This window comes from Lagopus muta, chromosome 2 (assembly GCF_023343835.1).
Source record: "Lagopus muta isolate bLagMut1 chromosome 2, bLagMut1 primary, whole genome shotgun sequence".
In the NCBI taxonomy this organism is placed as follows: Eukaryota; Metazoa; Chordata; class Aves; order Galliformes; family Phasianidae; genus Lagopus; species Lagopus muta.
In genome coordinates, this window is record NC_064434.1 from 57,460,608 (window position 1) to 57,521,555 (window position 60,948).

At 37.7% G+C, this 60,948-nt stretch overlaps 1 protein-coding gene and 1 long non-coding RNA gene across 3 annotated transcripts; one reads left to right on the forward strand and one right to left on the reverse strand.

The window, feature by feature from the left end:
• The first annotated feature begins 18,959 nt into the window (after nucleotides 1-18,959).
• LOC125689359 (uncharacterized) lies at nucleotides 18,960-42,355 on the forward strand. 2 transcript variants are annotated; one of them, XR_007375214.1, is made up of 4 exons: nucleotides 18,960-19,060; nucleotides 34,560-34,734; nucleotides 38,696-38,780; nucleotides 39,851-42,355. It is a non-coding gene; the product is annotated as an uncharacterized LOC125689359 (long non-coding RNA). The 2 variants fall into 2 exon arrangements; XR_007375215.1 differs by having other exon boundaries at nucleotides 38,699-38,780.
• Nucleotides 30,990-51,493, reverse strand: NMBR (neuromedin B receptor). The gene is made up of 3 exons (XM_048936359.1): nucleotides 50,978-51,493; nucleotides 37,188-37,536; nucleotides 30,990-34,880 (listed from the first exon to the last, which is right to left on the reverse strand). Exons 1-3 carry the CDS (start codon nucleotides 51,445-51,447, stop codon nucleotides 34,479-34,481), a joined length of 1,221 nt encoding a protein of 406 aa, XP_048792316.1. The 5' UTR covers nucleotides 51,448-51,493; the 3' UTR covers nucleotides 30,990-34,478.
• Nucleotides 51,494-60,948: the final 9,455 nt, after the last annotated feature.

Genomic DNA, 60,948 nt, shown 5'->3' on the forward strand with positions numbered 1-60,948 from the left:
GTCATGAACTTCAGCTGAGACAGGAGATGCAAGAAGGTAACGGGGCAAAAAGAATGAAATAAAAGTATGTAAGAAAAGGTGACATTTTTTTCCCCTTCCTACTCTAAAAATGATATACAAGGAAGGAAGAAAAAGAGCCTGAAAATATGACAGAACAACCATATGAAAAATGAAAACAGATGGAGGAAATTAATAATTTCCTGTACAAATAAGACAATGTTTTCAAGATACATAATGTGTTTACAGATGAAAACAACAAAGAAATATAAAACTTCTAGAGATCATTCTTACTCTGAAATAATAAACATCACAAATTTGCTGTATATGCTAAATCATCTGCATAACAAACTTAGTGATTGGATTAAATTTAGCAAGTATATTTCATTGGTTTTTTTTTGTTTGTTTTGTTTTATTTTTTTACCATTAAGTAGCTCTGAAGCGTATAAGAAAATTTAGCCCAGAATACTTACTACAGTAATGGCTTTTCATGCGGATACTAAGAATAGCCAACTAGATTGTTCTTTGCATAAAATTATGTATGCTGCTTTATGATAGCAATTTGCATTAATTATATTTGCATTAAACAGACATTATTTATTTGCATTATATAGACAGCGCTGCAAGTTAAGAATACATTATATTAAAATATCTGAGACATTAATAACACATGAATAAAACATGCTTTTGGTAATGTGGAGTATACTAGCTATTGGGGGGGGGGGTGCCTTAAAATTAATGCATGGAAAAATGCACTCTATAGAACAGAATACAGCATGGGCCAGCAGTCACTGGTGCAACTCTATTCATATTAGTGACACTGATTTCCATCATGTGAGGACTTGGAATTCAATACTCCTTTTTCCCTTTAACAGTCACCAAGGAAAGCAGATAAAGGATTTATTCTCCTGTGGAACATAAGCAGGTCCAGAGCAGCTCCTAGCCCAGAGCAAAGTCATACAACTAACAATGAGATTTTGGTGAGAAAAGGTTGCCAAGTAGTCCAAATCTTCAGCTTTGGGGAGGCTGAACCAAGCAGAGGCTAATGTCCCTTAGGGACCTCTGAGTATGTTGTGCAGAATCCAGGAAAATCCACAAAAAACATATGTCATACAGTTCTCAGCTTTGATTTTAAAGTCATTGTAAATGGACATAATGGTGCAATGGACAGAGGCTAAGGTCAGTGGGACAGAAATTAGAGCAGCAATTAGAGAAATTAGAGCGGCAATTTATTCAGATTTTGAATTTTGATTTTCACTGGAAAACTGACAAGGGATGCTCCATGTTTGTTTTTCAAGAATTGAGCACTCAGTATCAACTAAAATCAGCTTTTCTCCATTTTACTAGGACTGTATTACAGATAAGACTGCAATGAGTGTGTAGATAAGATATATAGGGTTGCTTTCTACTTCTTTGTGCTTCAGTACTTCTGAATGTTAACTTATTTTGAAGAACCACCAGAAATTTCAAAAGCAATTGCAGTTTAATTTCCTGACCAGAGCAAAATTACAAATAACTTGTACAGACCGTAGAATATTTCACTAGTCATGCTTGGCAAGCAAGACACGATCAGTTTCTTGTGCTTGGTTTCTCCTATTGTTCTGATATGAAAATAGGGAAGGATCAAATGTGGTGGTGATGTGTATATACAAAGAAAAGAAAGGGCAGACACTCAAATTTTTCAATTCAGCTAGAAATTATAGATAAACATAAAAGTGAATTTTCATTTGTCATAAATTTTCTTTGTAGAAAGAAAATAATTTGCATTTAAAAAGGGATAGATTATGCTATTCTGTTCCTATGTGACATAAGGGATATCATGTATCTTTTGGGCCCCACACCTGCATAGCAAGAATTGATGCACTTTTAGGTGTAATAAGGTCCTTCCACCCCTGCTCTGTGATAAATTATGATGCATGCTCAAGAGGCTAGATGAAGCACTTAGGATATATAAGTCGCCTTTTAGTTACAATAAATGCCATTTGCTACTCCCTATATTGGTGCCTATGTCTCTAATGGCCCAAACGAGGTGGAATGGTTAGCCCCCAGCAGGACATGCCTCGGTATCAGGGACAACACATGGGGTAGTTAAACTGGTAGACTATAGATCTCTTCTCATAATGGAAGCCTTAACTGGGATTTTCAGATGTGTCTTGGGGTTTCGTTTTGTGTGCTATAAACATTCTAAAGTAGCATTGGTTAATCAAATTCAAAACCATTTGAACTCTAGGAGTTTGACTGAAAGGTCATTAAAATCAGAAGAATTATAGAGGTATACTTTGGTTTAACATCAGATGACTGCTAAATGGATTTGCATACTAAAGCCCTTTAATCACAGTTTTGTGCAGTTGTTTGAATCCCACTACTTCCCTGTTTGGTGAGAGATAGTGCCATTCAGGAGCAAAGATGAAGGGAAATTAGTGTACTGAATCCAGCTATGCCATGAGCTGTTGAAAGAGACTGGCCATTGATCCAAATGTGTTCAAATTTAGAGAAGTGAAATGCATTAATGGGAATATGAGCATTACAAATCTTCTGACCTCTCTTGTCAGTCTAGTCTTATATTCCTGAAGTTTCAAATCACAGTGTTCAACCTCATTCCTGTCTCTATTTTTAAATGCATAGCTATTAGATCATCCATTCATAAATCTGTAAAGATATGTTTTGGAAACAGTCAAATAGTTTTCAGTTCTGTGCAGACGCCTTCTGTATTGTATAAATTACTTTTTTTTCATTTTCTCCTTTTCATGATCAGCAAGTTTGCAAAGACTGCAAAAGAGCCCCAGTGTCTTAGAGAGTACATCTGAACTCAGTTTGATTAAATTTTAATTAAGGTTTGTGCTTGTTATCATAGATGGAGTCTCATTAAAGATTGAATTCCATCTATTCACGATCCATTATGATCTACTTGTGATGCAAACTCACTTTAGCTCTGTAGTAAAGTTGTGTTCACAATGCCTAGGAATGTGATTAATGTTTAATATCTCACCCAGGCAATAAAACTGAAAATAAAATTTAAAAGGTTAATCTATTGTTTCACTGTATTATCTATATTCATCTTACAGAAAACTCCTAGCTGCTGAATTATAGCTTGTGAGCAGTAATTTACATGCAGGTGCTTTACATTTTAGTAGTAAAATAGGATGTCTTATTACTTTGATTATATAAGTTGTCTGAAAGCACAGAATTTAAAAGACTAAGAGAAAATTTGTTCTAAAATATTAACATGCAATAAGAGCCCTGTGGAACTGACCTGGAAGAAAGCAACTCTTATTTTTGTAGAATTTTATATCACAATTCTCCCTCACCTACTATGCTGTGGTCAGAAAATAAAAGAGAAGTCAGAATAGTATTACATACAAATACGGTTCATAACCCAATTAAAAAAATATATATATATTTGGAAAAACTTAGTTGGAAAAAGGTTTAATTGATTGTTGTTAACTGTTAATATCCCTTGAGCATGTAGAAGCTAAAAACTGTTTTTTTCCTTTTTTTATAGCTGCAGTAAGACAAAGAATCTTAAGCAACAAAGTTCCTATCTCCAGCAGAAAGTAAATGCACACTGTTCCAATAAAAACTGATACAAACAGAGAGTGTCAGGGAGGGGTTCATGTTACTATTAAACACTACCAAGGATGAATGATTTCACACACATAAAATGCAAATTTTCTTTTTATTTAAATTTTCATGCTTTTGTTTAATTTTGTTTTTATTTTCATTCATATTTATGTAGCTTTTTGTCAACTGCTATTGGAACAAGTACTATGAATCCACAAGAAAAGGAGTGAAGAAACTGCAGGGCACTTTAGTTTATATCATGCTATGAACAAAGACATAAGTTATTACAAGGGGAAACATGAAAGTGTTTACAGGAAAAATAGCACCATGAAAGTTATCTTTAATTTAGCAAGTAACGTCAAAAAGCAGAAACAGAAGACAACCAGGGTAAGCATCATATAAATAATTTTCCCAGGTCTAAGTTTTCACCCCACACTCTGCGTCTTCCCTGAAAATCACCAGTGCTTGAGAAGGTCATGTAGTGGCTGCAGTAATGAGAATAAAATGGATTTTCATTATGTTTCCTAGAAAAAAATTTCTTCATGGGTGATTCTGAATAATGTTAGGTTATGATAAAAGCAAGATGAAAATAGTCAATAGACTTAGGAATCCTTAAAGATATTCAAGCCAAGAGCTCTGTTCATAGTACTAGGCGTGAGTATTTTAATAGCTATCTTATGCATGTTATAATTTTATACATGAAGTGTACACAAAAAAACCATATGCATGCATGTTTATACACACTTATGTATATAATTTCATTATATTCTACCATACATAACATGCCACAAATAAATAATATACCATAACATAATCTATATAACATCACACAAACAGGGAAGGGGATAGACAGATAAATGCATATATGTACTTTTCTATGTAGGTACCATATTTGTAACATTTGGCATCTTGGCCTTCAGTTCTGGTTTGAGTGACTATGAAATTTTTAGTCAAAGCCTTTTATTTGGAAAAGACTCTGCACAGAATTAAAAAAATTAACACCACCACTGGTGATAATCTTTAGTTACTTGGCATTTCAGGGAGAACTAAACTGGAGTACACTTGAAACAGCCAAAACCAAAGGCACACCATTGGCCTCAAAAGACTTCCAAATGAAGAGCAGTTACAGTAATTTTAACTGTTTCCAAGAGGTGAAAGTCAATTCAGAGTAATGAACTTCCAGTTAAGCTTAAATGTATTGGATTCAGAGACCCTAGATTTATTAAGATGCATGTAAACAAAAAGAAAAAAATAAAAACTAACAGGAGATTTTAAAAATAATGCTATAATTCAAATGCTTCCGGTGTGTTCAGACAGATGCTTCATTCCTGAATTTCTATGTCAAATTGCTGCCAGTACCAGCATGTTGTCACTGACAGAACACAAGAATATTGTGGTGAAAAAGGTGATGGAGTGAGCTCTGTACGTCTGTTTGTCTCTGGAGACTGGATTGCAAGGGAAAAATGAAACTGAATATATTGTTATCCAGTGTTAGTGTCTGCCAAAACCCAACACAATTCTTTCCTCCTGATACAATTATCTGTTTAGCTCAAGAGTTATCATATTCATAATAATTCTGGACATCTCCTCAATCTACATTAATTACATAGATAATATCATTTAACACATGGAGCTCACAGAGTCATATAAGCAGTCAAGGAAACACGTTATCCTTAGGCTAATTGCTCATGCAAATTATGCATCTGTATGTATCATTTAGATCCTAATTCTGTTTACAATATAAATACTCACTTATCAGAGCTAAGCCATCCTTTTGTAGAAGTTCCCATACATTCTAGATATACATTGTATATCTACATACATTGTAGATAAAAGAAATGTTTATTTATCTTTGGATATGTATAATTGCATAGTAATTCTCCCAGCACTGTCTGTGCCCTTTAATCGTGAAATAGAAGCATGATAGGAAAGGAAATCTGCATGCACATAGACTGAGTGGTATCCTGCTTCATAAACTATTTAAATATGTAAGCAGAGGCTGCATAAGAAAGGATGAATGGCAAGAGATAATGAAGGTGCAAGGTAAAACATGCAAGGCTAGTTGTATCAGTCATAACTGATAAGTCAGTTACAGAGACATATGGATTCATTTAGCTGGTTTTGTAAAGCCTCTAACTTCATGGATTTTAGTCGTGCACTGAGGATTAATCTAGATGCTTTTTGAGAGCAGAGTGATAGAACATCTTCCCTTCAACAAGAAAGAACAGGCTATATACCTGTATACTCTGGCAAAACTTAGAGCAAATAGACAAAAAAATTCTTGACATGATAAACTAAATATACATGTATAAGCCTAGCCTGACAATATTTCCTTCCGTTTCAGGTCTGGCAGTTGAAATTCTACTTCATAAAACATTTTACACATCATTTGTATATCAAGTAGGTTTATGAAATCCATTATTGGTAAGCAGGAGTTTAATGTCTGCTTTGGAAATCAGTCAGGCTGTACGTAGAGAAGTGTGAGACTCTGCAACAGACAAATTAACACTAACAGATTCATTGAAATCATATCAAATCTGATTTAATTCAGGATATGTTATCAAGTACAAAGAAGTGCTGGAAAAAAGATGCATAGCCATTTCCAACATCAGGCTTTTAATTGTATAAAAAAGGTCTTGGCTTGTGAAAGTCACATAAGAAAATGGCTTCTGTGTTCTCAGACTAGTAAATGCTACATTAAGCCTACCTCTCCAGACATGACAGGTAATCCGAACAGATGAGATGGGCTGCTTGGAAGAGCTGTCCATTTCCATGGGATATGACAGAGCCGGGTGCTGTCTGCTTGTACTTCCTATTCTGATAGTTAAATGATCCTTCAGCACAGGAGAAGAATCATTCTGAAGTGTTCTTAAAAATGTATTCAAGTTCCTTTGAAGCTTGCAGTAGACTTTCTGCTGACTTCAGAACAACAGACAGCTTGGACTTGGCTCTGCTAAGGACTGAGAAAGAATAAGGGAAGCAAGGAAAATGAACGTGCAAAAAAAAAAAATAAATGTTGGTACTGGTATAAAATTAAACAACACATATAATATATAGCAAGTATGCCCCAGTCCACAAAAGCCAGAACCACGTTCACCTAAACCAGCATCTCATGACTACTTCCAAATCTGACCTATGACATCTGTAAAGCATTTTTGCTGCACCTTGTGACCTTGGTGTCTTATGTTAAATTAGAGACTCCTTCTGGCCTATGTATGTACTGTAAGCATGCTGTAAATCACACATGCTGTAAGTATAAATTTTCCCCAGTATCCATTGCTGATGGATATTGAAGACGCTCAGTTAATCAGGTGCTTTCATCACGAACACGTGAGGGTTTCCCTGGTACCTTTGGCTTCTTCCAGTACAAGTTGAGGATTAGAGCTGCCCATTGCAAAATGACTGCTCTCTCTTGTATAAAACCTTATAGAAGTAAAATATTAGGTAATCATCTGTATAAAACTGTAATTACTTCACTAGGATTGTTTCAAAACCTAGATTGTATTTAAATAAATAAAAATAATAATAATAAAAAACTAGCACATTAAAATACTGCAAATTGTCCAATGTTGATCTAAAGGCATTGTCTGAGGGAATAAAAGCTGGCCTGCAAACTGTAGTCAAGATCCTGATTTCAGCTACAGTTGTTTCTGACTGTCCATCTGTTCTTTCTTTTTTTTTTTTTTTTTTTCCTAAAAATTACATTTTCCTGCATGTTGGAGCAGAAATTAGGAACAGTAGAGTAGGGTTCATTACCTCTCCAGATTGTATTAGATATCACAGCTGTTTTTGAATGCATATGTGAAACAGCCTCACTTCTGCCTCCTCCAGTATGCTTTATGGATACAACAGTTGAAGTGGAAAGCACAATTGGTAGTTCAAATATCAAAGCATTTTGCTGACTATTAACACCATGGGACTTTCTTGTACTTTTTAAGATAAATCTTTCCCTAATCAGCCTCAGTGTCAGGAAGCAGTCCTGAGAGTTACATAGGGAGGAAAGGAGAGAGAAAAGGGATGCAGAAGATACACAGAAGTAGATTTCTTATTTCCATCACTACTGCTTTATACACACATATATCCTGTATGCCAGTTCTAAGTATTGCTACTACGTACACAGTCAATACATTTTAGAAGACAGACATAGAAATATTGACACAAAACCTGAAGGCCAGAAAGAACCTCCAGCTTCTTTGGTTTACAACACATCTGAAGTTTCTCCCAGTTACTCTCATATCAATCTCAATAATTTGAAAGATACAAAAAGTTTTCCCAGAAAGTATTCAATCTCTATTTGAAGACCTTAACCAGTAATAATTGTGATAATAAAATACTGCTTTTTTTAATGTTTATTGCTTATCTTGATAACTTGTAAATTATGGCTTTCATAAAAATGTACTCAATTTCTCATTTAAATTATTCAGCTTTGATTCCAGATCATTTACTTTCTTCACATTTTCTGTTTCAGTGGGCTAGAAAACATTTTCATTGTTCTGTTCTTTTGTCCTTCTGAAGGTGTTTATACAACTGAATCATGCCATCTCTCACTCTTCTTTTTTATATACTGAACAAAATCAGCTCTTCCATTCTTAAAAGAAAGACGTATGTTACAAAACTTTCATCACTTATAGTCTTTAACCTCACTACAAGCAATTTTTGCAAAAGCCTTCTGAAAATATGAATTACCATGGCATAAAGTATTCCCCTCCTATAGGAATAAAGCCATTTACAGAGGTAAAGCTACATTTCTACCTGATAACTCCTTGTTTGTGACAAAAAATCTTCTCAACACTAGCCTTTTTGCTACAACCTAACACTGTGATTTTATCCTCAGTTACTCACCACTCTGGAAAATGTATCTTCCCATTAAAAAAATATAGAAGTAAATGTTGCATTTGCGTCTGGTAGTCTTCATACGTTTTGTTGTTGTTGTTGTCTGTTTGTTTTTTGAATGCTATTATTTAACAATACTTGTAGCTATGACTGTTTGATCTTCATTATTTACCACTCAGTGTTCATCTTTGTGCAGTGTGTACATTGTTGTTTGTTGTTTTGTTTTAATCTTGATCATGGATCAAAATAATGAATCACATGCTGAAAAATGCTCCTTGAGAATCCTTAGTGAAAATTCTAGCGCGAAGAATTTCATTTGCTTGGTATTTCTTATTAATAACATTGTTTGAGATTCCAGCTCTCATCTAATTATCACATGCATAAGTGTAAGTTTTTAATCTGAAAATCATAAAGTATGGATGATATATATATATTACAAAAACAGATATACAAAAACAGTTGTTTCTCTTCTTCTTCTTTTTTTTTCCTTTTTTTTTTCTTTTTTTTTTTCCTCCATGGAAAGCTACATTGCTGCCATTTATAGTATTCTCTCCTATTACTCCTATATGGATTGAATCTAGATTGATTCTCTCTCTTATTATTACTGGGCATACTGTAATTCTCCGGGCAAAATAATATCTGGTATCTATTAGAGAAAGATTAGGATTGTTAATCAATGTAATATAAGCAATAATAGCCAGCATGGAACATTATCTTTCTAAGTCATCAAACATAAAGGAACTCGGAAAGTTATCACCAAATATCTCATACTCTGCATGAAGTCTTGCACTTCACAATGTATCCTTCCAATTGCTAAATGTGCTATATCGGTAGATACCCTACAGAATTCAAATATACTCATCTGCAACCTTTAACTCTGAATATTTATGAAGTCTGAATCCAAACCTTTAAGTAACATCACATTTTACACCTTGAACACAAATTATTTTGGTCTTTAATTTTGTTGCAAGCCTAACAGTCAATTACAGCTTTTGAAACAAGTAGAATATGTATGCTTACTTATGTTGCTATGGCTCCCTTTGTTATTGTTGCCGAATAAAACCCCATGAAAAGCATTTGCCTTTTGCAAAGAGAAATCTGTCTTTTCCTCACCAAAAAATTAAGCTTTGTGATATTTTAGTCCCTTGCTGAGAACACCGTCTTCAAGTCACAGAGGATTATGGAATTGCATGAGAGAAAATAACAAAAAAACTCATGTGGTTGTTCTTAAAACAAATACAATTTCTTATTAAGAAAAAAATGCGTTACAATGTAGCAAAGATAATGTCATGTTAACAAAAACAAAAACCAATCAGAACAAGGGATGTTATTTAGTAGTTTATAAAGATATATCAAGATCTTAGATGTAGCTTTCTTTTTTTTTCATTTGCAGATAGAAAAAAAAAAGAAGAAAAGAACGGAAATATTGGAGCAAGTACAATATGATATATAAATTTTGTTTGCTTTTGTTTGCTTTTGTTTACACGTTTCACTATTTGGAAAAAAAAAATCACCAGGTGTCAAGGAAAACATTCCTTGTATTTTAGGTATTTTAGTATTTTTTCACCCAAAATCGAGCTGCGAAAAGAAGACAAAATAGGATATTGTTTCATACCCAATGCTATGAAAGCAAGACAAAATAGGCTATAGTTTCTATGTAATATTTTGTGTCACTGTCTGACATAGTTAATACTGATGTAATCAAAGTGCTTAAGTCATAGACACAGGAATAATACTTATAAAATGTATACATCTCAGAACACATACTAAAATTGCAAATAGTGATGCTTTGTGGCTCTATTGAAAATATAGAGATGTAATTTTGACATAGAATGGTTTGAGTTGGAAGGGACCTCTAGATTATCTAGTTCAAATCACCTGCTGTAGGCAGAGACACTTCCCAATAAACCATGTTGCTCAAAGCCCCATCCAGCCTGGCCTTCAATGCTTCCAGGGAGGGGGCATTCACAACCTCTCTGAGCAACTTCTTCCAGTGTCTCACCATCCTCACAGTAAGGAATTTCTTCCTAATATCTAGTCTAAATCTATTGTCTTTGAGTTTTAAGTCATTTCCCTTCATCTAGTTATCTATATCCCTTCATCTAGTTGCTACATGCCCTTATAAAAAGGCCCCTCCCCAGGTTTTCTCTAGGTCCTTTTTAGGTACTGGAAGGCCGCTATGAGGTTCCCCAGAGCTCTCTCTTCTCCAGGCTGAAGAACTTCAGTTCTGTCATCCTGTCATTATAGGGAAGGTGTTCTAGCCCTCTGATCATCTTTGTGACTCTCCTCGGGACCCATTCCAACAGCTGCATGTCCTTCTTGTGTTAGGGACCCCAGAACTGGATGCCATACTCCCTGTGGGATCTTACAGGAGCAGAGTAGAGAGGCAGAATCACCTCTCTCAACCTACTGAGTACACTACTCTTGTTGCAACCCAGAATACAGTTGGCTTTCTGGGTTGCAAGCACACATCACCAGCACATGTTGAGTCTTGCATCATAAGACACCCCCAAATTCTTCTCCTCAGAGCTGCTCTCAAGCCATTCTCTGCCCAACCTGTATTTCTGCTTGGGATTGCCCCTGTGCTGATCAGGTCTGTGTACTTGGCCTTGTTGAACTTTATTAGGTTGGCATGGGCTCACCTCTCAAGCTTGTTCAGGTCCCTCTTGTGTTTCAACTGCAGCACTCAGCTTGGCATCAATTGCAAACCTGCTTAAGGCACGCTTAATCCCACTATCTATGTCACCTACAAAGTTGTTAAACAGCACTGGTCTCAGTACTGAACCCTGAGGAACACTACTTGTCACAGGACTCCACTTGGACATTCAGCATATTGCTCATTCCTCTCAAGTAGGATGATGAAAATGAATTAAAATGAAAGTAGAACTTTTGTGTTGAGATAAAAGCCATTTACAAAGACAGAAGAGAATAAGGGAAAGAAAAAAGCAATTAGAATAAAATATATACATAATACTACAGTAAAATTAGCACCCACTGACAAGTGTGCAGCAACAGCAAGACAGCCCACCAACAACATAAGGTCAACATAACAACGTAAGTGGCACCAGCACAAACAGCACCTCTCTACCAACTGTCTGCAGTTTTATGGCCTTCTTTATAATGTCATGTGCTATGGAACAATCCCCTGACATAATTCAGACACCTATGCTGGGTCTGCCACTGCTTTATTCAGGTAGCTTTCCCCCCCCCCCAAACTGGTTTTCCCTTGTTGAGTAACCGTACTGGTCTTGGGAGGTCTTCCATTGCTCAGCAGTAACCAAAACCGTGAGTGTGTTATTAACATTGTTTTAGCTGAAACCAGAACAGAGATAAGTCAAGATTTTATTAGTGAAGGCTGTAATAGAACAGCAGAGATCAGTGTAATTAAGTGTAATCCAATATTCAGACTTGCAGTTAGAGGTGACGGTAAGTATTACTCATGGTCTAGTTTTATAAGTTCTGTTTCCTGATTTCTTTCAGCTCTATACAAGCTCTATACATGAGAGACCTTTATTTCTCACCTTGGTGTTAGACATAAATCATCATGGAAACCAGCCTGACCTGGATCACACACACCACAGCATGCAGTATTTTGGTCTGGAGTCACTGTTATGAATCCTCACAAGTCTTGTTTAGCTCAAACAAGAGGTCCAGATGTATGTTAAGTCCATGCTGGTCTCCTTTTCGCTATCTGAGAGACAGAAAGTAATAATTAATTCAGACATCTTTTTCTGCCTTGATATTCTTTTCATCCATACATTCAGCTGCTATTCTCATGACCTTATGTTCATGATGTAAATAACTAGCAGCAGATTTCTACAAGGGATTACAACATTTTAGAGGATGCCAGTATATCTGTGATTACGGTGAAAGAAGCCCTAGCAAATAGAAGGATAAGCAGTAAGGTGTTTCCGGCTTTTTTTTATTTGTAAATATTTATTTCTTCTGAGAAATCTGTGTGAGGCTGTGGGATAGTGTGATATAATTTTCATGGCACATGGAAATATTTAATGGCTTAGATTGTGACCTAGTCCTCAGCTGTTCATAATAATGACTTCTAGGAAAATAATATGAAAACCATTTTGGGATCTTCCATTATTAAAACCAAATTAATCATGATAAGTGGCTTTTTAATTTCCCCACTATCCACTTTTTTTAGTTACATTCAAGAAGATATGAGGAATTTAAGCTAATGAATACAGTTCAGAAAGCTAACAGCTTCCTAAGAAATGGCAAAGGGATCAGAGGGTTTTAAAGTGAGTACTCTGGCTTAAGGCTCTATTTGGAGAAAAAGGAATAGGAGATATTTCAGCCAAAGGTCATGTCATTCTGTGCTTGACACAGCCTGGAACCACCAATATTTCACAGAATCACAGAATGGCTAGGGTTGGAAGGGACCTCAAGGATGAATCTCGTGAATCTCCAACCCCCCTGCCACATGCAGGACCAACAACCTACACATTTAATACTAGACCATGTGCCCAGGGCCAATCTGGCCTTGAACACCTTCAGGGACGGGGCATCCACAACCTCTCTGGGCAGCCTCTTCCACCACCTCACCACTCTCTCTGTAAAGAATTTCCCTCTGACATCCAACCTAAATCTTCTCTCCCTCAACTTAAAACCATTTCCCCTCATCCTGCTGTTATCAACCCTTTCAAAGAGTTGATTCCCCTCCTGTCTGTAGGCTCCCTTTAAGTACTGAAGGGCTGCAATGAGGTCACCCTGTAGCCTTCTTTTCTCCAGGCTGAACAAGCCCAGCTCCCTCAGCCTGTCTTCGTAGGGGAGGTGCTCCAGTCCCCTGATCATCTTTGTGGTCTCCTCTGGACCCTCTCCAACAGCTCCCTGTCTTTTTTGTACTGGAGGCTCCAGACTTGGACACAATACTCCAGATGGGGCCTCACAAGAGCAGAGTAGGGGGAGACAATCACCTCCCTGTGCCCGCTGGCCACCCCTCTTTTGATGGAGCCCAGGATACCATTAGCCTTCCAAGCCGCAAGGGCACACTGCTGGCTCATGTTAAGTTTTTCATCTATCAAGACCCCCAGGTCCCTCTCCACAGGGCTGCTCTCAAGGACCACTCCTTCCAGTCTGTATGGATGCCTTGGATTCCTCTGGCCCAAGTGCAAAACTCTGCACTTTGGCATGTTGAACCTCATCAGGTTCACCCAGGCCCACCTTTCTAGCTTGTCGAGGTCCCTCTGAATGGCATCCCTTCCTTCTACTGTGTCAACTGCACCATTCAGCTTGGTGTTACCAGCAAACTTGCTGAGGGTGCACTTGATTCTGTCACTGATGTCATTGATAAAGATGTTAAAGAGCACCGGTCCCAAGACAGACCCCTGGGGACACCACTTGATACTGGCCTCCACCTGGACCAAACTGATAACCACCCTCTGTCTATGGACTTTAAAACAATTTCTTACCCACTGAGTGATCCACCCATCAAATCCACATCCCTCCAATTTGGAGATAAGGACGTGGTGGGGGACTACGTCAAAGGCCTTGCTCAAGTCCAGGTAAATGACATTTGTTGCCTTTCCCTTGTCCACCGATGCCATCACTCCATCACAGAAGGCCACCAGATTGGTCAAGTATGACCTTCCTCTGGTGAAGCCGTGCAAGCTGTCTCGGATCACACACTCATTCCTCATGTGATCAAGCATGTCAACTAGGATGATCTGTTCCATGATCTTCTCAGGCACAGAGGTGAGACTCACCGGCCTGTAGTTCCTGGGGTCCTGGTTATGTTAGAGGAGAAAGTAAGTTAGTGTCCTCTTCATACGTGGAAGAATGGGCATATCGAAAGAAAAGTTCAACAATGACAGTGTATCAAACATTAGGTTAATGGTGTTCATTGTTAAGGCTGATTATGGAATCATAATGACTGGATTCATCCTTATATTTCAAGATAGACTTCATATATCTTTATCAGAGACAAAACATCAGTGATTAAACTTAATGCTGGACAGAACAGACTAAGAAGGCCTTTAAAGTTATTTTCAGCTTATGTTATTTCAGGCTCGTGCTGTGTCTCTCTCCTTTCACTCAAAGAGATAAACGGTATTATTTCAACCTGGGAAAAGTCTGCATTTCAGACTTCCAGATTATATACATCATTCTGGAAGTTAGAAGGTTCATTAAGGGTATTTAAGCAAATCATTCATGTTTTATCCTTATGCTTGAATTCTCATAAGATTATATAGTTCTATTATCCTTGAAGGAGCTAGGATGATTTCCTCAAGCTGAATGGGAACAGATAAAATGTATGAAATGGCTTTTCTTCCTATTAGGATGACTCTTTTATTTCATTCTCTGCCCTTTTTTTGTCAATTCTTCCCCCTTCTTCCTTCCTTCCTTTTCTGTTCACTACTGACTACAATAACTGTCAAAAACTACGTGGTGTCTATATGGCTAATAAGGTGATAAAGAAAGTGACTGCAGCAACCCTTCTTGAGCATGAGTAGGGTAAAATAACATACATTCCAGAGGATTGTGCTGTATTAGCAATGCCTATAAATAACTAGATAATGTTGTACTAATATAAGGGATATAAAACACAGAAGGGGATGAGAGCATACTTACTGGGGCTGTGATTAGGATTGGCTTTCTTCCCAGTCAAAGAATTGAAATCTTTTTAATATTATTATGAACCAATATTATGCTGAAAAGGCAATACATTCTGTTAAATCATCAAAGCAGATCTACATATTCAGATCTAAATGAAAGATATTTTATTTATAATCATCCTCTTTTCTCTCTAATTGTATATCCATTAATTTAGCTCTTTCATATCACATTACTGAAAATGAGTTTTCCTATCTTTCTATCATCATTTGCAAGTAATTTGGTAAGGAAAGAATGTCTAAGTTCTCATTTGAGTTTGTAATTCCCTGAGCCTTGCATTTTCACAATGTAGCAGCTGAAATATGACAAATAATCCTCATGTAGGAAAAGTAGTCTTGTAGATATCACAGGAATTAGCAGACTGTAGTAAAGAATGATAGGAAATCAAACATATACTCTGAGCTGATATCCTGACAAGAACTACTCTCATTACACTTATATCATCCTTGCTTCTCCATGGCCTTTTTTAACATGTGGATGTTTTGTTCTGGGTCATTAACTCAGTGTCCACAAGATTAATTAAATTAATAAAATAGCTAGAGCGATAAAGTATATCAGTAAAATAAAATAGAGCAAGAAAGTAGAGCAGTTTTCTCTATTACTAAAAGAGGGAGTCGGTTTTCTGTAAAAGCAGAAATACTTTCATGTAGAATCAACAAATAATTTCCAGGATAACTAAGTGGTCTGATTTAGTTCTGTCAAACAACTCCTTGGTTTTGTTTAAGATCAATTTTTTTTTCCATCGGAACCTTTGTCTGAAGTGGTACAATTTGAAAACCAAATTAATGAAGTCTGAGATATGAGCACCAATACACTGTTAAGTAAAGTAACTAGTTAGATTGTTTTCACTCACTTGCTTTGTGAGTCTTTTATGGAGATGAAAGTACTGGCTTTGGAGTGAATTCAACATAGCAGATATATAGAAAACAGTCTGCCATTGACAGTTGTGAATTGCATCTTCTAATGAATTGTTCTGTTAAATAAGTGACCCAGTCCACTGACAACACATACTTTGCCTTGCATGGATTTTCTGTCAGACTCTTTCTGTTCAAAGAGGTTTATATTTTTTCACACTAATATTAGTTGTGCAGTATTAGTAACTGGAAAATTTAATTAACACAATATTAATACCGTAATTAGTACAACCTGGTATTTGGTTAGTCAACTGAATTTTACTGACCCTTAGAAATCATTTATATAACCTAGTACTTACTTAGCTGGCTGAATTTTGCTGAACTTCAGAAATATTTCTCCCTTTACAATACTCTTGTCTTAAGCAAAAGAAAATAACTGTTGCTAGGTTGTTGCCATAATGTGCTATGTATTTTAGTAACAGTAATTTTCTGATCCTTGTGATTAACAGAAACTTTCCGTTTTGCACTGAAAAGTAGTAATTCAAAGAAAGATGACTAGAAACTGTAAGATATCGCTTTTGGGTCCTTGTTGCTGTGAGATGATGTCAGCTGACCTTAAAGCTGTACAAGGTAAGAACAGGTAGCATACAACTGCGCTTCTGTGCTGGAATCTTTTCACTGCAACCAGTATTGGCAGGGATGTTACCTAGACTAGGTTTAAACTAAATTCATTTGAAGCTGCTTTCTTCTATGTTTTTTTCTGCACTGACAAATGAACTGAAATGGAAAGAGACCTGGCATAACTTGAAAGATTATTTGCTATTAGCTAGCTGCTTGAAAGGCTTTTTTTAGACAAATATGTAAAAGATCAACCAATTTATGCTATCTATATAACTGACTTTTCAACTTGCCAATACAGGAATGAAAGGCAATGTGAAGTCTCAAGGCTAAGTCCCACACAGGAATACAAGTTTGCCACTTAAAATGCCTAAAATTTTTGTTCCAGTATCTCCACGTTCTGATCACTATTGAACTCTGATAGTGTATGCATCTATTCTGTGATCTGCACCTAGGACCTTTCAACAGATATGTACTTTGGCAGCACTAAAATCAGCAACATCTTAACATCTGAAAGACTTGCCAGCTGGGAATTTTTCTTCTTGATAGTGGTGCCCCATTCAAAAGGACTTTTCTGAATATTTTCTTCCTTTTGCAGAGGAAATGTGTAGGAGGCAGCAATAAGGAGCAGCTGACAGTGAATACAGATCTCGAGCATTCAGCAAAGGCACACAAGACTTCTGTCCAATTTATTGTTTGAACCTGTGGCTCCAAGAGGTAGTCTCAGGTATACTTTATCTTCACCATAAAAGATGCAACAAAAATTACCAGAATGCTCTCTGGAGCTTTGATCATGCAGAGTTTGGACTGGCTAATTTTTGGTCATATACTGAAACAAGTCTGTATCTTCAATATAAACATAATTCTTAATTACTTTAAGAGACAGGTACGCATTCATATTCTTTTGGTTGAATTCTGCTTCTAAAGGCACTGTGACAAATCCCTAGTCAATAAGCAATAAGTTAGAATGCCCACCTGATAAGCAGATTAAAAATAAATTTTTAAAAAATCAGTTTTTCCTTTTTCTACTCTTGAGTTTCATTTCAGCAGGAAATATTAGCCCTGCAAATAGAAAACCTCAAATTTAAGGTCAAGTGAAGCAGATTAGAACTTAATGTGTGAAAGCAGTTGTCCTTCCTTCCTGCTCTTTCTTAAAGGACAAGATCTTTTCATCAGTGACTACCATTATTCCACTCTGGACCTTTGAATTTCCTTTGCTTCGTCACTTATGTATCTGTAAAAGCTCCCCTCACTCCTTTCTCAAGATACTTTCTAGCTACAGGCTGTTTCTTATTCATCAACCCACACAGTTTTATTATATTCCTGGCCTTGCTTTCAAGAGAGGAAGCCTACAGAGGGTGGTGCAGGAGTCAGTCAGCATCATCTAGAAATAAGCAACTACCCTCCTTGCTTCCCAGCTATAACTTTTTCACAGAAGGCACTATACAGTAAATTGAAAGCAAATCAAGCTGTTACAGCTGCCGCCAGAAGAAATCCTGCAGGTTCTACACAGTTTTATCACTTAGCCATTGTCTCATAGTGCAGCTCCCTTCCTTGAAGCTATGAAAGCTGCGTGGACAAAAGGTGCATGAGACAGCAGCCTAGTGACAAACATACTGAGTAGCTCCAACTTCCACTAGCCTGTTTCTCAGACCCCTGCTGCCTCTTTCCCCTGCAGTTCCTCATCTTTAACCCAACTCCTGAATTACTGCTTGGCCTTATCTGTCCAGCCTAGCCTTTCCTGTGTGGCCTTTCATATCCCTATTACTACGTGATATCTTCCCAGTCTCATCTGCTCACTCTCTTTCCACTCCCATTTGCTCTCACATTTCACTCAAAGACTGAGATTATCATGAGTAGATCATCATCTCTATTCTAGCAGATAAGTCTTGTTTCCAGTTTTGGATTTACCATTCAGTACACTGCTGACGGTCCACACTCTGCTTTGACTGTTGATGTGGAAGGACTTGTGAAACACATGCCTCAAAAAAGGTAAACAAAATGAATGCAGAGGGAAGATTGGATGAGAGTATGTGCTATGTTAATAAACATACACATAGCAGAAATATGACTGGGGATTACCAAACTTAAACTCATTGTGAATCCTCAGAGAAAGGGGTGGTTTTTTTTAGGGTATTTTAGTGAGTAAAATCTAGATGTTGACACTAGGCATAGGTTTTGACTTCTTGTTTTCTTACCTAATTAGTTTTCTTGATTTTTTTTAAAACCTTAGAAAATAGTTCACTTCAAATTAGACAGTCTTTTTGAGTGTGGCTTGCTGAGTTGCCACCACTTCATTTCATGAGTAGTGGATTGAGCCATTATTACTTCAAAGTCAGTCATATTGTTGTAGATATGCTTAAAGAGCAACTCTTTACCCAAGGAAGAGTGTATGGAAACTGCTGAATCACGGCCTGAACCTTTGATTGATCACCTGAGGCGAGCAATGAGTCAGCCATGGGAGAACAGGTGAAGGCTCTCCTAGACCCATTTAAGAACTGACTACCAGTAGGAAAGGGTCTTTTCTGAAAATCCCTCCTCTGGAGTTTTGCAGGGAGCCTAGGATGTAGGTAAGCTTTCTATTTATTCTTTTTTTGTTATTATAATCTTTGCCAAACACTCTTGTTTATTTCATTATTATAACATCTTTACATTCATTGACTATATAGAAAAGTATTTTAATCTCTAAGTAAAACTGATTCTTCAGCTTCCCTTTCTCCTCTCAAGAAGCTTAAGCCTTCTCTGCATTTATACTGATGTAACATCAAGAGCATAACAAGATGGTTGGCCTTAGGTGAAAAGCTAGAGGAAGGACTACTTGAGAAATATATATTTGGATAACTGGTCAATTTCTAGTATAAAAGCCTTTGGACATCCCCAGTAAATTGTATCTAGAATATCTTTCAATAACTAGTACGAAGTAGCAACTCTGCCTAAATGTCTTTCTGTATTGAAAATATCGAGGGGGGAATTTTTTTATTTTATTTTATTTTTTTTTTTTTGAAGGTGTATATTATTAAATAGTTTTGGAGAAGTGAACTGGCAAGAGTTTGAGGGGCTAGTCCTTAGAGGTTTTAAAGTAATCTCACATTCTATTCAGCTGTGTCAACAAAGAGCCTAAGTCATTACAGTTTACAACCAAAATATGAAATTCACAACCTCGTAGAGAAAAGCTTTAATTAGAACAGCTTCAGCAGTATGCACTACTCAGCCCTGTTCTTGGAAGTCATTACAAAATAAGTCAACAGCTGGATGAACAGGAAGGCTGGGAACCAGGTAGCCGTTGACAATTGGGGATATGTATATTTTAAGGTACACTGGAGACAAATTATTTACTATATGTTTTAGGCATTTAATACTGTCATTAAGGGAGAGCCATAGAATTGGGGTAACTAATATATACAGTCTAGTGATTAGGCTTCTGATTTCTCATTCTTTTTCCTGCAATAGCCATCTTTGTCCATATTGTTATTTTTAATGGTCAAATTAAACAGTTTTAGAGAAAGGGGCTGAGGAATTAAGCAATGCAGTTTTTGTGAGCTTTATCAAAAATGCTTTCAAATTACATTTAAACTGCACCTTTCAGGATTGGATTGTTCCTTCTAAGTGACACTGAATTTATCGTGCCAAATAAGAAAAAAAGTGAAATGTCTCAGAAAAGTAAACCAATGTCTGTATAATTTAATGATATATCTAGTTGTCTGCTCAGTACAGGAGACAGAAAGTCTGAGTTTATAAAATGTTCTTTCAAAAATAAACTGCAAGACCAGCTAACTTCGTGCTCTTAAAACTCCCATTGTTACAGACCCAAATGGGTTGCACAATATAAAAAAAGCAGTCTTTTTTACACAGCTATTTACAGATAAGAATGAAGAGTTGTGAAGGGATATTGAGTAAAATGTAGCAAAAATGTCTGTCTAGCATTACATTTAGTCTTCAGAAATAGATAATGCACCATTCTTTTTATTTTCATTTCATTATGCTAGTATCTAAAATGCCACCAGAGAGTGGTCAGCTTCAAAATGTAGCATACGTATACAAGTGTTTGTGGGATAAATAGATAAGCCAGTGAGAGAAAAGGAAATGAAACATAAGATTACTTATCTTAAAACAAGTCATGTCCAGGAAGACTGCGTGCTGTGATTGTCACATCCAGGTTCATGCTGGACCAGTGAAATATCTGAGCAGTCATTGGCACTGTAACACTTCTAAACTAGTCCGAGACTGGATGTTTAACTAGAAGAGTGTAGTTATGCAAGCACATAGAGTAAAAATGTTTTAAATTAATATCTCTTATTTGATTTACTGCTGATCTGTCATTTTCACCAGGACAATTCATATTAATTCTTCTTATCAAGGTGTGCATTGTGTGTATGTGTGCCTGTGTTAAGGGAGCATTTGAAGTGTTGCTATGGTCTACGAATCCATTCTCCTGCACTCTACCGAAAGAAAGGAAGGGAACACAATGACCATCAGGTGTATCAATATAAAGGGCTTATAGAAGGTGAAGTATCTCTGAAGTATCTCAATCAGCATGTCCAGCATGAGACAAGAGGTACCAAGTGTTTGTATAACATTTGTAAATTGTATACTGTAAGACCTGCTCAGGCTGCTCACATAGCCTGTGAGGCCCACAGGACCAATATGTTATTGCTATATGGTACTCATATCTTGCATGCCTGAGTGCCCTGAGCAGAAACTTCCACTCACCTCATCTCACGATTGCGTGTGTGTGTATATTTATTTTTAGCAAAGTCAGGCTCATCTGGTCACCAAAGAAAGCAGCCACACTCATGCGCCAGGAGCCTGAGGATCATTATTCTTTTGTGGGACCTCAATACCTGGCAGTTTTTGAGTGTAAAGACTAGAAAGAGGGTATTGAGATAGCTTTTGTTCTCTGTGGTAGTTTGGAAGTTATTAGAGACATATGACCTGCTCTTGAAATTTTCTTTACCTGCTCAGGTTGTGATAGCAGTGCCTATCTCAATTCCACTTTTAAAATGAATATAAGTTCTCTTCTGCTGATATAGAATGCATTACAATTTACATTTAAAACTAAGTAATAGTGTACAATGATCCTTTCACTTACCTACCTTCTCAGCTACTTTGCTCTCTCCCTGCTATACATACAATAAGTTGCTCATGCAAATCACAATAAAGGACCTACGATTCTTTCTTGGATACTAGCAAAAAAAAAAAAAAAAAAAAAAAAAAAGTGGGGGGGATGGAGGGGTGGGAGGAGAATTTCCCTCTTAATTAGTAAATATATGGAGTTTTAGAATTTTAAAGACCAGGATCAATAATACTGTTTTTGGGGTGTGTTTTTTTTTTTTTTTTTTTTTTTTTTTTTTTTTTTTTCCTGGAAGAAATGGCAGTGCTATATTACCAGATATATTTCAGCTCTCAGGGTAAATACCCTACCAGCTTCATATCAGTGCAAAGTTCTGGTACATATTACACCCTTCAGTCATCACATAGGGCACATCAGAGATGATAGCCTATAGACGGCTTAAATTGACTTCCTAAGCACCATAAACTTTCTGTAGGTGAAGTCAGTACTGCGTAGCTTGTGAAGTCTCATATTTTACTTCTTAAGACTTACAGACTGGTCTCAGATGTCTCCTTTCCCTGCTCCACAAGACTATAATCTTATGACGACCATTGATTTTTCAATTTAATACTCAATGTTCAGCTCCCACCATGGAGAAAGTGATTTTTATCTTGTTATTTGTACCATGGAGTTATTCTAGAAGGAGCGACACTAACACTGCCACAGGAAGAGGGAAAATATGTCATTTATCACCATAGCCTAGGGGTATAAGAACAGACTGAGAAAATCATATTCTTCCTTTTTTTCTTTTAAGGCATTTCTATCATGACATTACTATACGAAAGATTAATTTCTGGTGTTGGGGTTATTTTTTTTCTTTCTTGAAGCTTAAAAACTCACTGAATTTTAATAGGATGAGAAAATTCTCTGTAGACTGTTATAGCACATACTGCAGCATACAAAATCTTCCAGATGTTTCTCATGGTACAAACTATCAGAATACCTGATTGAATGGAAAAATCCTCTGTAGAACACGGCTCTGTAATACACAATTAGAAGTGCTCACTGGAAGAGAACAAGAGAAGCTCCAGCTTTGTTCAAACACTGATGGATGTTTTGCCAGATTCTTTGATCATGACAGGACATTGCTTTGCATTTTCCTAAAGAAAGATCTCCCTCTTCTACTGGGAAGATATAAGAATATCTTTATGGCATTGACCTGTCTTAGTCCCTTATATCCTGAGAAAATGTAAGGAGGTCCTTGATGAAGCACACATCTGCTTAATCTTGAACTGTAACTCTCAAGATGGAGCCAACTCAGGTTTCCATATTATGGCATGCTCTTTTGTGAATCCTTAGGAGTGTCTTCTCTGGTACCTTTCTACTGACTTCTTATCTGTTATTTCTCCCATTCTGTGTCAGAGGAACTCCTCCTGAGTGAATACATGTCTGCAGAACTGCTCAAGATATCTTTTCTAGCACCAGCCATGGAAGGGAGGCTACCATTTAGGGCAGATAGTGAATCATGCACTGTAATCATGCTCTGAGATAGTCTGGTTCTTCTGCTTTCAGCGTGATCTTATAGAGGCTATGCCTTTCTCTCATGGAAAGAACATATTATTTGCAAGTTATAGAGGTATTTTATGGGATCTTGATAGGCAGGAGGGATTTTTTTTTTCCCTTTTTTTTAAATGATGTTTATGATGATATAGGAGTACTGTGTACAGAAACCTGAGTGTGCTCACTAGTGACTGCTCAGCAAGCACGTTCTCATTAGTTGCAGTTCTATATAAGCAACCGGGTGTTCATGCTCTGTATTATTCTGAATGAAGGCACTGACATCAATAGCGCAACACATTCCACAGAAAGTGATAGAGACATCTGCATTAGGAGGGGTGGGTAGAATCGGGGAGCTGAGTCTAGCCTATATTTAGATAAATAGTTACAGCCCGATAAAGCACTCTGTTAATATTTATATCAACATTATTAACACTTAATATTAAATTGATACATAACACATAAAACATTTATATATATATATTATAATACATTTATAATATCATCTGACGATTGATACTTGTCTGATTTTTGCGGGGTCAGTTTTTCTGATAAGTCCCATGGTGTTAGCTGTCCTCTTCTGACCAGAGATTGTGTTGTCTTTGGGAACTGAAGAGTATAGAAGCCTTCATCAGGCCTGTGTGGGTGTCTACTTAACAGTGTCAACTACATGAGTTACTGTGGTCTTCTGTGTATTTACAGCTTGCAAGGATTTTGTATCATTCTAAATATGATTGCCTCTAAGCAGAGAAAGTGCATAACAGATGCAATGCAAAATCAATATTATCCCACTGTTTAAACCACAGTATTTCCTGTTCACTTGTCGTATTTTATTTACTATACTTTTGAAAACAAGGAAGATTAAAAAGTCACATGACATGTTCTTGTGCTCTTTATGAACATTCTGCACAGCCATTAATCCAAAAAGATTTCAAGAAAGACAACTGACAGAACAAGAAAGCTTCCAATCTAATTGACATGGGTGAAGGGGATACCCAAAGGTCATAACTGTTGTGTATGTTTTTTGTCTCAGTAAGAAAGGAAAAATGATTTTTCATATAAAACTTTCTCTTGGTTCTGCCATTCCGCAAGTTCTGGGAACACATCAAAGGATTCCAATGTGTCCTGGCTTTACTTGAGCAGTGTCTGATAAAAGTATTTGTCAGAAAATACCTTTACTCTCACCTAACAGATTGATGGAATAACTATTTTACATTCTGCACTTTCTGTCAAATTAATATATTGCATTTGTTCATACTAATATCTTTAGCATGAAAGAAAAGACATGTAATTTTCTTACATATCAAAAAGAATCCCAAGTAAAAATTCTCTATACTCAGAGCAGATCCTTTAAAATTTGATTTCTTATTTAGCCTTTCACACTTAGGTTGTTGCATGTGGACTGTTGTTCACTTTCCCAGCTGTAAAACTAATGCAGAAAGTATACATTGGGCATTTTTGCTCTTTTCCTCTTTTTCCTTAGATTCAGAACAATATTGTCATTTATCTTGAAAAATTAAGTGACCTCTATCATATGAAATGTAACAAAAAAAAAACACATCTTTTTTTGCATCACTTGTTTTCCTGTGAAGGATTTCCACTTCTTTCAGACAATCTTAGTGAAAATCATAGCTCAAAACACCTGAGTTCTTCATAGTTTTTTCTGCATCTGTGGGAATTGTTGAGGCCAAGTGAGATGAATAAATGGATTCTTAACAGGCTCATTACAATGAACACTTGCCAACGTGCTCTCAGCTTGAAAAATAAAGTTCTTATGATTTAATTTTTAGCAACCTTTTTCCGAAAGTGAAATTTAATTAGAACCCAATTATACTGAAATGGAGGTAACTGTTGAGGTAGTGCAATGAATGGGCCCCACATGGCCTGATTTATAATTCACAGCCACTTTGAGGAACTAGCTTACTGCTTCCTTCTTCATTATTGTTCTCTCTGTATTCAGATGCACTTCCTATTATTACAAACGGCAAGTGTATGGCTGCTGCAAAACAAATAACTTTGCATTTAATGGAAAAGATTTTTAAATAAAGTCATAAGTCTACAGTTTATTAAATATTTATTATTACTTTATACTGCCAAGAATAAACACAAATAACTTGTTAAATTTCAAGACCTTAAAAGCCATGTGAGAAAGTTAGAGGAATGTTGATGCATCTTCTGAAAACAAAACTATCACATTAATAAAGAATTATTACAGTAAACTCTTCCTAGAAAATGCAGTGTGGGGTTTCCTGTTTTGTACCCACTAACTTCAGTGTGAGACTGAAATGCTTCTTAACTCATAATTTCTAATTATTCCAGAGCTGTAACGGGATTTAACATAACTAAGCTGTACAGCTATCCACAGTGTAAGAGCTAAAAAATAAAAAGTTGTGTAGGAGCATACAAAAAAATTATAAAAGTTGTATCTCATGCCGTGGTCAAAAGTAGATGCCAAGGGAATAATAATAATAATAATAATAACAGATCACGTCTAAGTGATATTTCTTTGAATACCTTCTAAGCATTCAGCCTCTTGCAGCTCTGAGATTTCTTCAGCCGGACATAGTTTTGCAACTAGTGATGCCAGTGGGATACAGACATCTAAATGTATATCTAGAACAGATCAAGGTATCTTTGAAGTTCAGAACAGGCAGAGGATAACATAATATGTAAGAACAGCCATGAAGCATCAAGCCACCTGCCTGAGTTTCCTGTCTCCTACTGGGTTGGTGTCTGACAAAATACCACTGAGTGTCTGCCTATTTTCTTACCCTCAATCATGTTTCTCTTAGGGAGTTCCTGGCACAGTTATAGGACTTGTATCTGAGGCTGTTCGTTAATTACATGATCATAGAAAATAGAGCATAAAGCTGTATTAGAACTCTCATCAGGGGAAGCATGATGTACAGGGCAGTGGAGAATCTTCAGAGGAAAAAAAAATGGTAAAGAGTTGATCTGATGAAGTAATTTCATTTGACTAGGGTTCTAACTAACTTTCTGTCAGCTTTCAAGTCAGAAGTAGTAATTTCATATCTTCTGAAGTCTAACAGGAAATGTTAATGGTTAAATGGTAATCGCTTACTTAGATGGTTGATGTTTCCTTTAAGTTTGAAGTTGCTTTAAGTTCAGGCTATTTTCTCCAGATATCATTCTGTGTTTTCAAAATGATTTTTGTAATATTGCAAGCTATCTTTTCTGTGGGATGAGCATAATGATCAGGTTTTTCAGGATAGCACAATGGCAGTAGGATACTATGTTAATCTATCAAATAAGAGTTTTATAAACATAAGAATTTTTATTTATTTATTTATTTATTTTTGGTAGGAAAAAGCTCCTCTCAATTCTTCTCATTTTCTCGTGTACTAAAGGCTTACAAATACTTCCACTGTATCCATTTTCTCAAGTTGTGCACTCTGATTTGCAGATCCAAGAAGGCCATGGTTGGTTCTGGTTGTTGGCAGCATCACTGAATAGTGACAGTGTATATCAGCACGTTATTTCTTAGGCCAAACCTGTATCCACAACCCAGCACTGCCACAGCTGACGGGTATTCATAGGAGGAGGCCATATTCCTTGACCTGCCATACAAACAACTGTTAACATGTAGCGTTTAATACCTAATTACACTCTACTGAAAGGCAGAAAGCACTACAGCAGTATATTCTTATTTATTTCCTCTCATTGACCCTATTCAGGCTGCAATTGCCATTATAAAACCAACCAACATTCATAGAATCACTGAGATTGGGAAAAACCTCCAAGATCATCCAGTCCAATTGTCCACCTACCACCTGTACTCCCCCACTAAACCATGTCACTTAGTACAACACCTAAACATTTCTTGAACAACTTCAGGGATGGTGCTATGCTATCTTTACAGAATTGAAAAGGAGTTTAGAAGTTGGTTAATTCCAGAGCATACATTTGACCATTTGGAAATCTCACAGTGTGTGATCACTGGTGCACTGGTCCTCTTATATGTGCAGCACAAAAGGACTATTTCTGTCTTCTGCATGTATTCTCTCTTCTCTGTTGCATTTGTGGGCAAAAGATCCAGACTGTAAATTTGCATCTGCTCTGGTTCTAATAATGTTATTTGGACATGCGTCTCTTTTATTTGCTTTTCTGGTCAGGCACTGCTGAATCCTGCCTAGGTATAGACTGGCTTGAAGCTTTGATGTTTAATTGAATTGTGTTCATGAGCTTGTTATTACTGGCCAGCATGCTGGAAAATGTGGCCTGACTTCATGTGATACAAGCTGTTAGAATGACCAAGGCTTTTTGTTTCAATCCTAAACCCACCAAAAAAAAAAAAAAAAAAAAAAAAAAACCAAAAAAAAACTCTGCAAACATATAACATTTGAGAAAATCATAATCAAAGGTCATTTTTTAAATAGAGAAGTGCTCCAAAATTAGGAAATGTTGGATATAATAACCTGTGTTATATTTAGGGTTTGTGCTATGCAATGAGTAAGTACTGTAGCACTGAAGAAACTCTGGTCCTAAAAGGAACAATCATCTCAGCGATGTCTCATTTAAAAGAGAGGTGAAGGGCACCAGTGATTTTTATTTATTTTTTTTAACCTTTCTCTACACTCTGGTCCAGAAGCTGAGACAGAGTACTTGAGCAAGTATAGATACAATGTTAATCCGAACCACAAGAACCTACACAGCTCCTGAGGGTGGTAAGGTGGTTTGAAACAGTCTCATTTCTCCACTGAGAGAGAAATTGCAATGAAAGCCTTGTGTTTTCTTTGCTGAATTTGTAGGAAAGTGATAATAATAAAATATGAGTACATCTGTCTTTGTTTAGAGAGGAAATGAAAGCAAACAGTGTCTAGACGTGGAAGAAGCATTTAACTGATGCTAGCTAACTATAGCTTCAGAAGAAGCTATAATGCCAGCAGTGGCAAACATTATCTCCTTTGGATGTCTTTCCTGCTGCAGGAGCAGATCAGAGAAGCTGCTGCAGACTTCCAGGCTCAGCCAAAGATGTACTGCTGAAAAGGCTGCTCTGTTACAGAAATCGGGTGCCACTACTCTCAGACTGGCAAAGCTGAAGGGGGCTTGGCAGTATTTCATTCCAGACATTAGGATGCTTGAAGAAAATGATACTTTGTCATTTTGTAACTGGGAGTGCTTTTATATCGTATTGATTTTATTTCATTGCCTTTAGCTTTTCTATTCTCTCTGAGTGTAACAACAGAGTCATAATTCTTAAAATATACACAGTTATAGGTTATGCATAACTGAACTCTGGAAAGCGATCCCAATCTCTTCCTGGGCAGTGGGCAGTGCACAGCTGTGTGCAGTCCTGTGGAAAGGCTGAGAGTCATGCTACTGAGAACAGCAGGGCAGCAACAGCTCGTCACTTGGTCAGGGGCTTATTTTCCACACCAGCTGTTGCAAAGAGCTTCAGCAATAGCAGGCGAATCTTGAGATGTGCTTATAGGTTTCATTTAAGTCTGGTGTTTGCAGTGTGAGGAGTAACAGTCACAGTGCATGGAGAGAGAACTAAGTGCTCTCAGGCACTCACCCTTTATGCCTATGGTCCACACATAGGAATTGCTTTAGTAGATCAGGTGAAGCATAGTTAGTGACACCAAGCAGAGCTAGCTTTCCAAAGGTGCTTGCCTGTGTACTTTTTGTCCCTAGCTACTATGAGAAGCTGGCTGCTGCATGCCCGCAAATTGGGAAGGCATTGAGAGGACTTAAATGAGAAGGACAGGCAAATGGGTACTACCAATACAAATGCTAGAGGAGCTCCTTGTTTTAGAGCAAGGACTTAGAAAATTGCTTTTGTTCACCAGGACATGTTGTCTTTAATCCTGTGTGGAAACAGTGATGTTACTCCAGAGCAGCCTACAGTGTGGACACAGATGGGGCCTCCTCCATCTTTACAGGAGCTAAGGCAAGAAGCTGTGGCCTGCACAGTAGATCTGCTGGAGTGGACTGCTGGAGATGGATGGCACAGGCAGTCTGTAGGCATGGGGTAGCAGTGATACAGGCAGCCTTTCACACTCATTCATGGAGCAGCTCAGAACTGGATTGAAATCAGTTATGCTGCACTCTCTTGAGAGAAAGACAGCACTGAGACCTTTCTGTATTCATTCAAAAGTACCTTTTCTGATTATAAAGTACACTATGAGGTAGGTCTGCAGTGCATAGACCCAATGAGGACATAGAGCTTCTGACTCACAGATTATTTCCTTTGTTTACAGAATGAAGTAATAAAATCCCTCTCCCGACTGATAAGATTAAAAACAGTTCATCTGATTAGAGTATCACCATGGATTTTATCTTTTCGTTCAAAACCGATGCTACAGAAATGTACTAAGTGTACAATCATAACATTAAAATCCTAGCTTTTTAAATTTACCATGTTTAATGACAGTCCTCAGCTATACAACCTAAAAGACAAAAAAAAGGTGTGGAGGGAAGGTTCATTTTCAGCTGCAGTATATTAATATTTTTCTTATGACCATGGCCATAAATGGATGGTTGTTAACAGCAAGTGCAAGTATTATTGCCAGTCTCCAAGACAGTGGTAGTACCAGGAATAAGAAATAAATCAGAGACAACCAGAAATGAGGGCAAATTGTCCCAAATGAATTATACAATTGTATAAATTAAACCAGAAATGAAAAGCACATCTGACTAAACAATGTCTTTTTATGTCAACCTGCCGGTTTAGCAGCTGCAAAATGTATTATAATGTATAGCATAGACTCAAGTTCTTCAGCCAGAGTGTTCTCTTCACAGAAGTTTTGACTTACTGCTGTGGTGTCAGTTTGCTTTAGAAAAATCCCTCTTCACTGGACAAGGACCAACTCTAGAAGTATCTGGATGTACTTGGTTCTACCTTTGTTATACATTTCCACAGCTTGAAACATAAAACTTCCTCTTGGAAAGCTACATCTCTTGAATTAGAGCTGGCACATTTTCATGTGTCTATTATTCTGTTCCACAATCCCCAGACCCAAAGGCCCCCTAACCTATCAAAATATTTTATGCTCTTAAACCGTGCTTGCCAAAATGCAGTAATACTGGCAATCTTTAAACCAGCAAAGACCACTGGAAAGCTTATTTTCAGTCTATCCTTATTCTCATTCCTTCCATACAGTCTTCTGGCACAGCAATTGAGCTCCTCTGGCTGTTCTTAGGCAGGAGAATGAGAACACTCACTATGGTGCCTGAAAGGGGAGGAAGACGGTAGCAGATAATACTGAGCATGTGTGTAGAATGCTGTAATTGTTACAAGTGCTGCAAAACATGTAAATGGATGTTGAAAAGCATTCGGTGATTTTGTGGGCTTAAGTAGCAACACCTTTGAAATGCTGAATATTATGCAACAGACTATTATTCTAGAAATAAGCGATGACTGAAATGATACTGGAAAGCAACACTTAATATCAGTTTGTTTAGATTGTGAGAAAGTATCTCTTCTGCTCCCAAATTTATTCTTTGTGCTTATCTTTCTTGAACCTGTTTTCACTGAGAAAAGAAAAACGTAAGCAAAGGAGTGTTGGGAAAAGATATCATTCTGTATTGTAACTAAAGTGGCCTGTTGAAGACAAGTTTCACTTCATAATGTCACACTAAATTGAGGTACATCAAATCTGTTGAGAACTCGGGCATACTGACATCTCAGTATTTAGTATTGTATTATTTCTGTTACAGGCAGGATTGGGTGACAAGATGCTGTCAGACTTACCTTGCACTAGTTCTAGTCTAGAAAAATAGAAAAAACATGGTTTATACAGAGGAAACAGTCATTGCTCCTATTGTCACATTTTTCAGAGTGTGTGTAGTTTTATCAATAAAAGATTGATTGCCTAGAATACAAACAAAATGATGATTCTGGAAAAAAAAAAAAGCTTTTACAATAGAGAAAGAATCAAATGGCCTTTTAGCAACCATTTTGGAATAAATCTCAGAGTAGCACCTGAAAAATGGCATGAATTGATAGATGTTTTCTTGTTTGTTTGACTCCAGAATCAGAAGAAAATACTTCATATAATGCATTCTATGACCATATTTTAATTGTTAGCACACAGCATTGTCTGGAAACAACATCATACATACAGCTGTATTTGTATACAATGTGTACAAAAGCACAGTAACAAAGTCTTTCAAAATGTGCATATTGTATTAGCTACATGCCTAGCAAAGTTCCAAACAGATTAAGCAATTCCCCAACACCAAACTACTGGAGTTCACAAGGTGGCATACATATTTAAGGTTACTTACTCAAAACAGATTTTGAGTTTTAGCCCCAGGAAAATAATGCTGAATTCCTGCCAAGAAGGTGTTATAGCCTACCTGGGAGTACCTTCCCCATAAAATTAAAAAGAACAAGTTTCAGCTTGTAGTTCTGCCAGAAGGCACCCTAACACTGTCTGTACCATACATAGAAATTTAAGACAGTGAGTAAAAGGAGTATAAATCAAACATAATCATCAAATCTTACTAAACATTAATATTTTCCTTGTAGGATTTCTGTAACATCTAGAGAAGTCTGTATGACACAAATGCCTTTAGGGGATATAAATACATGGATTTGAAGTCCTATAAAATGCTACACTGTACAGAGATCGCCAAATAAAATGAGGCAGGGAACCAGAAAAAATGCAAAAATACACCAGAAACTTGATCATGGTTATTAATCACCACTGAGAAAGGAAGGCTTTATGATTTTGTGTTTTATGGGTGCAAAATATCTGGGGCTAAAAATAATTCAAGACTGATCAGAAGAGAGAAACTGGAAACTGTCTGGCATCCAGAAATTAGTGGCATAAAGTTTAAGAGAAGATATGAGAATGCGTAACCTCATGCAGATTTAAGGCATGTGGGAAGAGTAGAAGAAATGGAGACAAAGGGAGGATGAAATAATATTAGGCAGTTATGGATGGCAAATTCCTTAACTATTCCTGAGAGATTTATAGAATCATATCAACCTGCTATTTCATGTGAAGTGTCCCAGAAATCCTCTAAAATCACTGAGCTACCACAGTTAGCTACATACTGCCTGCCATAGCTACAACAGTTACATACCATAGGTCTTACCAGCTTAAACCATATACAGATTACACCAAGATAACATCTTGGTGCTTTAAGGATAGTGGCTGGAAGATGTCTAGCCTTAAAGATAAGGGTCCAGGAAAGAATTCTTGAACTTCAGTTGGTTCCACAGAATTACAAATAAAACATTAATAGCAAGTGCTCTAATGAGGACAAAACAAACAGTAGGCTGCTATACTGCATTAATACATCAGTTTTTGAATTTCTGACACTTGCAATTAATCCTGAAAGCCAAACAAAACTTCTGTTGTCCCTTCTACTATTCATTTTATAGAAGTTGCTGAAGGTTGTAGTTTAGTTGTAGGTTATAGTGTTATAACAAAGAAAGATCTGTGTTGGAGCAGTTCCAACCCCTTGAAAGGAAGAGTTATTTGAAATCATACTTGGTTCATGAACTGGACCTAAGAAATATTTCCAGAAAGTACCATTGCACACCACTACCATTCCTTCTCGTAAGACAGACATGGAGAATAATCACTGGTCTGACAGCACATACCTGTATAAGGGGGCAATCAGATTCTACCCCATCAATCTGTTCTTTGAGCAAGAGCTAATGCAGCCAAACTGATAGAATTTTAGAGTGGTTTGGGTTGAAAGAAACCTTGAAGATCATCTATTTTCAGTGAGCAAGGTTGATACCCACTAAATCAGGTTGTCCAGGGAACAGTTTAGAAACTTTTATATTGATACCCTTACGTGAGTTTATGCAGCAACAAACTTCAGTCTACTTGGCTACTTGTTTTGAACCATGAACAAATTCAACCTTAAAAAAAAGAAAAAGAAACAACAACAAAAACTAGAAAAATAGTCTTAAAATTAAATGTGAACTTTTAAAGTTGATCCACTTTTGCCATTATGGTTTAAAGAGCAGCTTCACAAACCTTTTGAAATATATTCCCAGAAAGAACTATGAATGAAAAGAGAGAGCAGTAAACTGCCCCACAAGATGTGTACTGGACAGGACAGTAATGGGCAATCACAGTCTCCCTCACTGCTCCCTGCTATTTCAGTCCTAGCTCTGCTCTGGCCAAGTACTCCGAAATTGTATTCTTGGGAATACTGCTGAAGAACTACTCTTTCCACAGCCACCAAATGGTGTGGATTGACCAAGGAACTGGAATGTTTCACACACAAAAAAATTGTAAATCCTTCTTATAGGCCCCCTAGCTAGAGTTTTCTGAAGTTCATTGATTATTTATTCACAAGAGTCTACAGGAAAAGAAGTGAGATTTTCGACAGTACTGAGTGTTTAGACTTGTAAACTGCATGTGCAAGAGGACTGAGCAAACAGTGCTAGCTGTTAGTTATGTTTCATTTCTTAGGCACAATATCAGAGTAGAGCTTTTTTGATCCCATGGGCTGGATGATCGTTAGTGGTCCAGTATGTTTCTGCAGGGCATCCTTCAGTCTGGTTTTGCCTGAAAGTGATCTTATATTATGAGACTGCTCTGAGAGGCAGATTGAAACCAGGAAAGAGATAATGACTTTAAAAGAGTACCTCTGGTCCCAGCTCTAACACTAGTACAGACACTCACTTGAGTACCTAGATTCCTGGTTATAACAATCCCAAATTAGACTGGGACCCCAAGCCAGTAAGTATCTGAGGAATCTTATTATTGCTTTTTAATTTTAATATTCTTTAAATTTGTGGTAGCAGAATTAACTTTTAGCAGATAAACTTATGACTTCTAAATAGTAAACAAATGACCCTAAAACTCTCATCCATGTGTCTGTGAATAAACAAGATAGATTTAAATGAGATAGAGAGCTAGCATTTCATGTATTACTATATTTTATCTGAAACTGGAGTCTATGCCTTTGAATAACTCCTTAATTGGTCCAAAAAATGCCTACAAGACTTAATGAGAAATACTTGTATAGACTACACAGCTAAAATCATGCAAAAATCTATTAGATATATGCCTGGATTAATATTCACTTGAAAATACATATTTTTGAGATCAGAAGAGCTATTGTTTTTCAAGCATTATGTGAACTATGCTAATTTTCACACCATTATGTTTTTCCTATATGCCAACATCTTCTTTAAAACATTTTTCCTAAGTATATGCCAACATCTTCTTTAACACATGCTATGAAGCCAGACAGCTTTGGCTTCTCAAAGCAATGCACTTTTTACTTCTGTCTAACATTAAAACTGAGGTGAAACAATCTCATACTAGACAGGCTTTAATAGATTCCCTGTTCGGACAGTCTAAGCAATGAGAGCCAAAACTGAGTTACAAACTGCAAAAAAAAATTTCAGTTTTGTTCTGTAGTCAAAAATCATACCTATTAATTCATAATGACATTTCTTGTTTCAAGTTTTGCCCATTCAGTTGTGTCACACTAGTCACTGTGTTCCTGGTATTACTTTTCAGGGAAGTTGTCTGAATGGCAGAAGAGTTGCGCAAGTAACTGGCAGATCTCTCTTGTTGAGATTTCTTCCCACAGCGAAGCTGGTTGTTGAAATGTCTTCTGAAACTCTCACTGAGCAAATACAGTGCAAATGGATTGACACAAGAGTTGCAGAAGCTTAGCACTCGGGCCACTAAGGTAACAACCATATGCCCTATTGATGAATCAATCTCATTGTAATTAAAAGACCGGTACATGTATAGCACATGGTTGGGGAACCAACATATAGCAAAGAAGCCAACAAAAACTAGAACAATTTTTGCCAGACGTTTCCGAGTTTCCATCTAAAAAGATGAAGAGAACTCAAATCAACAATAGTGAAAAAAACTACTTCACATAACATACAGTTAAAACATGCAGCATTTCACTTTATATTAAGAATTATCATAAGGCCAGTAATATACTGAATTATTTTTTGTTTCATTTACTTTCCCACTTTCAGTTTACATACAGTGAAAAATCCTATCTGTTTGTGTTTACAGAAGGTTGCTCTTTCTATACGAAGAAAGAGAATTTCATGACCCTAGTATGTATTGGCACATCACCTCAAAGCATGCACCAAACGATGCTATGAGACACATCTTGGCTTGAAACTTAGCTTTAGTTAGAAGTTATTTTAAAACTGTTGGTTTGAAATGAAGAAACACTGCAACTCTGACACCTAGGGTTTTAGCCGTAAAATAGTACTTATGTACTGTTATTTTGTCTGAAATGCCTCAGGCTTGCACCTCTCTCCAATGGAAACCAGCAAAATAGGTGTATTACACAGTCTGAAGCATCTTAATTCCAAAGTAAGTTGAAAGGCTTCATCAGTCTTCAATAATAACTTGAAAGAAATAATGACTTTTTTTGCAGTACTAAAGTGTGATTGGATTACAATGTAGATATTCAGAATGGGTGAAGAGTTGAAAGGAAATGAGCACATACAGTGGTCCCAAAACTGAGAAATGGAGACAAAACTGGCCAATTGAAAGGTACAAAATGGAGGTAGAAGCTTTCTAAATACTCCTTCCAAAAGATTTATTGTTTGTGGCATGTACCAAAGTTTCACAGAGGCAGGAAGTTTTTCTGGCTTTGCTTAACTCACTATTAAATTTGAAAAAATAAAAAGCAAGTGATTTTTTTTCTAACAGATTTTCAAAATCCATGAAATAGATCTGCAAGTGGAATTTTCTGAGCTCCATCTGAGCAAAGAACAGTTGAGGTTTCACAAAAGATGGGAAAGCATTGCAATTCGGTATGATTTGCACTGGGCCAGATAGCAGTAGCAAAGTAAAAGGTACAGAGGCATTGTGTGAATATCATGCTTTCGTGCTATAGCATAAAGAAACCTGGACTGATAGCAGTAATCTGAATTTACTTATTCTTGCTGGGAGATATGTGAGTACACTAGATGTTTCTACTCTTCTGAGTCCCATAGATTAAACAAAAAATACCTAAATAGAATGAAAAAAAAAATGTCCTAATTTGAAAATACGTGTAGGTTCGGAAATTTGATATAAATTAAATATTGTTTCCATCCTGTGAGTTCAGCCAAAAGGCTCTCAATATTTCACAGAAAATAACATAGAACATGAAGTGCTAATATGCATGCATTTTTACAAGAAACAGACTAGAGTGGAAATGAAATGCTGAGCTAAGAGGACATGAGGGAATGGGGTCTTTCTTTGAAAAAGAATGTGTACGTTCTGTCTCAGCAAAGAGATTTCTGTGAGCACAAAGATATTTTCTACAGCATTGGCAGAAAAAAATCTAAATTATTTTCATGGGCATAAGTAGTTTTCTCTATCAACACTAACGCATTTTCAAAGTGGTTAAGGCATTTTCCTGGCAAATGCTGAGGTTGGCATATAAACAATTGTGTTAATGAACAGCCACTTGTTATCGTATGGTTTAAAAGGCCTTATAGTGAAGTTGGCTATTAAAATGTATTGCCTCAAAGGTATACAGAATCTACACTGAAAATTCTATAGCAAGTACAACAGAAAGATTATTAAGAAAAGTTCAGTTGTAAATTCAGGATTGCATCCAAGAAACATCTACTCAGAAGGCCAAAAAAAGTTCACTTATTGCTTTCTCCTGACATTTTCATCATTCCTCGGCCTGAGAAAAGCTTCCATCCCTTTAAGAAATTTACCTTCCTGTGTCAATATTTTTCATTTCTGAGCTGAAATAGAGACAATTGTAAAAATAATAATAATAATAATAATAATAAAATAATTTTTAAAAAATCATGTAAAACCCCCTGTTGGTAGCATATAGTGAGAGGTGAAGTCAGTAAGACTGCAAGCAGTAGTTACACTAGCTACACATACATACACATAAACCAAATCTATTTCTTTCATGAATATGTCCTGATGATATTGAATTTGTATTTTCCTTCGTATTCATTTACATACTGGGTTTAATACTGAGTAATTATTACAGCAAAGACATTTTTCAGATAATTGTATACTTAGTTCATGCATGTAGAATCTGAGCTTGATTCTCTGTGTAATCTAGTAACTTTGATGTTACATTTTTTGTTCTTTCATTTATAAGTGCACGCAGCACATAATGTTTCAATGGGAAGTAAACATCAAATTGCTCACCTGTCGTTTTGAGTGCTCACTGTTTTCTCCAGGGATATTATGGGCACTTCTTATTAAACTCTTTGCAATATGATAGTAGTAGATACTAATAACGGCAAGAGGGATAAGGAAGTACACTAGGAAAATCAGCACAGAATGGATCTTTGGGTGCATGTCATCCGTCATAGGGTACGGTATGCATGCTGTGAAAGTGGCATTATCTGTGTCATTAATGTGGGCGAGTTCGGAGAACACTGCTTCAGGAACTGATAGGAGTATGGAGATTATCCAAATGGCAATGGCTTTTGCACAGGTCCGTAGCACTGCACTGGAGGCCTGGATGTCCATGGGCTTTACAATTGCTTTGTACCTGAAAGTGATAAAAATGCAGTTACATACTAAAAGGTATCTCTTCATGCAATGATTTAGGCTACTTCATACTTTTGATCAAAATAATGTCATTTTTTTTTTTCTTTTTTGAACCAACATAGGGTTTTTGTAATCTTTATCAGATTTGCATTTTCTAAATCTCTGGTCTTTCACTGCATACACAGCCATCAGAGGTGGCAAAAGGAGTTGCAGAGAAGTTGCAATCTGTCACCCATTCTATGCCAGCCAGGTGAAAACACAGAAGCCACTACCACTCTGTTCTTCCTTGTCCCATATCCTCCCAGCAATCCCCCAATGCACATCCAGCCTCAGTACTTCCATCCCACTCTCATACCAGCACATTCATGCTACAACTTGTTTTTTTTCCTTATCTCTTCCTTCCTGTCACTGCCTCATTTCCACTTGCAGACGCAATGCCACCCCACCAGCTGCTTGCCTTTACTCCTTAGCTCCATTGTATACACAGATATACTGTCCCGACTGCAACACTCAAAACATATATATATATATATATATATATATATATATTTTTTTTTTTTTTTTTTTTTATAGAGCCAAACAAGAATGACTGCCAAGAGCCTATCCGGAAGTATTAAACTCTTAAATAACATAAGAATGTTCACATAAACAGTTGGAAGCTGCTGCTTCCGCATTTTGGGAAACTGTCCCATAATAAATGATTATAGATAAACTTTTGCAATATTAATAATTTCATGACCATTACAGTGAAAACAGGAAAAGTTACAGAGAATGGAAAAATCACTACAGGAAAGCTGACAAAAGAACAGAAGGAGATTCTGGTCAGGAATTTTTCTATTAAAAAAAAAAAATAGTTGCATAAGTTGATACCCAGGGAGACTTCTTACAAGAAAAGGTTAATTTTAAAACACTAAAATACACTTTGAAAGAAATATTTCAAAGCTGCTTTAATGCTTTGATTAACTTTATGATTCTGATTTTGATAAATATTACTTTTCAAGAAGTAAAGTATGTTTTTATGCTTTTATTAAAACTGAGCATTTAGTAAAACATTTCAGTTTGACTAAACTATGGAAATTTGGAAGGTTGCTTTTTCTGATGCCTTTTTTTTCCTTCTTCATTTTTTCCTGTCTTAATTTGATTTTATGTTCTTGAAATAGCAGAATTTTCAAGAAATGGAGAAATTATTTTTACTTACCAAGAAAAGAGAAGTTTAACATGAGTGAAGAGGGATTCATATTCCAGGTGCCTAACTTTATTCCTCTTAAGCTCCTTCTGTTCAGCAATGTACTTTCAAGCAGTAATTCAGCATCTTTATATATTAAAACACTCTTTTAGGTGCTTCTTTTTCTCTTACATCTGTTCACTGAGCTTTCAATGAGCAGAGCTGTAAGTTAGATGTCTCCACCCAGTGATAGAACTCCTTATCCACACTTCTAGGTACACATACACTTGTAGATACATACACAAACAAACATACATTAATATGAACAGTTATCTAAATACTGTCAAGCGGTTAGGCTGTGGCTAAGGTTGTAGCATAATGCATTTGCTGCAGGCAAATGGAACTGCAATCCCAAGTACACTTTATGACTGATCTGTAGGTCCTGACAGTACTTAATAATCCTCAACATGTCAAGCAAAGGTTTGGAGAACTGTGGGTCAAAGCTATATATCTATGCCCTGCCTTGTGAGTTTACTTAAGCCTTCAGTCGAATTGACAATGCCATGGAAATATCTGGCATGGAGTACTGTCTTGGTACCTGAGAAAATCTTTTTTTAGGGAATGTCTGAGTTAAAATATGTCTTGGAGATTACTCTTTCTCATGACTGTGATAAACTTACCGTTAAGTAGTTATAAATTATGGCTATTTATGGTCATATTCTCTCTGAATTGAGAAAGGATTTTTACTGTGTCTTCACTCATATCATGGAGTAGGAAATTAAACTGTTTCTGTTAATTTTACTATTTCTTCTAACACAAAACAAAGATCTCCCACTACACAAATGTGTAAAGAAATCCTTTATACTGTCACAGCAACTTCTGCATAAACATGAAGGCTTCCCAGCACAAACTGTGACCTTATTAGTCAATAACGTACTTCCTATTGCTGTCTGCCTTGATTTCATTACATGAAGACAGACCTTCTATCTCATTTCATTCAACTGAGGTGACGTCAAGTCTTTGCATCTGCTCATTTCTTTAAAACTCTACATTGCTGCAGAAAGGCTGATATGGGGACTTAGAGGGTATTGAATAAAGAAAGCATATATTTCGTACTCTTAATATTTTTTTCTGTATTTTTGTATTGCAGTGCTTTGCCGAATCGCAGAGTCATGGAATATGCACAGTTGGAAGGCACCCAAAATGACTATACAGCTCAACCCAACCCCTGGCTGCATACAGAACCACCCAAAATTCAAACACTGTGTCTGAGAGCATTGTCCAAACCACTCCTAGAACTCCATCGCCTTGGTGCTGTGCCCACTGCCCTGGGCAGCCTGCAGCCTGTTTCATGTCTGCCGCCCCTCTGGTAGAGACCCTTTCCCTAACTCCAACCGGTCCCTCCCCTGACACAGCTCCATGCCGTTCCCTCGGGCCCTGTTGCTGTCAAAGAGAGCAGAGCTCAGCGCTGCCCCTCTGCTCCCTGTGAGGAGCTGCAGTCTCCATGAGCCGCAACCCCCTCTTCCCCCCCCAACTCCTCTGCTCGGTGCTCGGGGCTGAACTAACCGAGGGACCTCAACTGCTCCACACGAGGCAGCAACCTTGTCATAATTCATTGCTTAAGCAGTATTTGGTTCTGTTAATATCTACACTGGAGACGTTTTCAGAAACTTTTACATTCCCAAAAAAGGTGGCATATATTTGTGCTTTGACACATATTGCTGACCTATGACTAAGTCCAAATTTGAGGTCTTTCAAGCAGAGGGCCTTTTTCCACAAGAGAAGAAAAAAAAGTAATAGCTGGGTTCAGCCCAAATAATTTCAGCATTGTCCTTCAGTTGAATACAAGATGGCATTCTTCCAAGATCTCAGTAGTCTGTGTCAACGGGAAGGAGAAAGCACTAAGCAATTTACAAAATCTGTCATGTTGTTTATATATCTGCAAAGACATAGAGACAGGTTACAGATAAAATCAAATGCAAACTAGGCGAACTCAGAAGTATTCCCAAAATGAATATCCAGCTTCTTCCTTTGAATAAAACTCATGTAAGGCTAAAATATATCACCAACCATTCAGATTACAAATTGTGTATTTTTTATAAATTAAACGACATTGGTAAATCAGAGTAAGAAGCAAATTATTTAGGCAAATTATTTTTAAAAATCCATCTTTTCCTTTCCTTCACTATTGAAAAAATAATAGGTTCTCAGGAAGATCAGGAAATAATTATACGTATGTATTTGACTTTAATTAATTCCTTCATGTAAATTCTATCATTCTACTCTGTCATTATCACTGCTGACAAAAGCATCTCAGCTCTTGAAATATTTTTATAGTAAGTTTCCTTACTTTGTAGTTACCAGTGGATACAAGCAAAAACTTGCCTATTCTGCAGATATTAGTTTTGTTTATATAGAGCATAAATGTCCAACCTGCTACTTTTATGTTTTTGTTGCCCTTTTTTTTTAGTATTTTAATTTTTTAAAAAATTGAAGTCTTGTTGTTTAAATACATAAACTTTATTTATATATTTTATATGCATCCCAAAACAATTCCTTTTCACTCAATGTAGCCCTGACAAGCCAAAAGGTTGGACACCCTTGGTATTGAGTGTTTTAATTACAAAGCAATCTCCTCCTGTACCCAAAATAATCATGAAAGAAAGAATATGTTCTTCTTAAGTTATAACATTTTGCAACCTTATAAATTATCAAATGCCTTCTTAAATGCATGTCTCAGTTCTCAATTAGTATGTAAATTTAATTGGGAAAGCAACTTTCTCTGCTGAATCCATTGTGCTATTTCCCTCCCATGAACTTGACTTCAAAAGAAGCCGCTTCGTGGTTCATCGTAAGTGGTTCCTCCATTATACTCCTACCTCTTTCTCTAGAGTACTTTGTGCTGATGCCCTTCAAAACCAAATTAGAAAGAATAAGAAAAAAAAAACAAACCCAAAGACAATAATTAAGAAGCCACTGATCAGTGATTACAGCCTATCATACTACCCAGGGTTGCAGTAATCCTACAAAGGGGACTGAAAGCTCCTGGGAAAGGCTAAATACTTCATCCTTCCTATTTTTTTTTTTCTTTTTGCAGTTCATAAAACTTTTAAATCAAAATGTAAAAGGTCAGATATTTTGAAAAGGATAATGTGAGTAAATCTGAACACAAAACAGTATCTGTTGGTTTACTGGCACATTTTGAATATCTCCAGAGAAGGAGACTCCACAACCTCCTCAGTCAATTTGTTCCAGTGCTCTGTCACCCTCTGTCATGGTTTTATGATTTTTGGTCATCAGTATTCCACACCATAACATCATGTAATGCATTGGGGGTGGGGTTTGATATCTGCCGAATGTTCGTCCGTCGGAGAAGAACTACTTTTCCCCAGGAGACTTTGCGGTCAGCAAGGGGATATAACTCCAAGCAAGGTCACCTGATCCTTCTTCTTCGCCTGCTCTTCGCTGTCTGTGCTTCGCTATCTGCGCTTCGCCGCCTGCGCTTCGCCGTCTGTACTTCAGTCACTCAACTGGACTGCACTTCTCACCCCAGCATTGTGGTGAGGTCTATACAATTCAAACAGACTCTCTCTCTCTCTCTCTCTCATTGTATTTTACTAATACTATATTTAGTAAAATCATTTGTTTCACCTCAGATCAGTGCTGTTGTTTTCAAGTATTTTGGGGTCCCCTGCTTCCCCTTTCCCAGAGGCGCGGATCCGCAGATCCCTCCGCCCTGCTGGTCACGGAACTGGGCCGGACCAGCCCATAAACCGTTGACACCCTCACAGTAAAGAAGTTCTTTTGCAAGTGTGCATAGAACTTATGTTCCATTTTTTCCCCATTGCCTCTTGTTGCTACACACCACTAAAGAGTCAGGTCCCATCCATTTGACTTCTGTACTTTAGGTATTAATAAACATTTATCAGATTTCCCCTCAAATTTTCTCCAAGATGAACACTCTCAGGTCTCTCAACTTTTTCCCTTAAGGGAGATGATCCATGCCTTTAATCATCTTAGTGGCCCTCTTGCTGGGGAGATTTTTTTATTTTTTTTTTAAACTGGGGAACCCGAAACTGGACCCAGTGTTCCAGGTATGGCCTCAACAGGGCAGAGTAGAGAGAGAATCAATTCTATCAGCCTGCTGGCCATGTTCTTTTTCATGCACCCCAGAATACCCCTATATATTTATACATAAGGAAGAACTTTTTCTCTCAGAGAGTGGTCAGGCACTGGAATGGCCTGCCCAGAGAGGTGGTGGAGTTGCCATCCCTGGCAGTGTTCAAGAGGCATCTGGATGACGTGCTGCATGGTATGGTTTAGTGCTTGTGGTGGCAATGGTGATGAGGAGATGGTTGGACTAGATGATCTTTTTAGGTCGTTTCCAACCTTGTGATTCTATGATTCTATGATTCTATACTATTGGCCTTCTTGGCCACAAGAGCACACTGCTGGCTCATGGCCAACCTGTTGTCCAGCAGAACACCCAGGTTCTTCTCTGCAGAGCTCTTCTCCAGTAGATCAGCCCCTAACTTGTACTGATGTATGCAGTTATTCCTCCTCAGGTATGGGACTCTACATCTGCTCTTGTTGAACTTCATCAGGTTCATGTTTGCCCAACTCTCCAGCCTGTCCATGTCATGCTGAATGACAGCTCAGCGTTCTGGTGTGTCAGCCACTCCTGCCAGATTTCTATCATCAGCATACTTGCTGAGGTGGACTCTATCCCTTTTGCCCAGGTCATTGATGAAGATGTTGAACAAGACCGGACCCAATTCTGTCCAATGGGGAGCACCATTAGCTACAGGCCTAGAACTAGACTCTGTACCACTGAGTTCCACTCTGGTTTTCAATTCAGCTCACTGTCCACTCATCTATCCACACTTTCTAAGGTTCACTGCAAGGATTTTGAGGGAGACAGTCTCAAAAGCCTCGTTAAAGTCAAGGCACACAACATTCACTGCTTCCCCACATCTACCCAACTGGTGAAGATATCATGGAAGGCTACCAGGTTCATCAAGCATGATTTCCCTTTGATAGATCCATGTTGACAACTCTTGATAACCTTCTCTTCCAATTGCTTCGAGGTGGCATCCAAAACAAGTTGTTCCATCATCTGGGAATGGGAAAGGAATGGAGGTAAGACTGTCTAGCCTGTAGTTTCCCAGATCCTCCTTCTTGCCCTTTTTGAAGACTGGTGTGACATTGGCTATCCTCCAGTCTTCAGACACCTCTCCCATTCTCCAAGACCTCTCAAAGATGATAGAGGGTGCTTTGGTAATCACTTCTGCCAGCTCCCTCAGTACACATAGGTGCATCCCATTGAGGTCAATAATATCTGAAAAAAAGTCTGATCTAGCATTTTTAAGTGACTTCCCCAACCAGAAAAGAATGAAAGTAGATTTTTCAGGTTTCTTTTTTTTTGTTTTGTTTTGTTGTTTTTTTTTTTTTTTTTTTTTTTTTTGCACATTAAATATATTACTTGCCCTGTTCCCAAGGCATTTCAGATGAGAGTAGAGAATTTTCTCTACAATTTCTCTTAATTTTAATTTTCTCATCTCTCTCTTTCTCTTGCCATTCACCTCATATTAACTAGCCATATTTCTTACAAGCTTATACAAATTTTGCAGTGCTAGTTCACTGTCCACAGTCTGGATTTTTCCTTCTACTTGTCCATTTTCTAGTAACTGCACTAGTCAAAAGTACCATAATTGATTTTCTCATTTCTCCTCCTGAGGAAAGTAAGAGTAAAGTGCTTCATTGACTTATTACTCAGAAAAATTAGTGTATGTCAGAGTTTCCAATAGATTTAAGTTTGCTAATGTTCAGAAAGAGTTAGTAATTTTTTAATATTTTAAGATAAAAGGAGGGGAAGGCAGAAAGGGAAAGGGACAGGGAAAGGAAAGGGAAAGGGAAGGGGAAGGGGAAGGCAGAAAGGGAAAAGAAGAGGGGAAGGGAGAGGGAAAAGGAGAGGGAAAGGGAAAGGGAGAGGGAAAAGGAAAGGGAGAGGGGAAGGGAGAGGGAAAAAGAGAGGGAAAGGGAAAGGGAGAGGGAAAAGGAAAGGGAGAGGGAAAAGGAAAGGGAGAGGGAAAAGGAAAGGGAGAGGGGAAGGGAAAGGGAAAGGGAAAGGGAAAGGGAAAGGGAAAGGGAAAGGGAAAGGGAAAGGGAAAGGGAAAGGGAAAGGGAAGACATGGATAGGCTAGAGAGTTGGGCAGAGAGGAACATTATGAGGTTCAAGAAGAGCAAGCACAGAGTCCTACCTCTGGGGAGGAATAACTGCATGCATCAGTACAGTTCAGGGGCTGTTAGTATAACAATCCTTAAATTACAATCAAACAAACTTGGAATGAAAGCACAAACTACATTAAAAAATGAAAAATAGTTGGGGGAAAAAAAAATTCAGCTTGCTACTGAATTTATCACAGAAATAGGAAACAGGATAAACAGTTTTGGACACTAAAATTTACATTAATCTAAGCAAAGTTGTCTGCTGCCAGCAAAATAAAGGCATTTCTTTGATCACAGACTAGGATAAACTCCACAGCCATTTCTTACTTTGCCATCTTGAGGACTAAACTGTTTTGAAGAGCACGTAGAAGGAAAAGTTTAACAGACACTTGTGTCTGCAAAGTTTGAGAACAGGGTAAAAGCAGTTTGCCTTGTGTTGTTTGCTGAGAAATCATTTTCAGCTGTTTAAAGATGGTCACAAGAGGAAATTATCCAACAGGTAATTTGAATTAGATTTAAGCTAACTTATGCTAGAATAGGTAATTCCTGAATGTGCTCTAGATACAAAAACTGTCCCATATTTTTTTCCATCATTTTTTTCTTTCTGAAATATTTTTATTGTTTCCTTTTAGCTAAATGGAAGAGTTACAAACCAGCTACAACGTTTTGGAGTGGGGACAGGTGAAGATAGATTTCACTGTTAAATTGACATTAATGTTTGTTCCTGCTTCTCAGAGAAGTTCAACCTATTTACAAGAAAGCAGTAAAGGGCTAATAACTCTATATATGAAAAAACAAACAAACAAACAAACAAAACCTGATCTTCCTTTAAGAATTGGCTTTTAATTCAGGCTTCTTGTGAGTCTGAGACCTCTGAGGACGGATATCCCACTCCTCTCTTTGTCACATGCAACACCGAAGACAGGCAGTTTGTAGCCTGCCATAGTACCTGGAGTATTGCTTTCAGCTTGCTGGCTACCCATCTTCATAATAATCTTGTATGCAAAGTAATGGTAGAGAAAGGTGTTCTCAAAAGAAGATTAATTATTCTTTGGTTAATTGTAAGTATCTTCCCGGATGTCATTTAATGCTATTTTCCTTGTCATGGTCCTTGAATGCTGTAAAGGAATCACAGAATTGTAAGTGCTGGAAGGGACCTCCAGAGATCAAGTCCAGCCACCCTGCAAAGCAGGCCCCCTACAGCAGGTGAGGCAGTGGGCAAGGAAGTCATGTCCACTTTTTTTCTTCATCTATTCCACTGTACGTAATAAGAAATGAAGATTTTAGATGTCTCCAATCACTATATTTCAGCTTTAATCATCACCTGACAAAAAAAAAAAAATTAAATAAATTCTGAAGAAGAGTAACAAGAAGTTCTATTTAAAGGTTTTTACTGATGAGAAGTAGTTTGATGAGAAGTAGTTATTAAGCAAATTGAGCCAGAGTGTTTTTTATCACCTCCTGTAGTCAGAGGTCAGCACATAGCAAAATATTTTTTAAATTCTTTACACTTTTATTAAAGAAATTACAGTCTTCCAAAATTAAAGCAAATATTTTTTTAAAAAATTAATCAAATAATTTAGCTATACAAAGTTATAGCATACATTTTTTTAAGCATCTCATTCCAGCATTCTAGTCTTACATTTTTAAAATGTAGGGAAGGAGTCATGGGACTCATAAAAATAATTCTGTTACTTGGTTACTCAATTAAATGCTTCATCAAAGATCAGTTTTTTAGGAAGAACACAAAGAAGATGCTGTTTAAATTTTAGAGGGGCCAGTTGCTCCACTGTTCAGCTTCACAGTCTTCATGAAAGTGCAGCAGGACTGTGTTTGAGCTAACACATTTACACCCTTCATTAAAAAGAAAATTCAATCTAGAAAAAGTAGGAGAATTAAATTTAATCCGAGTTTTACAGTTCACAAAAAGAATAAAGCATAAATTATAGCCAAAGAGAATGAAACTAATCCAAAACTGTTGTAAGGCTGCTATTTATTCCAGCAAAGTCTAATCACCCCAAGTCTCTTGGCATTTTATGGATGCAATTGCTTTTCACTAACATATATAAAACAGCAATAGCCAGATGTGCATCCTTTAGCACTTCCTAATCTGCTGACCCCTGAGCATCTCCAGCTACCTCTCAACACTTTATGGAAACATCATTTTGGTATTCTACTTCATCATCAAGCACAGTATTACAAATCTCTTATCCTGAGAAAAACGTGAGGAGCCCCGTGGCCCTAGTTTACATTTTGAGTTGACTTAATGTCCCATCATGGATGTGAAGTGGAAAAGCATCCCCTTGAGAAGTTAACAAGTTCATGGTTTAATTCAAGTCAGTTTCCATGCTAATTTGTGCTCTTTTTGCAGTAAGGAGATACTGGCACACCTTTTCTTGCATGCCATGCTATAATCCAACTCTCTAAACTTCACCTCTTTATTTTCACTCGTACAAGAACATACTAAGTCCTGGGACATCCACATTCACATCCATTGAACTTTGCTCGAGACTGCAGTCCATGCCTTCCCATGACACATCTCTAGGTAAAGTGCATCCTTGCCCATTATGTTCTGGATCTGCAGGATTTTTCACGCTGTGCTGAGTGCTATTGGAGGTGTTTTGCCCCCATGGGGCCCTTGGTTGTCTTTTTTTTTTTTTTTTTTTTTTTTTTGCTTTCTACATTTTTGTCCCCTAGTCCTTTTTTTTTAATTTGTCATCCAACTGTAATTATTAGTTTTTCTCCTTCTGTAATCTACGCTCTGCTTTTTTGTTGTTTTGTTTTTTAAAATTAAGTTTTCAAAAGATGGTATAGCTTCTGTGTGATTGTGAAAATCAATAAAAACCATGGTCATGAGGAGAAGGGGCGCTCTCCCTGCAGACATTTCATCTGTGGCAGTGAGAGTGTACAGCTGGATCAGCCGTTCCGCATCTGCATCACATTCTACACCAGAGATGGGCATCATCTCCTGCCGGAGAAGGAAATCATGGCCATTTCTGATGCCAACGCACTGCACTGACAGTACCACCACTGTAGTCTGTGAAGTGTGAGGTTACAGAAGGGCACCACTGCCCATCCCAGCAGCTAGTCCCAGAGCCCACATGAGCTCAAGGCTGAGATGGGACGAGAAGCTGGTCCTGAGATGGGGGCAGGCAAATTTGGGATGATTTGTTGTGTACTGATAAATGTAATCTGTTAACACTCTAGGAGAGTCTGGGAAGCGGTGTTACAAATTTCATATAATATTTGTACACAAGAAGACCCCTAAATAATCTCACTTTCAGGTAGTGAAGATTCCAGACAGAAGATGCACACCTCTCGCAGCAAGCACAAGTGATGCTGAGAGACACTTTTGTGACAAGAAGTCATATGAAATTAAGCGAGTTTAGAAAAGAGATGTACGCAATGTATGCTATACTTTTTTTCCTTGTAGCTTCAGTTTGTAGGCAATGATTGCTCAAATTTTGTTTCTACTGTACCAGTTACTGCTAACTGAACTCCGTATGTGTAATTGACTAGGTTGAATTTCCACATAAACAGTAAGTGTTAAATACTCTGTGGAAAACAACAAATCTTTTTTTTTTTTTTTATCTTAACTCATGTAGGAACATTGTAAATAACTGTAAATATTTATAAGCCTCTTCTTTTGTTCAATCAGTGTATGGAGTTATATATAGTTCTCTGGTAGTAGGGAGTAAAAAGTAGGAAATACTTCAGTGATCGCATATTGCAATGTACTTGGAGCATTAGCTGTGAAAGAAGAGATCACTGCAAATCCATTATTGCCTATCAGACCAGAATTTGTACCAGATTGTAATGGAACCTTATATCCATATCACAGCTACCAACAACTTGCATCTTCTTTTGCCTATCTGGAGACAGCACTGTCCCCTGCCAGGCCTCTCCTCCTCATCACCTTTAAGCTCTTTTCCAACCTGAGCAATTCTATGATTCTATGATCACCTCTTAGCTGCAGGATGCTGCCATCTCTACCCATTTGCTAACATAATTGTCTGTACAGTTTCCCTCATATCTGAATCATGTAAAGATGATACAGCTTAGTAACTTGCCACAAATCAGTGCAACAACGAGAAGAAAAAAAAACAACAAAACATTCATACCAATAGCTCCTCTTCAGTTCAAGAGAAGTTTCTCTTATACAAAACAGTATAACTGAATCCAATTCAAATTCTACTCAGAGCCATTCCAATTTCACTTATTTGGTCCCCTGGGATAAAAGACACTGTTTTCTGAAGCCAGTGGCCATTTTTCCTGACTGTTTTGTTTTGTTTTTGTCAGTAACTGAAAACATAATTACAGAAGTTAAAGAAACAAAGTTGCTAAATTCTTCATAAAGCCATTTCTGATACTTGCATGTAATATGTACTTCAAATTAGTAGAGGAATGTATTTATCAAGACCTTATATGGTCACATCACACCATCTGTAGCTGTCTGGTAGGATATGTAATTCTAAATCGTCCAGCAAAATAGATTCAGCTTTATTGCTTCCAGAATTTTTATTGATATTAAAAGAAGAATATAAAACAATATGGAAACAGAAAAAAAAAAAAAAAGAAAAAAACTTCAAAGCTATATAAAAAGTAAATGAAAAAAGACTTAAATATCAAACTCATTCTCATTATACTTCATTGGAGATATGATCTCCTCTTCAAATAGCTTCTTCCCATTTTGAATAATATACACCACATTCATACTTTTTAAACAGTAGAAACAGAGCAGAAACAAAAATGCAAGGTTTGCTTGGCTCTCTGAGGACAATTTTTGATATATTCTTTAACTGAGATAATCAAGGCATTACAGGCATTCACTTTAAGGCACATTTTGCATGCTTCTCTTCAAGAAAACAATCAATTTTCATATATTATAGGCTTTAAAGAGAAGCATTTTAGATTCTGATTTAAATAACACTGAAATTGATGGCCACAGAAGAGTAGTGTTAGATCACTAATAAAATAAAAAATCACATGATTTATTGCACTGGCTAAGAAAAACAAAAATTACAGCTAAATTCTATTAAAAAAAAAAAAAAAAAAAAAAAAAGGATTTAAAGTTTTGAAGAAACTTTATTATAAGTCTGAAGACATTATTAAACTTCAAGCCTTTACTTTATGCACCATAACACAATCCAACAAAAGCAAAAGGGGTACTTCCTATGAAGAAGGAATTTAACATTTTCATTTCTGGCTAAATAAAAGTGGTTAAATAAGACAGGATAATTTAATTTAGTTTAAGGTTGCCAAATTACAATGCAAGATTTAGCATTTCTTGGCATGAACAATGGTCTAACTCATAATAGCTACTCATTTGTTATAAATCCCTAATGTATCCATTTAAATTAATTGGGAAGAAAAGTTTGGGGTCCAGCTCTTTGTTTCTTCCTAATATAAGAAGCAGTAGAGATAGAGATGTTTCCTTCTGGTTTTGTTTCTCCCTATCCCCATTTTTCTGTAAGCTCCAGAGAAGACAAAATGGACTTTCTGAATCAAAAGTTCAGTAGTGACAACTCCAGTAGAACAGTTTAATGTCTCAAAGTTCTCAGAGGCTGAACCAGTTCAGATGATCACCTCGGGTAACCTGCTGTTCTTTTAAGGCACAAAGACACACACACACACTTTCTCAGCAGAAAGAAATAAATCTATTAAAAATACACCTGTGTTTGACTCAGTTTAAACTGCTCACTGCCTGTTGACATATCACTGTGGCTTGGCACTGATCACATTTAGAACCTAAAACCTTCCTCTAACAAATAAAATTTTAATATATATATATATATCCCGGAGATGCAGAAAACAGGGCTAATCCCCAGTTCCTGCTTCTGGCACCCTGGAAGATGGAGCCACATGCACACCCTTTTGCAGAAACCTTTTAAGTTGATATCAGACATGCCATCAGTCAGAGGGAAGGAGACTTATGGGCAACTCACAGGTGGAACTAAGGGGACTGAAATCCAAAGGTACTTTAGTCAGAGGAGTGTCTTACCTTTCTTGTCAGCTTGGGCTAGCCAAACAGACAGCCCAGCTTTCCTACCTGTCAGCGCTGAGGGCAGTCAGTGTGAAGACAGAGACACCTACAGAGGTGAGCTGGATGGCAGGGATGAGCTTGCAGCCCACCTCCCCAAAGAGCCACTCCTCAGAGAAGTAGCGGGAGGCATCCACTGGCACACAGGTCACCAGCAGCAGCAGGTCACCAGCAGCCAGGCTGGAGATGAAGATGTTGGGCACACTTCTCATAGCACTGTTGGAGATGAAGATCTTCATAAGGGTGACGTTTCCCAGCAAGCCCACAGTGATGATGAGCAGGTAAAGAGAAGGGATCACACAGCGGACAGTGAACATGGCCATGCCCCATGCCGGAGGGAGCAAGGTTGTGTCTGGCACCAGCTGGATGCTTCCATTGCCCCCGAGGGGCAGTGCTGTGAGCTCAGGCAGCAGCTCTGCCTCCATCCTCGAACTCTGGGAAGACTGGAGGGTTCCAGTGTAAAGTGCAGTGGGAGACATTAAAAATCTTCACGCCTCTGCAAGTCAAACAACCTTATCCCCTGTCCTTTCCGCCTTTCTTCCTCCCTCCTTCTCTCCATTGAGTTGCAGAGATCGCACAGTTCTCAGGCACAGAAGAGAGAAAGAACAAGAACAACAACAACAACAACAACAAAAGAAGACAATATGTGCCACTCCCCCTCAGCTCTTTTGACAAGCTCTTCTCCGGGAAGACAAGAGGGTGAGATCCTGGGACTCAGCAAGAGCAACGACAGCAGCCTGCCCTGCACGGAGCGCCTCGAGCCGCTGCAGCCGGCGGAGGCGCGGTGCAGTCGCCTCCCGCGCCCGCGGTGGAGCTGTCCAGCGGCGCTGGTGCTGCTCGCTCCGCGGGTGGTGTCGGAGCCGCGAGCAAAGCGCGGAACGAGCCCGCTTCTTATTCCGCAGCCCCAGCGTATACCTGATGCTGGGAGGAGCCTCCCCGCCCTCCGCCCGCGTTTGTGCGCTCGCCCCTTCCCGGAGACGCCAAGGCGGACGTTGTAAGGAGGGCAGCCGTCCTCAAGGCACGGATCTTCCCAACTCACCCTGATGAAACCACAGCACTTTGAAACACAGAGTGACAGGAGCACTTGGAGATGAAGGGATTTTATTCTTTCGTCCAGCTGCAGGTTATGAAAAGATCCTACTGAGAGCCATCTGCTGTTTTTAAAGTTTTAGGATTTACTTTGCAAAGTTGTATTTCACATTCCTTCAAATAGGGAAATGAGAGATAGGTGATGTATTTTATCCATCATTTACTATGCAAACAGTATATCAGAATGAAGAATGTTTGCCTCTATTAAGTGTACAGTATTTGCCCAAAGTGTCTCTTGCTTTTCACTGAGGAAGTGTCTATTACTTCTTTGGGCATACACATGGATTGGCTCTCCAAACAGTTCCATCTGTTTCCAGCAGAAGCTATGAGTTTAGGTAATTATGCTGCAAGACAGGACTCAAGTTTTCACGACACAGATGAATAATAGCATTTGACAGTAACATCCTGATGAACTGATTATTCTCCTTCCTCTTCTCAGAAAGGAAGATGTATGGAAGACTGCAGAGACCTTGCTTTCTCCCTTTAGTAAAATAGTTATCCTGAAACACTATGGGTTTGTAAGAAGAGTATGGAGAAAGATAATGAATGGATGGAGGTCTTATTGAAGTGGCAGAATGAGTTTGGCCACTGAAATACCAACTGCAAAAGGTGTGATCTGTGCAGTAATATAAGGCCTATCCATGGCATATTGTCTAGTGTAGGAACCAAATTTTAAAAATATCAATGATTTAACTTAAATCTCCTTTCAGTAAGATTATCAGAAGTATTACTTCTTCTGGAAAGTTACAGTTGTCTATATCTGTCGATCCTTGTGATATTTCTAACTTCCTATTATATGTATTACAATTGTGTAAATGGATATTTAATGTAATGTTGATTCATTTCTTAAAAGGTACAGGAAGTTCTGCTTTCCTCCCCACTGTGTTAAATTCACCTACACTCCCTCTGAGGCAGCCTTACTGTCAACTTGGAAATGTCACAGTTCCTGGTATTTTCTACTATGTTGAGTGCGCAGTAACTTTTCTAGAACCATCACTATTCATGTTCCTGCAAACAGCCTGAATCATTCTTTTTTGTTCCCCTTGGATGCACATAGTCCATGTTTTTAGCCCTGTAAGCCTTAATATGAGCTGTGGTCCTTTCACTTATTTGTTCAGAAATTGCTTTATATGTGAGCAATCAATATGATTCTTTAAATATGCTAGTTTAAATTTAACATCTTTAATTTCAATTTAACCAAGGCACCAAAGCCTGAATCTCTTTGCATGAATATTAACAGAAGAAAATTTTAGAAGCTTCTGTTGGCGTAAACTTCACTTGCAGCTTCCACTGGGAGAAGTAAGAACCCTTGGATTTTGATGCTCTACAATTAGACTCCCACTGCTGCTCTCCAGAAGAATTTCTCCTACCCTAGTACACTTTACTTTTCCTGCAGACCAAAAGATGGAATTCCTAATGTGACAGAACTAGGATCATATTCAGTGGGAATTTATGTTACTGGCATTCAACAGCACTTGATTTTATCTACTCTGTATTTGAAGCCAAACAGCAAGGAAATAAGCTTTTGCGACTGTGAGTGTCTCCAGCTCAAAGGAAACAGAAAGTTAGATTATGCTTCTAATGTCATTCAGCGGAAGTCTGTGTAAAGGCAAGAGAATATACTCAAACAGCATGAATATAATTTCCTGCAGAGGCAAAAAAGAGAGGGAAATGCTCCACAGACCCTGACATAAAACAGCCAGAATTCAGATCCTCGCATGCAGATTGTTCATCATTCTCTTTTCAAACAAAAGAAAAAATATAATCTCTTGGGCTGATATTTGAGATTATAGTCTAGAGCTAATCTCATCTTCCTGCTATGATCCAAAACTTGGCATGAGAGCAAAGGAGAAAGGGAGCAGGATAGGTATGCCTGCTTAGTAGGAAAGAAACTGCACAAACTGAAATCAAGCAGCGCAGAGGGAGCATATCTGTGATACCACAGGGCAGAGACAGCAACAGCTGGGAGATGTGGGAGGCAAATTCACCTTATCAGTAATTCCCAAATGTAGGGAATCTCTCTTCATCTCACAAATCTCTCTACTGAGAGATTTTTGTGCTTCTAGCACAAAAAAGGTCTCCCTTCACACATATTTGGGCAGAATGAGGTACTCAATAATCCCAGGGCTATTTTCAGACTTGCACATCACAAAAATTTTACAAGTCCACACACCAAACCAGCAGATATAGTTGGAAAAAGTGTACATGTGGCACAGAGTGATTTCTCCTAGACTGTTGAATGTCTAATAATCGTAAGTAAGTCATGTCTTCTTTATCGTTACTTGAATTCAGTCCTTCTTAATTTGAGCTTGTTTTGGCAGGGATTTCCATTATCTTCCAGCTTCTTGAGTCAGAGGCTTTACTTAAAAAGCAAGAGCCCAGCACTTGAAGGGCAGAAATAAATTACTAGGTTTCTCTCCAGGTTTCAAAACAGATAATGGTTTGACAGTGCTGCTATATGTGCAGCAGAAATGGTGTTCAAGCAGTGACTGGGAATTGTAGCCAGAAAAAGGAAAAAGGAGAGGATGGAGGTAAGGGATCTCTGTCCAGATACAAAACACTCTTGAAGAAGTTTAGCTTCTAAGGCTACAGCTCTAAGGCCAGACCTCAAACTCTAAGTTGAGGCATCTAAACATCAAGCACCTATTACTCTTTTACTGGTAAAATAATAATGAATGTTAATTATCTCACAGGCAATGCCAATAGTTTCCCTGGGAAAACTACTGTGGGAAGTACTCTAAAAAGAATTGTTGTGGATTTGTGTAGAGAATGCTAGAAATGTCATGAGCTAGCAAACTGAGTATGCTGAAAAGAGAAATGCTGAATTCAACTGTGGCTGCCCAGAGACAAGCTCTAAGCACCAGCTAATTAATAGAAAAAATGTCAGATATGTGCCATGCAGCCCTTTTTCCTTCTGAGAATCCAGATAACAGAAGAAGTAACTATACTGTTTTATCAGAGCCAAGCTGTGTCTGTCAGCAGTACTCTGTACAGGGGGCACAGGGCTACAGGCAAGACTGAAACAGTCACAAATATGAAAACTTCTCTTCATTAAGGCTAAATGATTGAACATGGTGACTATAGAAAAGAAAGCTAGAGAGAGATTCTTCGTGCTTATTTCTTAACTTTGCAAAATACACCTTTTAAATTACGTGGATTTCTGAATAATTAAAAAATTGTGATGAAGAAGCTTAATATATGACACACACCTCCCAGACTGAGTGCCATGTCTGAGGCCTGCATAAACCTAGGCTCTCTTTTGCCTGTCTGTGTCAGCTCCCAGCCATTGCATCCTGACAAGTTCCATAAGAAGCATGTTCTCCTATCCACTCCTCTGTGCTAAACATAAGCCAGTCGGGAAGAAACAAGGAAGCCACCATGAGCCTCCTTCTCTAGCTGAATGTGAAGCAACCTCCATCTCTGGTCAGAATTCCATTGAGCACCAACCTCTGGCTAGCAGAGTCCTCCATTGCTGCTAAGCTTTGCATGAAGAACCCTGTAAACTGACAGAAGAGGCTATTTCCCATCATATAAGCATTCAAGTTCTTCTTTGATAGATAAAATCTTAATGGCACCAATTTATTTTCATCTGAGATAAGGCTTCTTTCATTGTGTCTGTTATCTAATAATGACACTATGTGCCATTACATTTAAATTCACTAATAAAGCAGTGAACTGAGTGCTTAACATTGAAGTGACAGTTCATCCCTATACAGCAGAACTCTAAGCAATAGAGTATCTTTAAGCAAGCATTTTGTTTCTATTTGCTTAACTGTGATTATTCAATAGAACTTACATCCATTAAAAGGTTAAACAACACATTAAGTTTCAGCTAAGAGACAAGCTGAAGTCTCAGTTGGGAACAAGTCTGATATCAACGTCTTCTGCCTTATTTGTGTGTAACAGACAACCAACAGACAGCCGCTCCTGCAAATTCAAAACAAATAATGATTTTCTGTCAAACAAGTTCCAAACAACTGCTGGAGCTGCCTTAGCAGACTGCACTCAGACTCACAGTGCCAGCTTATACTACTCACATTTCAAATCATCCTCTTAATGTTGCTTTCAGTTGCTCCTAGCAGGATGATGAGCTTTCTGTTCTTCAGTTCATAGGGTATGCATTTGAACCACTTCTAAGAAACCAACAGTTTTATAACAGACTCATTCGTCATCACATTCAGTGGGGTCTGAGCACAGACATCCATATGTTTGTATTGGGATTAATTCACAGCCCCTCCAAACTTCATTTTTTATTTCAGTTCAGCTGTATTCCTTAACTGTTTCCAGAACTACAACAGAGCATTGCCAGCTACCTCTTCTTTTAGGGTCTTTATTACAGTACAGATACCAAGCTTCCATATTTCTTCTGTGGTCACACAGGGAATTATTTGATTTTCTTAGATCAGGTGACCCAATCAAGTAGTTATTTTATCCCCAGCTGACGACATACAGTAGCATTTGTAATGTGCAGTTTTCAGTTTTTTACCCAAAATGTGTCCTTATTTATTGCTAATATAATAAAATCAAGTGTTTCTCTGATGAAATGTTGTGATTATTGTAGGTTCATGTTCATCGATTAGTGTGAAAACAATGGCTACTACGTACAAAGCATAATAAAAAGCATTGAAAGATCCATTGTGGCAAAGAAACTAGTAATTTTCCTATTATGTTTTTTAAACATTACTTTAAGAAGTCATAAGAAATACCAACACAAATATTATTTGAAGTACATTCAAAGGTAGGTTTTCAACAGCAACTGACATTTCAGAGGAATCAAATGATTAAACTATTACTAATATTAAAAAAAACATGCAGCGTGATGAGTTAATTTGGTAATTTTATGATAGTGTGGAAACAATAGGCATTGCTTTGGATGTGAATTAAGCTCCACATGTATTATGAACAGAAAAAAAAAAAAAAAAAAAAAAAGGACAGTACTAGTAGTTGCTGCATTTTTTTAAATGTGAAGGTTCATCATATATCCTAAAAAGTACAGTATTTTATTGCAGAACACATACCTCTATGAGACACTATCACTTTTATTTCATTCAAGACATACAAGCCTCAGTGCTTTCTACATATAGAGATGCATCGGGTCATATTTTTAAAAAATAGATATCCAGTGTTATACTACTAATACAACACCTCTTACAGTTTTCCGTGAGACAAAAAGACTTTTAATTAACTGCTTGATAAAGGAGGTGTAGTAAATAGCACAGTTACTGAAGCATTTTTCACCACCTTCATAATACAGCACTCAGCTACACCGGTAGATACAGGGCAGATTCCCCTTGCAAAGTACATTCTGATGACTTAAAACAGTTTTTTCCTAATCACACAGTTATTAAAGTCATTGTGGTATTTTTTACTGACAAGCAGCCAAATCTACATGTGAAAGGAAGCCCTTCTCCCATCTCTTCCCTTTTCCTGCCTATGTTTCCCTGTGTATTGAGCATACATTGAGGAAGAGGCAATACTTTTTATTACAGGAACTTGAAGTCATGCTGCAACCATCCGCAGAGGATGCTCCTTCATGAATCTTGAGGCAAAAGAGTAAGAGATCCTCTTCAGATTTGGTGGCCTCAACAGTACTCAGTCCTGCTACTGAGCATCAGCAACTGAGCACTGAGCTGCTTCTTCTCTTTTTCCAGCTTTCTATCTCCACTCTTCTAACAAAATTCTCACTAGATCCAAACTAACAGGTGGAGGTTTGTTCCCATGCTTCACTACGTGGCTGTGACCATCAGCAGAACTTGGCAATGGCAGGAGTTCTACTGGAGTTCTTCAACTATACATATGGAGTATGCTGACAAATTGCTAATAGCAATTACTGCTATTAGGCTATTTGCGATAACATTCTTTTGGATTTTATTTGTCTCAATTAAATTGCTGTTATTTCTTTGAATACAGAATCTTGGACCAACAGCTTCCAAGTTTGGCTATATCCTTCCTTTTTATGGGACTTAATTAAAATTATTTTTTAAATTATTTAATTTATAAATTCCAGATGCTGCAAATTGAACCCATTATCATCACAGCTGGGGCAGGGAAGCAGCAGAGCCAGGGAACCCCCACAGTCAGTGGGTAACCACTGGCACTTGGTGAGAAGGCCTGCAAGTCCCTCCAGTTGGGGGAGAAAGGTTTAGCAGGCAAGGCAGCAGGACAAGAGCAGGTAAGCCGGCAGTAGCACTTCTAACAGTGTTTTCTGAGGGTCACAGAGAGTGAGGATCTGCACAGGGACAAAAGGCCACGCAAGCTGGGACACAGAGCTCCCACAGTCCCTGATCCTTGCTGGGTACCTGCCCTCCCTCCCAGGCAGTAGAGCTTCCCAGGTCAGATGTTTCACCCAAAGAGACACGCCTGAGTTCTAGAAAGATCCCTATTGAGAAGCGGACATTTAATTTTCAAGAACAAGTGTCTTCAGGTTCATGGTGGCATGGTGGTTGCTATTTTGCCATGGTGCAAACGGATACAGTAGCAAAATGAATAGACTTTCTTCTGAAGCATTCAGTTTTGTCTAGTACTTCCTGCAACAGCAGTGTACCAATAGAGGCAATGAAACTGACAGATTAACTGATAAAGGATTAGATATGTTACTGCTTATATAAAATGTGTAGCAATAGTAAAATGTTCTAAGACGCTGTTTTGTAGACAGCCACTGCTGCCTCCATTGGCAAACTCTTTCCCTTTCAAACAGAGAGGATAAAATAAATATTTTGGATGATGACGAAGAGCAAGTAATAGCTGGGCCTCCAACAGTAATTTTGCTCAGTTTTGTTTTCATGTGTTGAGTAGCCCTGCAATATGCAGCTCAGACCTCCAGCAGTAATTGGCCAGTTCCTCTTTTCTTTGGATCAGTCCTCATGTTTTTCTTCAGTGTTTTGGGCTCTGTTGTTTATGGAAATGAGGTCTTTCATTTCAGATGTGAATCAGATCAGAATGAGGTTAATTTTCTCAGTTACAACCAGTTCAAGCCTGTAACTCCTCAGGCAATTCTCTTGTTTATTAAGACAATAAACTGCAAACATTAAACATAATTGTTCAATATAAGAAGTAGTAGCTGATTGGGCTACTTATCACTTAGCTTTTTCATGAATATTTGCCTTTTAATGATCTTTCATTTGTGACTGAATGTGGAGTTGTACTTTCAGTCCTTCATAACAACAATCCTCACCTTTCAGAAAACAACTGAATTTTTCAAATTAAAACATACCAGTGTTTTCCACCTTCACTATGCCACCCAAGCATTTATGCATTTGATATATGTTAGAAACAGGCTTTCAAAATACTCCAATATATGCCCATTTTAGCTGATGCAGCGCAGCTGTAAATGACCTGACAACCATATGTCTCTCCTACATTAGGTATTCTAGGCATTCCAGCTGGTGATTGTACCGGTGCCTGGAGCATGCATCTCCTGTCCTCTATGCAGCATTGCAGAAGAGAACCATGTTTGCAATTACTACTGTAGAGTAGTTATGTGACAATTACTGCTCATCTAAAAAGCCCTTTGTTATATGAATAATCTTTGTTTCTTGGTATAGATCAAAGGTTCAGACAATAACATGTTTTAATGGCCTGCTGCTTTGTATTCTAGAGGAATGTCTTTGTGATAAGGTGATTATTTATGTATGTACTTTTATTGACAACCTGGTAGAACACATTACTTTTCTCAACAGATGCAACTGGATGTGCTTGTCACTGGTTACTAAGATTATTGGCCTTCCGGGGAAAGCTATTCCAAATTCCTTCTCTGAATGTCAGAAAGTGTACAAGCATTTGTGCCAACGAGTGCCACTGCTGCAATCCGTTGTGGTGACAGCACATTCATCGATATTACCCTATCTGAGTAGCAATTGCTCTGTCTAAAGCTGATAGAGTAGCAATTAAAATGAAGTCTGCATACTAAAATTATTCCATGAAGCACTTTTCTAGGTTGGAACAAGATATTTTCTCATGCTATATTTTCTTTCATAAGGACTAATATATATTTTAAACTTAGAAGTAATTTTAGTCCTTGTGTTGAAGTGAGGTCATGGAAAAAAAAAAACAACAAAAAAAAAACAGATTTCAGAAATGGAAAGAAAGGATGAGTTAGTTTCTTGTGTACAATATAAACATATTTACAGTATTAATGATCAGCTGTTTTTCATTTCCTTTTCAAATACCTTGTATTTCTTAGGGGGAGAAGAAAACAAAAATTAAAAAGAGAAGGTTTCCTCCTCTTCCTTGTTCATCATTTTTCCTGTCTGAATTGAGAAATATTTTTTCAGGATCTCAATAATCCACGAGACTTAGATGCAGAATCACAGGATGATTGATATCAAAAGAGAATTCTGAGTCTCTATGGTCCAAACCCTGCTCAAGCATGGCTACCCAGAGCAGGGTGCCCAGGACCATGTCCAGGCAGATTTTGAAGATCACCAAGGAGGAGATTCCAAAATCTATCTGGGCAACCTGTGTCAATATTCCATCATTTGCACAGTACAGGAGTGCTTCCTGGTACTTAGATAGAACCTTTAGTGTTCCAGTTTGAGCTTATTGCCTCTTGTCCTGTCACTGGACACCACTGAAAAGAACACGTCTTCACCATCTTTTCATCTTTCCTTCAGGTATCTATATACACTGATCCCAGATCCCAGAGAGCCTCCTCTTCTCCAGGCTGAACAGACTCAGCTCTCTCAGCTTCTGACAGGAGAGGTGCTCCAGTCCCTTGATCATCTTGGTGGCTCTACAGAGGACTGTTTCCACTATGTTGAGGTTTCTTTTGTGCTCAGGATCCCAAAACTGGGTTACTGATATGGCCTCACCACTACTGAGTACAGGAGGAAGATCACCTCTAGTGACCTGCTGGCAATAGTTTGTGTAATGCAGTCAAGAATGCAGCCTTC

Coding starts and splice junctions, on each gene's coding strand:
- NMBR (XM_048936359.1), bottom strand. CDS start 51,447: ATGTCTCCCACTGCACTTTACACTGGAACCCTCCAGTCTTCCCAGAGT. Junction 37,537..50,977: donor ACTGCCCTCAGCGCTGACAG/GTAGGAAAGCTG, acceptor TATCACTTTCAG/GTACAAAGCAATTGTAAAGC. Junction 34,881..37,187: donor GTGAGCACTCAAAACGACAG/GTGAGCAATTTG, acceptor TCATCTTTTTAG/ATGGAAACTCGGAAACGTCT.